We start from the raw sequence: 72,089 nt of genomic DNA on the forward strand, positions 1-72,089 counted from the left end.
CTTCATGATCACGTCGTGAGGGGCTTTCACCTTTTCAATTGGCTTACAAGCCATGCAGCTTCCAAAGTGCTGCAAGGTACTACTGAGACGGCGTATAAGTCGTAGAAATTCCCAATTGCCGTTTTCATACATTGACGTAAAGGGCACGAAATCTCTTCCCGAACCAAAACGAAGTTGCTGCCATGCCATCACCACAATTGAAACTAAACAATCCTTTAGCGCCATAGATGTTACCAATTTTTAGTTAAAAATATGACTATCTCTTCCCGTTAGTGCTGTGTTCCTTTGTCACAGCTGGGGGAGCTGGAGTCCAACAACCCTCCACGCCCCTGAGAATCTTTGAATTTAGCATACATAACGAATAAACGCACACAAAATTCGGCAGAACCCGCATCTTATGGAAGTCGGCTTCATGTAAAGCAGTCAGGCAGTTCTATACTGCAATGTTCTGGCTTTCAGTCATGCGTTACGAGGTGGATCGACTTGTTTTCGTAAATAGAGGAGTTGTGTGCTTGTCATGGATTTACCATACGCCCACAACACTGACGTGTAATTGGTAACTCATGGTCTGACGTAGCATCGCACTCAAGTGAGAACACAGACCTCTGTGTTATCGAAACGAAGTAGAGATACGGTGCGATGACGTGAATATCATACATACTTTCGTTAGCGTATACCTCTGGAGTACAGCAACGCTAGAACATAGCTTGCTGAGTCACAGGAAAACAAATGTAATGTTTATTAGATTGCTATAAAAGCGGAGCCAGCATTGCAACCGCATTTGACGTTAGCCCCACATGACGCATGTACCATAGGAGTACATATGTAGTGTTTATTGCTTTGTTATAAAATTGGACAGCCAGCACTACTACCACAATCGACGTTGCAGCGACATTACGCCTGCATAGGATTTTTTTTCCAAAGGTGTTTCTAGATCTGGCGTGGCTCTGTGGTAGAATACGTGAATGCGACGCAGAAGGCTTTGGTCCACTTCCAGCTGGAATCCTAATTTTTATACTTTGCTTTCGTCGGGTCAACTCTGACGATGTCGGTTATTTTAAAGCTCTCAGATTTAAATTACCAATTTATGTTCTCGCCGTTCCTGGGTAGACATACACTGTCAATCACCTGTAGCGCACACCCGTAGTCCACGGCCCCTCGTATACGGGTATGTGCCACACGTGGCAGGATGAAAGTGTTTGGCTACGTAGGTGACATGATTTTCAGGTTATTTATGTCAAGACCAGACACTTATATTCTTCAGACCCTCTCACCCTCCCATGCCAGTTTTGGTCTACACTAAGTTAAGGAGGCGATCACGAAAGCTGGCACCGCCAGATGAAGGTGGCAAGATAGATAGATAGATAGATAGATAGATAGATAGATAGATAGATAGATAGATAGATAGATAGATAGATAGATAGATAGATAGATAGATAGATAGATAGATAGATAGATAGATAGATAGATAGATAGAAACGGTGAAAGTGTAATTCGTGTGCTGAGAAATGCTGCGCATTTAATTACCTGTTTTGAAGACCATGATATATAACCGTGACCTGTCAGACACAGTAAACGCTGGTGTGCATAATAGGACATCGAACGAAACGTCAACAAAGTAGAGCGCGGAAAAGGAACGCTGGTGTCTTCACTTGCGCCATTCATTACGCTCATGCTCAAGCAACATCTCAATACAAGTATTTGGAGATCACTCTCACTTAGCAACATGAAAGGGCCGGTTCACATTTGGGAAATTCTGACATCGGCTTTTCCGACAAAAGGGAACTGTGAATGTTAAACGTCAAGCGTAAACTCTCATTATTAGACCTAAACTGGAATATGTATTTGTTGCATGCGATACGTACACTAGAGAGGAACACAGCGTTTAGAACTGGTGCAAAATAAAGCGAACACTTTTATATTTATTATGTATAAAAGGAACATCTCCAACTAAACTCATGATTGAACATAACATACGTACCAGAGCCGTAAATATAAAAATGAATTCACATGTAGTCTCGTGTAATATTTCAGCTCGAAAATTTATAATGTATGTAACTGTTAGGTATAAAGTCAAGGCACAAAGACGTGTGCACTATGTACACTACAGAAACAGCCAGACAGTTTTTTCCGCGTACATCTTTATACTGGAGGTGTCAACGCGAGCTTGTTTTTGAGGCTACTAATTGTGACGAGGGCCTTGATCTTAAATTAGCAAAATGGCTGCGTCAGTTTTCGGTAAACTATCGCTGATATTTATTGGGTTGCTTTTTTTCTGTATTATTCCATTGCAGTTCCATTGCTGCTAGCTTCAAATTCGCCCGAAGTATAGTGATGTAATCTATAAGTAAATAGGTAAATAAATAAATAAACAAATAAGTAAATAAATGAAAACGGTGACTAATTAGCTTAAAGGGGCCCTCCAACACTTTTTCTGAAGCGCGTACAGATAGAATCACACTTGTCTAGAGCAGTCGAGCGGCTGGCTGCGGGCTGCAACAGCGCCGCGTACCGGCAGTCGCTGGGTTCGAGATATCTTGGATGCAAGCGCCAAAAGCCTGCTCGCGGCATGTGCACTTCGGCCTATCTGCGATGTCAGCGTGTAAATGTGGTCATAAGAGATAGTCAGTTATGTTACTTTATTCTTCTTCTCCTTTTTAGTTTTTTGCTTGCTGTCGCTTGTGGAACGACCGCTGCCCGTGATAAGCGAGGATGTGCACTAGAATACATGCACTGGCTCTGAGAACTACACATGATTTAAGATAAAAGATGGCAATGATTCCTCAGCGTCTTGGTGAATGGTGACGTCAAAGCCGATTGGCACATGAAGTGATAGACGCAAACGACGACTGACGCGAAGTAAAACGATTTTTTTTGCGATTGCTCTGCGGCTAACGAAGGAAGAGCGGCTAGCGGTCCAATATTGGGACGTAAAATGACCAGTAGAGCCATTTATGATGTGACACGACGTCCAATCGGAACTTTGAGCAGTCTTAAAGGCGTGCCGTAAGTCGCATCGAAGACGGAGCCCGTGGTCGCCCTGAAAGGGCCACGTCGCCTGAGGAATACCTACTGATTGCCGCATCAACAGCGGACCCCTTTCTAAGTGCGAATGAGGTCAGGGATGCGCAACGCATTCTATACGTTGCGTTCAGCCCTTCTCAAGTTTCTGTGCTTTTTAAAAAATGAATACCTTAAACGCTGCCATTCTTTCGGCTTCAAAAAGATACGAATCTATTAGGGAAATCGTGTTTCATTTTTGCCTCTTTTATCAGCTGCGGTGGCGGCTGCACGCGACAAAGCAGGCACCCAATAAGCGCAGATCCCGCCCACCCTCGTTTGTGCAAAAATCTACAGGCCGACAACAGAAATGGCCGTGAGCAGTCATGACGAATACAGGCTTTTGGCGCTTGCATCCAACATAACTCGAACCCAGCGACTGCCGGTAAGCGGCGCTTTTGCACTCCGCAGCCAGCCGCTCGACTGCTCTAGACTAGTGTGATTCTATCTGTGCATCGCTGCCGACCGCATCAACGCGTAGTGGCGCTCGCCAGAATTATTGCGGGCGGAAATGACGAAGTTGAGCGCTGGCCTATGGTTGGATAAATGTAACGTTAGAAGTAATAAATGCGTTGCATCACAAAATGGGTTATTATTGGGTTTAGTTTTTCTTTAGCATGCTTTTTTTTTCACTATAGGCCAACTAGACGAAGGATCTTACACTTTTTCAGCTTTAAATCTGCAGCGCCCGGTACGCCCGGCAAAGAATGCGCCGAACGCCACGGCGCTGGAGGAAACGCGCTGGGGACGCTCCAGGCGCCGTTGCTTGAAGAAAATGGAGAAAACAAATTGGCCGCGTATCTGCGTGCTTCGCTGCAAATGTCGTCTAAAGACGATAGAAGAGGCGCTGCATGAGCTATGGACGCCATCTGGCAATACGTCGGGAAACATGAGTGCTGTGTTGCGGGCTGGAATTCCCGGCGCAGCAGCAGGCGAAGACCGGCGGTGACCAACGCGACCGGCGGGGACGCCAGCCAGCCCGAACACGCGGTTTGGCGCGAAGCGCTGAAGCAGAAGAGACGTCCGTACTCAACGAGTACTATCCACACACTTAATAGAATTTTTGTTGGGCTAGTTGGTACATGCTTACTGAAAAACCAAAAAGACGCGTACCATGAAGGAAAATTGAGGACGGACAGAAAGGGCGTCACTCGCAACTAAATTTATTCCCAGAACATCAGCGTCATATATAACCACAGCGACCCTGCGCGCGCACATCGCCTCACACGCTCGTCAAAACCCGCGATAACAAGATTAACTAATCGAAAAATGAATCGATGAAACTAAATTCACCCCCACGCACAGCAACAGATGTGTCACTAACACAGCATTCTTTTTTCTTCCTAATATAATATGCTTCCATAATTTCACGCGCTAAGACATCGTTACCCTTTCCAAGAACGGAAACACTGGCAAACCCAGGCGCCCACTTGCAGGAACCACAATGCACAGGCAAATGTGCTGAAAGTTTATTTTTCACCGAAAGTTCGTGCTCCCTCATCCTGTCGTTTATGCACCGGCCCGTTTGGCCGATATATACCCTACCGCAACTAAGCGGGATCTCATACACCACGCCAACCGAGCAGGCGACAAAAGGCCTTGCGTGCCTCTTCCCACACGGGGAGGGCCTCGGTGCAGAAGAAATTCGTGGGCACAGGCTAGCCAACTTGCGGGGCGCCGAGAACACCAAGGGTACCTTGTACCTATTGGCCACATTATTAAGGTTGTGAGCAACCTTGTGCACATATGGCATAACCATGGGCCTTTTTTCCATCGGCTGCCTATTTCTTCTCGATCCCTTCAGTTTCTGAAGGAGGGTTTCCGAGACTGCAACAACGACAGAACCAGGGTAGCCGGCTGAATACAGCCTCGTGACCTGATTATTGAAACTTTCCTGCATTCGATGAGGACACGATTTCACTAGCGCTCCTTCCAGGCACATGGAAGCAACGGCCCTCTTGACAAGTTTCGAATGCGAGGCATCATAAGGAAGAAGTGCCTTGCGTGAACGTGGGCAATATGCCCAACATATGTGCGTCTCCGAGAAAGTGAGACTCAGGTCTAAAAATTGCAGCACACCACCAACAGGAAGCTCATGCGTGTTTCCGTTCTTGGAAAGAGTAACGATGTCTTAGCGCGTTAAATTATGGAAGCATATTATATTAGGAAGAAAAAAGAATGCTGTGTTAGTGACACATCTGTTGCTCTGCGTGGGGGTGAATTTAGTTTCATCGATTCATTTTTCGAATAGTTAATCTTGTTATCGCGGGTTTTTGACGAGCGTGTGAGGCGATGTGCGCGCGCAGGGTCGCTGTGGTTATATATGACGCTGATGTTCTGGGAAAAAAGTTAGTTGCGAGTGACGCCCTTTCTGTCCTGTCCTCAATTTTTCCTTGATGGTACGCGTCTTTTTGGTTTTTCAGTATCCACACACTCTTTATTTACACGTCACCTGGGTAAAACAGGAATGCCAGAGCGGCGCTCCATGGCATTCGTACAGTGCAATACGGAACCGAAACCGAAACCGAAACACAACAATGACCTCGTGCAGAGGGCACGGAGGAAGGCAAGCTTCAGCGCAGTCGCATTTTCAGCTTAAGAAACTAGGGTCTTTAGAATTACGTATGTATGCATTTTCTATTAAAGGAACACACCACCTAATACTTACCTAGTGATGTTGCGCCTCAGATATGCGTATCGTTTCCTTTTTAATCGACAATGTACACAAGTATGAACCTAGTGAGCCGTTCACGATGGCTGGCCCTTGTGCAAGTGGTTCAACTTTGGCCGAATGGCTGAATCGAGGGACGTGCCGACAAACAGAAAGACAGACCGGAATTTCTCCGTTTAAGTATCCCAAGAATACTATCGTCTTTAAAAATGTAAGAGTTGATATAGACGCCGTCGCAACAACAAAGATTACTAAAACAACAGAAAATGATAGAGGCGTTCGCGATCTGCCTAGTTTAGAATGTGCAGTTCATTCCTAATGCTCCACATTATTTGTTAATATCGCAACTGCGTCATCATTACGCCGGAAAGAACGGGCAACATTGTATGGAAGCTTCCCGTACTTAGGTTCTTTCAGTTGATTTCATTGGGGCGCCATCAAACGTCACAAGGCGAGTGAAACTTGGTCAGGTGACCCCGCGAAAATCGAGTTGAGTGTAGGCCTCCATTTTATTCTATTGTGAGTGTTCTAGGCTGAATAATTTCGGACTGCGTGCCGCTATCGCTACCGGTCTTACTGCAATAATCTCTTGAGCCTTCAGTCTACGCGACCCGAAAATAGGAAATGTAAAACAGTGAGGTCTGAAAAAGTGTTAGAGGGTATCTTTAAGTTTTGGAGAACGTCCTGGAGCGACATCTAATAGAATCACTTTTGCTATTGATAGGATGAGAAAATACAGCTGCCACTTCAACAGGTGAGGCGTTCATGTATCGCTGGATCAGGTTATTTTGGGGTTGTGTTAATTATATGTACTGTTCTGGGCAAAAGAAAAGAGGATATGTATTCACAATGTCGTCTGCATGTATGAATCGCTCCTAGCCTTCAACCTGGACAGTGTAAGTCCCACGCTGACACGGCGAAGAGTTTTCTTTTAAGCAACGTGGGTCGCCCTGTCGGATTCATCCCACACGGAGCCTTTCACCGGTGCAAAATTCACTGCATCTTTTCTTATGTCGCAGTTCTTGGTCTCAAGCTGGAATGGATTCTTGCCGTTTGGCTAATTCAGGCTCAAAAATGCCAACACGCGCGCACGGTTCCCAAAGTGTGCAGGCCCAGCTCTGTGCTGGCGACTTACCCGTCATGGAGACACAGCTCTGAGCTGGGTCTCCATGCTGGGCGTGTTAGGTTTGTGAACAGGAACTCGTCGAGCCTGTGCTGGACGGTGTAAGTGCACTGCGTGCACTGGTAGGTAGTTCTGGTAGGAGGCTCTTTTTACCGTCTGCTGCCCCATCCGAAGCGAGTTAGTACGCAGCTGTTCTGACGTCCTGCACAGCGGTGGCGCTTAGGAAACATGCCTATTCGTCAGATACGAATTGAGGAGCATTGTCTGTCACAATATTCTCTTAAAATGAAAAGCTGCGAAACTTTGCGGGGCTGTTAAACCGCCGGCGAGGCGGTGGTCAATTTCATGTGTATCCCGTCAACCCAGTTAGGATGGGCATGCACCAGAACCAAAAACCCGTATTGTTTGCAGTACGTATATACCAGGTGCACTTGCTACCACAGTCTGGCAGGCCTCACCCATGACGTGAGTGATATGGCTGGTACAGCGTTTTTGCTCGGGTGGCAAGTTCAACAGCCTCCCACTGCTCCTTCAATCAGTTCGTTCCACTTTAGCCCCCACACGTGACATTTCGATAGAATTTTCAGGCGAGTGGTGCAAGGGTGCACCTCGTGCAAATGATGTAGCACAATTGACTGCAAGGTCTCTGCAATAACTACTCTAGTACCCCAGGTAACAGAGCCTGGGTATACGGAGAGCTCCTTTCGCCGGACAAAGTAAGGTGCAATGTCACTTTCTGGCAGTCTGTCAGGCCAGACATTCCGAAATGAAAAACTTCACTTTCAACAAGGCGTGGCTTTTCTCAGTTTCCGCATATATCTTGTTAGAAGAAAGTGATAGTGCTTCTACAGCGGGAAAGAACACAAGGTTAATGGCTCATGTCCGCTTCGCTCAGAAGGGGGAATCGTGATAGCGTCAGCGTTAGCCACTTGGGCTCGTTTCCTGTATATCCATTCCTATTTTTAAGCAGCCAATAACAACATATCACCTCCCATGCGCGTGGCAGCCAACTTGGGAATCGCCTTCATTTGCCGAAAACTACCAGCTACTGGAAGGCGATCGGAACAGATCGGGAACTCATGCCCATAGAGAAAGAGAGGAAAACAGTTTATTACAGATAATATATACACACAACTTCATACTGTGTTATACAGACACTCAAAACAATAGCTCGATGAAATTTTATACAATGAAACTGCTAACAAACAGGGCTAAACAGGGCTTAGTGTTGTTAGTATTGAAATGGCAAAAGACTAAAGTGTGCTAGACAACCTGCACCGTTACACGACGCAGAACAAGGTACATATTTTTCGCAGCTGTTAAAGCATTGCGTCATAGGTTCGTACGAACAGTTGGCTGCATAAGCTGAAAAATGAAACAATAGATCTCTTGTATGGAAAATAAAGTATAAGAAAATGCTCTCTGGATTTGTTGAAGTTTTCGAGAGACTTTCTCAGGTGAGTGGCACTGGCTGGAGCATCTCGTCGAAGTCGCTTGTGGTAAAGTCCCAGTGAAGTCAACACGCAGTTTCCCGTGCTGAACAAATATTGTGACAGTTAAATACACCTATTGAAAAGGTATGTGCCGTCCTTCATTGTCATCTGCACTATGATATGCCAGGGAGAAAAAAATACCAAACTTCCGGGTGTAAAAGTGCAGTGAAGGCCTTGTAGCAAAATAGGCGGTTCTTTGTTTCTCGCACACATAAGCTGCTTGCTATTTCTGCAAAACTAAGCAGCTTCCATTTGTTACATTTTATGCTTAATACTGTGCTGGGTACCACAGGAGCAAATCTATAGAGCAGCGTTCTTCAAGTAGCGCCATAGCGCTGTATACGAATAAAATTTTAAGGAAAATGGATTATCATTAAATGCAAGAAGTCAATTCATATGGACGAATGAACGTTGCATATAAAATATATTCATTCATAAACACGTCCGCTTCGAAGGTAACACAACTATTTTTTTCTGAAAACAAATGTCGCGTAAAGAGGGCTTTGTTTAGGCGCGAGCACTAAATATGAAATAAATTATGTTATGTTAGGGCTATTCTCAGCCCTTGAAGTAATAATACACACGAATATTGGTGCGATTATTCGCAGTCATTATTTAGATTTTCGCCAAAGTACAGGCAGAATTACCTCTCTACTGGGCATCAGTAGTAGAGTCCATTATAAAACACCGACTGCCACATTATTGCTGTGGAAGGAATGTATAAAAATAGACACACGACGTAATCAATGAAAGCGGTCCCGATAACGAGCTTTATCGCATTGTAATGCCATCACCGTTTCACCATACGCGTAGACAGACGCCATACATATTGTTACGTCCACGAACGGGGTTTATTGAGACGCGACGCAGCGGTAGCATCAGCGGCATTGAGTTCGCAACGAGGTTGTTGTTGTTGTTGCTGTCCTCTGTGCATGGCTCATACCCAATGCAGGGGATTGGCCGAGTAGAGGGTGAATTTTGCTAATATTATCTTAAAGGTGTCGTTCATAGGAGCTATTATTAACTAATATAATGAATTGATGTTTCAATTATTGGTAATGAAATACTTAACACAGGCAGAATTTAGATAGATATTCTTTTAGACAGTCGAATGAATTCCTCAATGGCAAAGAAAACATGCCTGTGGCTGTATCCCCTAGTGGTGGCCCCAAAAGAAAGTATAACCGGTTCTGATACTTCCAGGCCCAGCTTTCGACGAGGTGGTTCTATGATTCTGTTCCTCAATGTCGTGAACCGGCGACGGGATAAAAAGAAATGACCGATTGTTTCCTCCTGATTGCAGAAGAGGCCCAGTGGAGAAATCGCTAAACCTGCTCTATGTAAGTAAAAATTGAGGAAGCTAACGCGGCAACGAAGTTTCGTCATGACTACTGCCATTATTCTTGACGTGGATAAATCGCTGCACCAGGAAAATGAGAGGTGCTTATACTCTGGAGAAGCTGTCAATGCTGAGTCTGAGAAACTTTTTCTGTGCGTTAGCAAAATCTTGCCATCGGGATGTAAGCTGTCAGCGGGAAAACACGAATAATCGGCGCCAAAAGCGACGCCTTTGCTAAAGAATCAGCCATTTCATTTCAGATCAAACCTTTGTGTCCTGGAACCTATATTAAATGAATATATTGAAGATGAGCGTGAACGAGTACCTTAAAGAGCTTTAGTATGGGCGTTTCACCAGACGCAGGAAGAGAAGAGCATACAGATAAAGAGTCGGTTAGAATTGCAACTACTCTGACTGAAATACTCAACTTGCATAAAGCTAATATTATTGCCATAAATTCGGCTAGAAAAACAGGAAGAAAATCAGGCAACCGTAATTAAAAAGACCAGTCGAGTTCAGGGCAAAATATTCCTATGCCAGCGTTTTCATCTGATTGCTATGCGTCGCTATCGCAAGGTTGTCTTGCTTGTTTGCTTGCCCAAACTACGACTGTAACAATATACCAAACGTTCTTGCGATTCGGTCAAATGTCCGCTTCTTCCTATAATGCATCAAAATTGCTGTCATGCGTATTTCTAAGAGAAAAGATGTCATCATACCGTAAAGGAATTGTGTAGTTATGACACCAGTCGGCACCTATTAATCTAGGAAAAATGGTATTTCTGCCAAACAGACCTTCGTTCTACCCACCAAGTACAAAATTGCGTTTCAACGTTGTGGCTTCTGGTATCCAATAAGTGGAAAGGCAAGAATACAAGACAAATGAATGTCCTGAGGTCGCACGCTGGAAATACACCCTATCGCACCCGCTGACTCACGCGATCCTACATTTAGAAAGCACATATTTTGCCACCATACTGGTCATCCAAATAACGGTAGTAGACTATCTTATCAAATTATATCCCTAAAACATTGACACTATGAAAGAGGTTACAAGAGCTAACGCTACAAATACGCATTATGGTACTTTTTCTTTCGCTGCAGTATATGCCCACAAATCGCTGCAGTTCGCGCTTCTATTAAAGGATTAAGGCCGAAACTGGGAAAGTTGTTTTTTTGTCGTTAACTTTTACACAAGTTGTCTTCTTTTTAAGGGAACAGGGCAGGACCTATACCCACCCTCTATTTTAGGCAATGTTTATGTACATTTTTCTCCATAAGTGTAGGAGTTACAGTTATTATTTTACTATCATTGCAATCAGTAGCTTTTCCTCTTCTTACTGAAGCAGATTTATTGTTGGAAATTGTAATCCTCATTTTTTGTACATTTTTTTACTTCACTTACCTAATTATCATTTAGTAATGAGTATTAGATGTCTTGAACAAAAGCACTTCCGCACACAATAATAATTCCGCTTCAGTATATTCCCTAGTACGTTATCTAAATGGTGGCTGAAATCTATGTTCTTAGAGGCTCCGGTTGCTGAGATAAAGGAACAAGTGTACAAAAAAAAAACATGTTTTGAGATAATCGCGTTTAAAGTAGAAAATGTGCTTTATTATAAAAGTACAACAAAATAACGGCAAATCGACGGACCCTTTCAATAGGCACCAGCCATATATTCGTCACCAATATCACGTTTTATTTTTGTGCTGACACGTCTTGCCTGGCGAGCCTCCTTTGTCACCAGCTGTGCATCCATATTAGCGAGGGACTGTCGACGCAGGTCGCGGACGCGTAGGCCCTGCACTGTGTAGAGCGCCCTGGTGAAATTCCAAAGTTCATCACATTGGCCAAGGCTATACTGCCATCATTAAAAGTGAGCACAGTATCGAGAGTGCGTATCTTCAATGTTTGGTGTTCCAGGACAACGTTTTTGAGCGCGCTCCCACTCGACATGATTGAACGACTCGTCGGGGTTTTTAGTTTTCCCATGGCGGCATTTAGCAAGTCATTCTGCATTAGCTAGCTGCTGATAATTAAGCTTCACAACCTGAAGAACAGATGCTGGAAGGCGTTCCTTATGAACGTGTCGTTCACCGTTCACCGTTCAACTGGGGTTAAATTTGGAACAGGTGTCGGCGTCTTTCGGGCAAAGGCCGTGGGATCGATTGGTATCATTTGATGCCATGTGAAAATATGTGGCCCAGACAGTGTTTCGCATGTCCTCCAAGTCGGTTATATTTCTTATAATGGCCAAACCATAATAGTTTTGGAGCTTGTCAATGATGGCATCACTAAGATATCCCAATGCACTCCAGCTTCCCAACTGTAACCTCTCCCGGAGACTTTGATGCTTGAATTACAAGGAATCCCTTGCTGCGTAAGGAATGGAGGCATGGCAGGCCGCCGCACAAGTTTTGAAATATGTCATTTTTTGACAAAAAGAAGTCGCACTAGGAAAAACAAATGACTGATTCTGGTTCAGAAAAGGCCGCAGATTTCGAATTGCGCAAAAAGAAATAAAAAGATTTTTTTCGATATTTTTGCTTACCCTGTCCCCTTAAGCATTACATTTTGATCTACGAATTGCGAGAGACCAATACATAATACATATAGGACATGTGAACAAAAAATTCTGCTTGTACTAAGTTCCCACGGGGTGATCAGTGCTGCTGACCACCATGCAGAAAGAGTCTGTGCACAGTACATATGTCGCATGTGGTCCTTTGCTATGTAGCTGCAAACACTGCGCTTTCCACTTTGAAAATTACCCTTTTGTGGTATTCTAAAAAGTTTTTACCCTTCGAAGGCACAGTGACGTATTGCAGGTAGGGAACGCACGTCCAAACCAGAGGCTCTGGTCCGAACTGTTCTTCATGGTTGCGCCTTTGGTGGTGCTTTTCCCGCACGTTTGCTGGGAGCACCTTGTTGGCTGATGGAACATAGTGCTTGTTTTCTTTGCTGCGCGTAAGGATTACTTTCAAACACAATATTTTGAAGCCACTGAGGCGTCCACAATAGGCTAATATGCCAAATGGGGTAATACTGTTAATATCAAGAATGTCAGGTGGCAGTCCGCAATCAGATCAAATTATTCGCGACAGAGACATCCGGTACTTTGTACACCACACCGAAATGTAATTTTATGTCGCATTTTTGCTCGTACTTTGTGGGACCACCGTCGAAACCCTCTCATGCATGGTGGTTAGCGTAGCTTACCACCATGAAAAAGAGGCCATATGCGGAGAAGCTTGTCCATAGCGCAATTTTTACCAGCACGTCCAGTAAGATATACTCTTGCGCTGCGTGTTAAATCCAAGAAAGGCTTCGTCGAAGTTCACGTAGCTTCGCGGTTGTCAAAACTTTGCGGGTCCAGCGCGGGAAACGACATGCTGCCTCTAAGGCTGATACTTAGCAACAAGAATGAAGGTGCCTAAAGAAATGGCACCACCTGTTGCGCTTTCAGAGAAGACTAAAAGGGAAAAGTAGGCACTTCTTTGTTAGGTAAGCAGCTAGGTGGCACTGCCTAAAAATGTTGATTTGGTGTTCAGCAACGCTGACTACGGTGCCTGAAAGAGTTAAGGGGTATTACGGCCAATTTGTACAACCTGCACCATGTCAACATATTGTCTTGCTAGTGCTTGCTTCTTTTAAATATTTCTGAAGTTACGAGGACATTTGTGACTCACATATGACTACAACCGTGCTCATTGCGAGCCAGGAGGACAAAACGCATTGAATATAGCCTTTTGCAATGCAGGGTACAAAGCCAGCACGCATAGGCATGCGCAGGGACCTATTAACGGTGGGGGGTGCAATTTCCACCTCAGCCACCTCTCCCCCTTGCATTGGTCGAGTCCGAAAAGAACGAGCTCCGCAATGGATGCAAAAATGAGAATGAAGCCACGACGTGCTTCTCACAAAGGCCAGCCATTGGTCCCTGCCAACGGCCTGCCAAAGGTTACAAATAAGCAGCTCTTTGAATGCAGTATCAGGAGTCCTTGAGCACGTAGATAACCCTGAGCACGTAAAAAGTTGACGTCAATGCACCGACTCAGTAAAGGTATGGGACAGAATCGACGCCCTCCTTTAGATGATTATGAAGTGGCGACCGCCACCTCTGCCTCCCCCCCCCCCCCTTTCGCATGCCTATGAAAAAACGGATGACGTCGTCGCTTAAAATCAAGAGGTGTTCTTTTTTGCAAATGCATCCCATACTCAACGCATTTTCTCAACGCATCCCATACTGAACGCATTTGAAGTGGCAGTGTCAGCCCTGCACAGGGAAGATAAACTGAAAATTTTAATGGGTTTTACAAGCTTTGAGGACGTTTATGCCAACTGCTTATACGGGTCAGTGAAGGCGTTTCTGGCCTTCTTGAGCCTGCACTTTCTTGGCTTGTGCGATACAAAAATAGTACAAGTATTTGCTCTTTCGGAAGACATAGCAGGCGTACATGAATACAAAGTGAAAACGTGTGCGCGCTGTATGAATTTCATAAAAACCTGAAGTCTTTTGTTTGACCCTCTACACAGCAAACTGTCATCTTATTCGGGGAACTCATGCGATAAAAAGAAACAGAGAATAAATGTGCTTCCAGGAATACCTCATTACACAGTGAGACAGCTTGTGTGACGTACATATAAAATAAGGTACATTACGTGTACCAAGCCGTAAAACAAGACCCTGATGCTCAAAAGCAGATTAAAAGCAGCACAGCTTGACTTTCAGAATCAAATTGCTACTGTTCAATTTCGGTATTAATGCAGCACTCCCTATCTTATCAAGTAGTGATGATATTTCCGCGCTGCGTGAATATCTGAAGTTTCATTTCTGCGAGAGAAACACTTAGCTGCACACTGCCAGACTGATTTGTTGTGGAGCATAAGTGCACGTCCGCTGTGATCCAACATCATATTCAAGCTGGTTAGTATACTCGGCAGTAATTATTGTTTGTCATTATTGTAACCTAACTTAACCAAACCTAACCTAACATAAGAAAACAGTCGACGAAACAGTATGCCAGAGGATAGTTAGGAACGGAGATTGTTTATAGAGATAAAGAACGGCGCATGCCCCGGTACCAAGCTTTGTTGTAGACCACAGGCTATAACTCTCATCAGCATTTTCGTTGGAGGCGAAAATGTTTGAGGCTCGTGTACCTAGATTTAGGTGCACGGTAAAGAACCTGAAGTGGTCGAAATTTCCGGAGCCCTCCACTACGACGTCTCTTATAATCATATCGTGGTTTTGGGACATTAAACCCAAGATATTATTATTAACTCTCATCAGCGACTTACACCTACTGGTCATCTCGAGTCGTACGCGATTTGTAGAAAAAGCATGGAATGCATATTAACGTGTTGCTCTTAAGGTTCTGTCGCTTCAGTTGTTAAAGGTTGTAAAGTGCGAGTTTATGGCGTACACTGCCTAATGTTTTTTTACGATTGGAAGTGATTTTTTACGCCGCATCGGTACTACAGTACACAGCAGAAATACCCGTTTCATCGTGAGTATCAGGCAAATAGCTTGGGGGCTTTACCGCTGAAATTCTTTGGTGCCGTCGTGCGCCAACTAGCAAAGGAACACCCTGCTGCTGACGTCATCGGCTATATCAAGACTTCCTCATCACACTACAAAAAAAAATGCTTCGGCGCGAACATTGCGCACTCGGCTGTCTTCGCCACGCCATGCACCTGAAGCCATGTAGGCCACACAGCACCATCGCATAGAGTTGATAGTTTTCATAGCATTTCAATGGCGAGAACACTCGCGGCGGCTACCTGACAGCGCTGTATCTGGCTTCACTGCACATGACCGTCAAAAGTGCCCCTCACACAGGCGTAAGCGGAGGGGGCATCGCAAGATACCGAAGTAACTGCTTAGTAAGGGACGTACAGAAAATATACTTGTCATATTTCAAAATCTGCAAGCGTCTTTGTGTATTGTTCGTTTCAACGCTGCAATGTACGTCTCAAGAACAAAATGCGACGGGTACTCGGGGCTTAACCCTTGCATAGGTCTCATAGGAAGAGCTGTCTGTAAATGCGTCAAACCGATACAACATTATTTGAAGGCATTCGATATTGTCATAAAAAATAATGTCATCATATATATTAATTATTCCCAATTAAATTGTAAATAAATATATATTTATTTTGAAGTCATTCATGATCCGCTTTTGCATATATAGAATCAAATCTCAGGCTAGAAACATGGTGCGAATTCGTTGCCGGTTTTGTCCATGCTTAATGAAAAAAAATGATACTTTTACGTTGCTCGCGGGAAGCGGCACGTCGAACGACTTGTCGAACGTGGTAGTGCCTTCAGCAAAGTGATCATATGAAACGGTACACTGGAAAATGAATTTCAGTAAAGACAAATATAGTATGCAGGAGGTTCAATACATTCAAAAATCAATGCATCATGCTATTTCTTAGCGCCCAGTCGATAAACTAGTAAAAACAAGTGATGTGCACAATGTGTACATAGGGTCTCAAAGGGTTAACTGTCAATTGTGCTTTCAAAGATGAACTGATAGCTGTGAGCTGATTTCAGAAATCATCCACCGAAAGCCACCCTAATTTTCTTCCTTTGCGAGAGGCGAACACGCATCTACGAGGCTGTTAACAAGGACACTCTAATTTACTAGCCCTGTATCTTTGTCAAGATTGTTCCCGTCTACCTATGGCGGTGCTAAGAACATCACTTATTTAAAAAAAGCACAGGGTCACTCGTGTGCTATATATAATACATGCTCTGCCTAGAATAGTTGAATTCCATTCGATTCCTTGCGCTGCGATTGAGCGTTCGCCTAGCAGAGCGTTTCTATTAATCAGTCTTCTATTAACACGATCGTTAAGGAGAGCGACAAACCATTATATTTATTGTCTTTCAGATAACCACAGATGTCCGGTATCCCATGCGTGACCACATGGCTAAGTAGCGCAATTATTTGGGATATGTGGTGTTCAAAGGTCTTGTGTAGAAAGCGGACGCCATATCAAGCTGTGCAACTGTGAAACGGAATTAAAATAGCTCATCCGCGGAACTTCTTGTCGTCGAAGTAGCATTCTAGTGCAACGAAAATTTTACATTCCACTCACTGTTTAGTCGCTCATTTCCTGTCAAGAATTTATTTTCTAATTTCCCTCACTACCTGGTAGTTAATGTCGAACAATAAATGCACCACGCTGTATATGTTCCGCGATTAATTGTATGTTTTACGTAAATACGCTTGCAAATAAATCACTCACATCTTTTTGCACCTAACGTAAGTTTTGCACTGCCTCCGGGATCGAACCCTCTTTGCCAAGCGACGATGTCAAGTGACGATGTCCTTATGGGACGGCATACTGACGTCACGATGATATCAAAATTTTTGGCGACCTCACATGATGCCGTCACCACCGTGTGACGTCATTCTGACGTTACAGGGTGGTGACGTCACCATGTGATGATTATATTGCGTCACTTGTGTTGACGCAGACGCCGGTGGTCAATTTCCGCCTTTGATATGGCATCTAAGGCTTTCGCCATAATAATATTGGCACCACTTCCTACAGCAATACTAGAGCCTAATATACAGCATATTTCTGGTGGAACGTGTGGTGCCAGGGCGTATAAAATCAGCAGCTAAGTTGACAAAATTACGCAATCTTACGCCGCAGTCCATAGCAGCACAATGTAAGTAAACGGAACGTTGTCTGACCGATAAATTGTAAGTATACTTTGTCTGCGACATAACTTATACCTACTTGTAGGTCGGCTGGATGTAACACTACTAATAATGGATGATTCCACGTAAGATCGAACATACGATCGGCTGGTCGACCTCTCAAATTTATTTCAAAATAAGAAGAGATCCGCAATTTGTTTTGCCGAAAAAAAAGTTTCCGAAGCACATGAAATCAATAATGACGAAGAGGTGGAGTGGAGCGCTCATCCGCTCTGCTGTTTTGGCCAACTTTCGTTATGAATTGCCACAAAATAATAAAGTTAGGTAGCTGAATTTTCTCTAACTAAATATATGCATGCTTTTTCTTCTGCTCAGGTATTTTTAGTTTTTATGTGTACTGTAGATGTTTTTATAAAAAAGCTCAAAATTGGCCCAGGAAACGTTGTTTTCTTTAATTTGAAGGTCTTTATCTCAAAAAAGCCTTGTAGCAGCGCGACAAGAATTCCACGTTACGTTCTTCGCATACTTATCTACTAAACTACCGAATCTTATATTTATATAACTTTTCAGTAAAGAGATACGATTGGACTAATTTCATGAAAACACCGAACAGTGGAAACTTCTGATGACAATTAAAAAAAAACTGTTTTTCATATTTCTTAAACTTTGTCCACTTATTCTCCTCCACATCAGCTTTTACAATCATTGAAAACATGTTGCATAATTTTGTTGCACTAATAGTTACGGCCCCTCCAATTAGACCCTTAGGCAAGGATTGGCAATTCCGACCTCTTGCCCAGCAAATGTATAAAATGCAGGCAGGATTGAATTTTTTTAATTAAAAGGCCAGCAGTACCGAAAAAGGTGTCGGCGGCACTGAACACGTTAATTTTTGTAATTATTTGGTCACTGCAGCGGCCGCGAGCGCGGGGCTACCAAGCAGGCGCGCGCGCACCCGAGATGGTCGCTGTAAGAGACTGTGCAGTGAGAGCTCGTTTCCACGTCCTCAGACCGATTGAGTTCGAAACAGTAACACCTCTCGGGTGACTTGAACGCACGTGCACCGGTAGTCGCAGTGATTTGGTTAAGGACGTCGATTTCTTTTTCAGGGGACATAAGAATGTCATCGTTCAACTGCGCGTTCCGTGAAGATATTTAATTGCAGTCCTAGCAAAAGCACGCGTAGTACAAGTAGTCCGTCTTACTGACAGTCACTGATCTTGCGGGTGTTAAACGTCCTTCAAAGCATGGATGTCTAGGTCTGTAACTCTTTTGAAATTTTGGCTTCTTTAGAAATACTCACAGCTACAGCAAAGAACCTACAAGAAACGTACATCGTTTGGACTCCGGGTCACGAGTCCCTCATGGAAAATGAGGCAGCCGACGTTTCCGCCCGAGCTCATGTTCATCGGGCCTTCCCACAGGACGCACTTAGGAGGAAAGATGATGTACCCAAAAAGTACAGCGACATCTTGCAACACTACAGGTTAGGCCGAAGAACTTATCCGCCAGCTCTCCCCAGCCTAATTAGGGAAGAGGCAGTAACACTCACGAAGTTGCAAATAAACACTTAAGTTCACGGTATATTACTTCGCCGTATCTCACAGACTGAGCACTCGTACATTTGCAGCTACTGTCATGTCCCGGACGCTCTATGCCATATGGTACGGGGATGCGTACAGGCCCTAGCACCTGCTACACTAACCGAAGAGCAGTGGGAGGCCGAGCTATCGGACCAAGACCTGAAGAATCAGCGAAGCCTGGTTCAACGCGCACGAGACATGGCAAAGGCCCACGGCTACCTCGAATAAAGGAGGCCGCCCACCTTGGGCGCACAGTGCGCTTGCTCAAAATAAACGTTTTTTCTCTCTCTCTCTCTCTCTTGCAATAATTAGGCTTCTTGTGCTTCGAAAGGTAGTCTCCACAATACACTGACTCAGAGCTATACTTTCTCGCCATGAGACGCACAGGAGGAGTAGTGTAAGAGCAAAGCGCAAGCACTATCGGCACCGAATAAAGTGTGAACAGCGGACCGAACGCGCGGCCAGTTCAGGCCGTCTGCCGCCGACATCTAAGATAGGCAAGCGCATCCGGTTACCGATAGTTTTGCTTTCCTTTCCTTTGACATTCCATATTTTTATTGCCACTGGAGCGCCACGTTCATGCTTTTCACTGATCGCAACTAGTGCAGCGCCGTTTCTCTGGAAGCAGCGTGCGTGACGCGAGCGCTCATAGCTCCCCTATAGAGTTTTCATCTTGCATTCATCTCCGCCGTGTTATCAGCGCCTAGCTGCGATGGAAACAGAGGGCGGATAAAAGAGCGTAGCTCCAGTGCACGTGCGTTCAAGTCACCCGAGAGGTGTTACTGTTTCGAACTCAATCGGTCTGAGGACGCGAAAACGAGCTTTCACTGCGCCGTCTCTTACAACGAGTATCTCGGGTGCGCGCACGCCTGCTTGGTAGCCCCACGCTCGTGGCCGCTGCAGTGACCAAATAATTACAAAATTAACGTCTTCAGTGCCGCCGACACCTTTTTCGGTAGTGCTGGCATTTTAATTAAAAAAAGTCAAGTCCTGCCTGCATTTTATACACTTGCTGGGCAAGAAGTCGGAATTGCCAATCCTTGCCTAAGGGTCTAATTGGAGGGGCCGTAACTATTAGCGCAACGAAATTATGCAACATGTTTTCAATGATTGTGAAAGCTGATGTGGAGGAGAATAAGTGGACAAAGTTTAAGAAATTTAAAAAATGGGTTTTTTTAATTGTCGTCAGAAGTTTCCACTGTTCGGTGTTTTCTTGAAATCAGCCCGATCGTATCTCTTTACTGAAAAGTTATATAATTATGAGATTCGGCAGTGTGGTAGGCAACTATGCGAAGAACGTAACGCCGAAATTTTGTCGCTCTGCTACAAGGCGTTTTTGAGACAAAGACCTTCAAAGAAAGAAAATAACGTTCCCTGGGCCAATTTTGAGGTTTTTTATAAAAACACCTACACCACACATAAAAACTAAAAATACCTTAGCAGAAGCAAAAACAGGCACATATTTAGTTAGAAAAAATTCAGCTACCTAACTTCAATATATTTTGTGCAATTCATAATGAAATTTGACCAGAACAGCGGAGCGGATGAGCGCTCCACTCCACCTCTTCGTCATTATTGATTTACTGTGCTTCGAAAAATTTTTTTCGGCAAAACAAATGGCGGATCTCTTCTTTCCACTCATGAGACAATAATATATAAAATTTTGAAATAAATTTGAGAGGTCGACCAACCATCGTTTGTTCGATCTTTCGTGGAATCACCCTAATGCGCTTTTTCAGTGCTAAGCGGGCACAATTCATGGGCTAATTGGTTCCAGCGATGGGAAGTGTAGCAAGTTGCGAAGTATATGACGATGAAACCTACCCTCTGATACGCCAAACTTAGATTTTTCTAGTGCGAATAGTCCTTCTTTAATGCTGACTGATGCCAGCAGGCCGAGTATCCATCGAATAATTCTAATACGGCCCAGCGAATTGCGTAGCATAAATTTTGGCGGCGATGTGACAAACTAATGTATCCACGGCCTCGGAAAAATCCATGAAAAGGATTAACTTTATTTAGGCAGGCTAACGAACGAAATTTCCTTAGTTCCTTAGAGAGAACTAGTAGTATTGAAATATACTTGTTGTTATCGAAGTAATTCATCTCTACCTTGTTATGTGTTGCAATTAACTTGGCAGTTTTCGTACGTTGATAAAAAGTGCAGATAACTAAAGCAAGCTCGCATGCATGCGTTATATTAGGAGTGAATATGTCAATAACAAAAATAGGAAGCTATCATTTTAAACAGAGGTGTGTTTACGCTTACTGAAGCTAATGCATGTAAATATACTAATTACCTCATGTTCATCCGCTGGTGCGCTAAAAAACAAATTCTGTGTAGAATTCTGAAGGTAGCCAAAAACTTCAAAATCATATGTACCGTCTACTGGATTAGTAAAATGCTCACGGAATTTGTTAGCCAAACCTTTTTCTTTTTACAATATATAGTATAACGCAAGTTCACCAATACATATTTTGGTTTGTGTGATTGCGTTGCCGATATCACAACATTTAACTTGTTGCATATTTTTTCCCCACTGTGATATCCCATGAAACACAAATCGAGAGTGAGGCACATTTTGTGCGTGAATAAGGCAAGTTGCGCCTCAAACGAGCATATTTTCAGAAATCAATGCTGTGCAGATGCAAAATTTAGTGCGAGTCAAAAGCTAAAGAGTATCTCTGAACTTATTGCGTTCGACACGTTATATGAGGTCATGGCAAGATGGGGCTCGTAAGACGCTGACGATTTAGTATTGGTTTATATACGGACATGGTCAAACACCTTTATAATTTTTTATTGGCTGGCTCAAGTACCTTTATATGTTGACTGCCGGACAGGCAGTGTCTCTGTTAGAGACATGCTCCCCACCTTAGCTGGTTTTACTGCGCTTTAGCAGCATGACTGTGTGCAACATTGTGTTTGGAACACGCAAAGAACACATAGAAACGTCTATCCAGTGATCTTGCAACCATTTGAGCCTTTACTGCATCACTCTTTCATTATTTCCATTTTCAGTACAACAAACAAGCCATGAACAGGAGTGCGCTGCAGATTGTCTTAGTAGTACTTACAGCGCAAAATATCTTTGACATATCTGCAGGGAGGCGGATTTGGCCTCTCAATATAGTTGGGAAATGTGAGTATATCTCATCAGCTTTTTGCACGTTTTGTTTTACTATAAAGGTGTAGTAGAATCTTTTCTCGTGATATTTCAATCTTTACGCGAAAGAGCTTGTGCTGCCTGCCTGGTCTGTTTCAGATCTTTCATTCCGCTACCTTCACCGCTGGAGGTTTCTCTTTTTTTTTATGACATGTCCTATCGCCTGCCACTTCGAACGAATGAACAGAGCGGGCCAATCTTTCGACAGATGAGCTATTTAAGCTGACCTGCCTAGGAAAATCGTGTTCAGAAACTCGGGCGGCGCGCACTCTCTGCGTCATATTCTTAATCTACTGCTTCGCTCCCCGAACACGTACGCCCGGCCGCGCGTTCTCACGCTGCGCCGATTTGTTGGGCGTGGGGTCACTTTAACCGCAGGAAAACTTGGGCCGGCGACAAAATTACATGACACCCGAAGAAGAAGCTCGGAGAGAAGCCTGTCGTACGCCCCCTCGTCAACGAATGCAACGGCTGCGTTCCAACCAGCCATACCGTTCTGAAGTAACAAGGGGGTGGGAAAGGGAAGTTAGGGTGAGCAGGAGAGAAATAAGGAATGGAGATTGTGAGTCATTGCATAGACTTGTGTAGTACAGCATAGCAAGGAGTTAAGATGAGGACGATTGATGTCAAGATGATGATAAAGGAAAGGGAAGAATTCAAGCAAAATCTCACCAATGCCAACAAAACTAATCGATATCTTAGCAAAATTTAGCAATTCCTCAAGAGCCATGTATACAATGCTATAGCAAAGCGGTGGGAAAGGGAAGTGAGGTTGAGGTAAAGGAGGAGAGCAAGGCCATCAGCTCTGGTATTTCCAGTTTTCGCGCCACTAGTGTCTAGCTCCCAATTTTTCTTTGTATCACGCTATCTTTATTCCCGCGTTTTCTTGAACTTCAAAGGGTACTATCTATTGATTCTTCCAGCTGTAGTAGTGCGAAACCCTAATGTTTCTTATTTAGGCTCTGTTAATGTATGGAGACAGCGGGAAATTACTCAGCTTCCAATGTTTGTAGCAAAAGCATACGAGATGCAATATCATGGCCATAAGAAAATTAACCTTGCATTTAAAAACATGCTTGATCGCTCCGTCATAGGAAATCGCATAGCACGAAAGCCAAACGTGTCTCCACAGGAGTAGATGGCTGTTTATTGTACACTGATTTATGAAAGTTGCACAATGTCTATTGGTGTTCGGCAGCTATAGCACCAGTTGGACGCGGATGCACCAACGTTGACGCCTAGCAACACATCTCCATTCGGAGGACTAACGTCCATGATCTTGATTTTACCCTTGTGGTTCCTTAAGTAGTTAACATACACCCGGACACAGCATATGGTGAATCTCTGCGCAAAGATAGTGTCAACAAGCACGTAATTAACGCTGACATTCGACTATGCACTGACTCAAAGCGCTGTCATCTGACGAGACAAACACCAAGGCGTGCGCTCCTCAGTAGCATGGTAACATACGCATGTGTCATGCATATGCCACACAGCGCTTCAGTAACGCGAGAGGCAGAGCTCATAGCTTGAGCGGTGAACGCGGGAAGGCGTTTCGACAACCGCTGGCGTGTCTGTCGCTGTACCAAATCACTCACTGCACGACGTTCGCCCGTCGATGTCATTTCCTTTGTGTGCCGCTTATTGCAGCAGTTTCATTAGCCGTTGCTATCGCACTCGGAGCAGCAGGCGGCGGAGAAACACCGTTGGTACATGTGCAAGGTCAATTACTCTGTCGACAAGTTGTCACGACTAGACGACGCGATAGGCAAATCACGTACTGCGTCGTCACCAAACCGAATGATCGCGTACGAAGCGTTGCAGCCGACCGTAGTGTTTCCACAACAAAGCCTCGGTTGCGCTGAAACTACGGTAAGCGTGCCCTGTCGGCACTCGTTAGTGTCATGATGCACTACTTCAATTCACGGGTTCTAGACGGCGACATTGCACCGCAAACACTACTGATACAGGGACGTGTGAGAGGAATAATACGCGCTTCTAAAGCCTCGTGCATGCACGTTGGTGGCGCGGTGGGTAGAGTTTCAGGCGCATGACTTCGCCGGCTGAGATGTCGTGTGTTCGATTGCAGGTCATCTAAATCAACGAAACATTTTCTTCTGGTTTTTATTTGTCATCTGTTCGTGTATAGTTAACCGACGTCAATTCTGTGACGCATAAGATGTCAGTGAAGAATTCGTGGACCCCGGCATAGAACAATTCCGTGTTCAAAAATCACATGGAGATGCTCGCTATGAATAATGTTCGCTGCCATAGCTATTCAAAATATTGCCACACGCCCTCCTTTTTTTACTGTCATTTGAGTGGCCTGTTAGAATTCCAGCCGCCCCGGAACGTCTGGGAACCTTTCATTTTGTTTGAGACTCTTCTGATAGGATTGCGCAAGCTACGCATGTAGTCGAGTTTACTAAGAAACTAAGACGCACGCGAGCATCGAAGCTGACAACTTCACTCATGCATGTATTAAAAGCCAACGCGATTTCACCAAAGATTATATTACTGACGACCGACGATTGTGCTGGAGTCTATCGTCGCATTGAGTGAGTCACTTCTGTTTCTGGGCAAAATTTCACCCAATGCAATGCTTTATCTTGAGATAATTGAGCTTTGTGTTCTTCAAGATCACGACCACGTGACAATATTGAGAAGCGTACTTACATATCCTTGTAATTTAGACCGGGTTTCATCATCTAAATCTTTGAGACGGGTTCTACCTCAAAACACGCGTACTGCCGGATCACCCTGGTGGACGATAGAGCTAGCCGCTGCACGGGCTCCCACTTGATGAGCCAAGCAAGCCGAACACGAAGACAGCCCCCAGGATGATGCCCACTGTTTAGGTGGCGAGCAGTCATGGAGCAGCAGCTCAGAAAGTACATAGTCATGTCAACATCCCAGAAAGTGGTTAGAAAAGTACGAGAGTGCTGCTAACCCTAGCAATTGGGACGACCAGCTGTGGTACGTCTACTCTGATTATAGGAAACCGCCAGGATATGCTTTGGGAATCTAATGTCTAAGGTGACAACGTGGGGACTGTCCCGGACCAGCGTCTTAGCCACTTTACGAGCGCAAGCAAAAAAACCCCAAGATGTCTTCAATCACCAAGTGGAGCTCCGAAACAAAAACCGCGATGTTCACGGAACGAGTGGCCCGATTTTTCTTTCACGCCGATGCTGATACATCTGTGGAGAAGAAAGTCAGTTTCTTTTCTTTATGGAACGAAAAAGTTGTAAGCTCTTTGGGGATCCTGTTATATTTAGTGAAATTAAGTGAGATCGAGCCGTTGTGGGAGCTCTTGAACCACTTCAGCCTCAGGCAGACGCCAAGTGGTACGCCGCCGCCGCACGCTACTGTATTACCATTGCGCATCCGCATCAGGACCCACCACCGCCGACATTCCGGTGAAAGCCACAGCGACCGCCGGTGACGCCGTCTCGCACGCCTCTCGGCCAGCGCTATGCCCCAGAAAAGGCCACAATATGACACGCCCGGACCATCGCCACCACTGTGTAGAAGCGTGCGATGCTTGCCGGCGCTGCCAGTTTCGCCATCCATTCGCCGCCTCCACAGCGAGGTGTACGACCACACGATAACTCCGACAGCAGTACAGTGAAAAACACGGAGATTCCTTTTCACCGTGGCAAAGATTCTACGCCGCACCGCATTGCCGGTGGTGTGCCAGCCGCACCACTACGGACAGATCTTAGAACCCACCTCAGTAACTAAAAGCAGACATGGACGGAGGTGCAGATGGTGTTCGTAGATATTCTGAAGATTCCGCGCAGATGAAGAGGATTATTGGCGAATAATGCTGACGGCTTTGCCATTCTGCGATCCACTGGGACCCAATAAACGAACTACGCAATGTAAAGCGCCTCAATAACGCGAGGCAGCCATCATACGACGCCACGACCAAGCGGTCAGCAGCAGATGAGGACATTGCACAGTCGCTAATGTCTTGCTGTCAAGTTGCCCATACAGTTGGGCCCGCATATATAGAACTCGCTAAAATAGGAATTCGTTCGGTATACTGTATAATTCGATATAAACCTTTTAAATATTTACCTTGTTTTGATTACGAATTTCGGTGCGTTAGTTGTCTTCATGGCACGGCTTCACGGAAGGCTGCTTACAGCAATGGGCGAGGATTTTTAAATGCGAAGCATTTCTTACCGAATCTAAGGCACTTTGAGCGTTTCTATCTACGTGTATATCTATCTATTTAGCCGTCTGGGTCTGGTCTGGTTCCTACTGCCTGGTCATGACATGAATAACGTGAAAATGCCGTCGCGTGCATTGTCATACCCTTTCCTCTAGACACGTCTGGCAAATACCCCTACACCACGTTGGGGATGCCTGTAATATTAGGGGCGGGTTGTAGGCGGGAAAATCAGGTATCGATGTAAACAGCGACTCAACATCCTAATACGCATCTCTGCGTGTTTTTCGTGCGTCGGAAGCCTCTAGTTTGCCTTAGCCTTCATGTTGGCGTTGTTTTTCAATGTGAAACTGAGCGTAATTTTTGGGATGCTGCAGGAAGCGGCGACGACAGACTTCTTTTCTCTATGTTCGACTGTGTTGATTTTCGCTAGCTCCGTTGAAAACAGCCAGGTTTTCCCATTTTACAGCAACCATTGCGTTAACAAAACGAGCTGAGAAGGGAATGGCGACTCCGCACGACTGCCGAGACAAGGAGTCAAAGAAGAAGAAAGCACGAGATGCAAGCGATAGTTTCTACTCGCTCTAAGCGCCGCCCTCCTAATCATACCGCTCCTTCTCCCGAATGCATGCGGAAAAATACCCTTCCGAGCAAAAAAGCCAACTTCTTGTGAGGAAGAGCGAACCTCTTGGGGCGTATCGCACTGACCGATGTTCGATATATCAAGTGTTGCGGCTATATTTGTTCAGTGTATCCCTAAATTTTCCTATACATTGAAGTTAAAACGTTTTGTCCGGAAATAGATATAAAGTATCATTCAGTTTACCCGAGTTTCATATAGTCCGGTTTGACTGTACCACGGCCCAGGCGTGCAAGTCCAAAACCAAGTTAACTCTGCGACGGATCTCAGAAGAGAGCACGATAGTGGTAATCATAATTTATAGGTTTTACGTGCCGGAACAACGATGTGGTCATGCCACCCGTTGGAGTGGGAGGCTGCGCATTAATTTTGACCACCTAGGGCACTTCGGCATGCACTTGTAGCTAAGTAAACAAGTCTTCTTGCATTTGACCCTCATGGAGATGCAGCTACCATGGACGGAATTAAACCAACAACCCCGAACTGCGACACCTTAGCTGCTGAGCGATCACGGCGGGTCAGTCAAATTATTATGAGCGACTCCAATGAAGCAGTTGAACACATCAATGAAGCTCATCGTGAAGGTTTTAATTCTCGTGACGAACATGCCAATACGGTTGTATTCTATGGAGACCATAGAACTTAAGAATCAAAGTATTAAAATTCTGCAGGGTAATACAACATAAAGTGATTGCATTGCAATAGTGGCATCTCTCTACAAAGCGACAAATGTTTCTTGAAAGAAAGTGGCAATACAACAAGCAGGGTGAAAAAGAAACATTCTTTTACGGCAGTAGTGGTTATATAACCAAAGAATCTCGCAATAAAACGACTCTTCGCAATACAGGCACACTTCTCCTCAATGAAACTGCAAGTAAACATGTGTTTTCTTATTCTGTTAGTCCATCTGACCGTTCACTATTGTATTTCTTTTCTATTTCTAGATACATGTCAATATGGATATTATGGTATACCTGATCAGATTTGCTTGGACGTGTCTTATCCCTGCGTTAGTTTGTGTTGTAACGCTGGAAATTCTCAGTTGGCGATTAGCGGGTAAGGTGCAACATTCTTACATATATTTCACGCATTGAACTTCTACTTCCTTCACTATCTTCCTTGGAGTGCAAAAACTTCCGTTATATATATAGTGACAATTTCAGCTAGGTACCTAACCAGTAAATCTGTAAAAGGTTAACAAGAATTAACCCAGCAAATATCACCAGACAACGCAATAGACATCAACGCTGGTACCAGGGTATGAAATATTGGGCGAAAAGTGCTTCTATCACGTCATTTGACTTCCAGTGGTTTCATTGTCAGTATGTCATCTTTTACCGACACACATGATATTGGAATATAAACACATGTGATACGCGCTGCTTGCATTTGCGCCTGATTGTTTCATCAGAACAGAAGCGGTACCTTTATGTAAGGACAAACAACTATGAACAGCGAAGACTCTTCCGGTGCTATACAGAGGGCCATATACCGGGTTTCTCAGCTAAAGAAAGCACCAAGTATTAAAAAAACATATATAGGCGCTACGCATCTGAAATTGACGCACTATTGTTCTGAGCAATATAGATCACGTCAGGATATTTTTTTTCCAGTCCGCCACGTGCGGAAATTAACAAAGATGGCTTAATTAACTTTTTAAATATTAACTCTAGCGAAAAGTATTCAGTACCGAAGTTGTAGCGCTTGATCAGAAACACAGGAATTTTTCATCTATGCTAAGATAATTTCTGTGCTTAATTTCTTTCCAGCCTTTCTTTAAAATGCGGAAATTTTAAAAAAATATCACGTGAGTGCCGCCTAACGCGCAGCGCTTTTAGCGCCCTTAGAGGTTTGCTTTGTTTCCTTTTTTTTGTGAGCTTGCGTGCCTTAAAGCTCCATTTGTGCTTGTAAATCTGCAACTGTATAGTTTCCCACCCGCGTGGTCCTTCGTGACCGCGGTATACTGTAAATAAAAATAAATTAATAAATTTTTTATCAAAGTCTGCACCGCGTGGAGGTCGATTGTACAGCCTATGAGTTACTACGATTGACGTTAAGTGATAGAAGAGGCGTACTGTCTTAAAATATATATGGGTCATTCCATATCAAGTGTACCCGGTAAATTTTCCACCATCTCCGATCATGCTGAAAAAAAAAATTAGGCTGGTGAGTATTGAGGTGTTATATTTCGGAAAAAAAATGTGTTGCCTAGAGGGCGCTTCGAACTTGGAGCACGGATGTGAAACTGTGTCGCACATAACAATTTATATAAAATTGCTGGTTTGAGCCACTACTACGAATCATTTTTTTCTTAATTTAAAGGCGCTGCTCTTTCATTATTGTGACAGTTTATTCATTTTTGCTTCTACTTTCATTATTTTTGCCCTTGACGAAAAGTCCCAAAATGCCGGATGTTTAGCATTTCTTAGAAAGAGCAGCGATTATTCTGCGAATAATATATTCACATTGGGGGATTTGTAGGTTCCCATAGTAAGTGATAAAAATACTGCGAGATCGAAAGAAGGAACGTTGCCACAGTATTGTGACACATTTGGGAAAAAGAGCGTTTGACCCATATTGCGGCTTGATTTTCACAATGTAGCAGTCCAAGTAAAAATATGACTTTTATATCGTTGTGTAGTATGCTTTGTGGGTATGACGTACAGGACGTTTGAGAAGAGTGGGTATGACGTACAGGACGTTTGAGAAGAGTAGTTTGTGTTTTAAGCGAGGAAAAAAGATTTCTAACTGAACAGCCACAAGGTCGCGCCAAGTGTTCCTTAGCCTGGCCTTCACTGCATAACACGTCAACGCAGGATTCCAGCGGGGGCCTTTTCGCGGGAAATAATGCAAATCATACAACTGTGTTGCGCTTCTTTTGGTAATACTTCTGTATATAACGTCAAAAATGGCAACAATGCTGAAATTAGGGAATGGTACTACCCCCTTGGACCAAAAAAAGGGCAGGTAATATTCAACCGCTTCATCGGCCAAAGGAGCAGGATTATAATGTAGTCAATGGCCTGCAGAGCTGTTCTACTGCGTCGTGTTTGGCTTCTGATAATTAAGATACACGGTCTTACGTAATACACGGTCTTACGGTCTTACGTTAAGTCTCCTTAACGCATTTTGTTCGGCAGGTGTCACGACGAAAATGAGCTCATTCGGCGATTTATAGGCGCATTGGCGAGGCCGTCAAACTACGTTTTTCGCGCGACGCTATGCTTCGAAAAAAGCCGGGATAGTACAGCCATCGCCGCTAAAAACACACGCGAACTTTCAGAGCTCCAAAAATCGACAACTATGTCCATCTAGCGGAAAACATATCAAGCCAACGTCTCCTTTTATGGCCTCCGAGATGGCGAGCGCGCGGCGTCCCTGCCGTCTCGGAGGCCATGCTCCTTTCTAGAGGAGGCGTTGATCAAGCAAATAGCAAACATTGGATAACGTGCTGCCATCTGTGAGGCATTGTGACAAATATGTCTCGACTCTAGCACAGGGAAGTGCTTTAGATCGAAAACTTGTACCAGTGCCTGTACCACTACAATATATACATAGCGCGCGCGTGTGTGTGTCTGTGTGCGCGTGTGTGTAACAACACACATTATAAATATGCCCTTAGTGGTTGAAGTGCGCACTGGGGGCCGGATTTCGCTCTCGCGTTCAACTCTTAAAGGCGAAGCTTAAGGGTCCCCCAATTTGTTTGGTCCAAGGAGGTAGTACCATTCCATAATTTCAGCGCTATTGCCATTTTTGACGTTATATACCGCAGTAATACTAAAAGAAGTGGCAAGCAGTTGTATGACTTGCACTATTTGCTACGAAGGACCCCGCTGGAATCCTGCGCTGACGTGCTATGCAGTGAAGGCCAGGCTAAAGAACCTTTCGCTCGACTTTGTGGCTGTTCAGTTAGGATTTTTTTTCTCACCTAATAAAAAACTACTCTTTTCAAACTTCCTGTATGTCATACCCACAAATCATACTACACAACCATGTAAAAGTCATATTTTTACTTGGAACGCTACATTGTGAAAATCCAGCCACAATATGGGTCAAAATGCTCTTTTTCCCAAATTTCTCACACTATTGTGGCAACGTTTCTTCTTTCGATCCCGCAGTATTTTTATCACTTACTATACGAACCTACAAAGCCCTCAATGTGAATATATTACTCGCGGAATAATCGCTGCTCTTTCTAAGAAATGCTAAACATGCAGCATTTTGCGACTTTTCATTAAGGCCAAAAACAATGAAAGTTGAAGCAAAAATGAATAAACGGTCACAATCATGAAAGAGCAGCGCCTTGAAATTAAGAAAAAAAGTGTTTCGTAGTAGTGGCTCAAACCAGTAATTTTATATAAATTGTTATGTGGGACACAGTTTCACATCTGTGCTCCAAGTTCAAAGCGCCCTCTAGTCAACACATTTTTTCCCCGAAATATAACGGCTCAATAACTACTTCTGGCATTCACACATACAAGCGCAATTTATTTCAGCATGGTTGGAGATGGTCGAAAATTGACCTGGTACACTTGATATGGAGTAACCGATATATATATATATATATATATAGCGGAAGGAGCAACGAGCGGCACTTGCGCTTCTCTTCCGTACACTTCTGGCTACCTGTCGCTGTCTATTTTATTCTTTCTCACCCTATCTGTTTCTTTCTCTTTCTCTGTCTGTGCTTTTCTGTCCTTTTATCTTTTTTGTGTTTATTCCCTTTATTTCTCTGTATTTTTCTTTTACGTTTCTATTTATTCCACTATCTGTATATTTCTGTCTTTGTTTGGGTCTATTTTCTATCTCTTTCCTCCTCTTTCTTTTTCACGTTTTCGTTTTCGTTTGATATTCGCACCTGCTGTACGCGGTAGTGGGGCTTGCCCAATTCCTGTGGCGCGAATACCCACCTGAGGAGCTTGGAAGACGGGGCACAAGTTACCAATAGCTCAAACAGCTTTACTTAAAGATAACAAAGAGAGCGCCTGCCAGTTCACGATGATGATCATTTTTACGACGGAGCACAAGTTACCGACAGCCTAAACAGCTTCGCTGTTAAAGATACGACTCTTGTGTTTGGCTTCAGTATACCAAGGCAATTTCGTCAAATTTCAGGTGCCCACTACCGAGTGACTTTGATAACAGCACTCTTGACGGCCACAAATATTGGCCAAATTGTTGCAAAAGGAGAGCGCATTTGCCACGACCACACTTTCCTCCAGCGGCTTTGTATTACGCATTAGACGGTTCATGGCGTTACCGCTACGAGAAGTCAACTTATGAATAACATTTACCACAGTTCAATAAACCTTCATTCCGTGAAATGACACTTCAGAGTGTGTGTTAATCGTAACATAATAGTGCTCCCAGCAATTGTCATCTAACGCTCCTTCAACGCATAATTAAAACAAGATACTGTTTCTTCGCTCTGAGTAAACAATAAATTTGAACAGGGTCACCATATTAAAGGAGTAAGCATTTTCGGCCAATCTTTCATGAATATAGTGTTTTGACCTTTCTTATGTTTCATGTGTTAGTAGTTTCTGGGGGCTCTAGGCAAAAGGACAACTACTACAAAGGAGGTATTCCCCTTAGTCTGCAAGGGCCCATACTACTATGGCTCGCAGTTGCTAGTCAAGACCATAACTCTCTTTTCGACAAATGGCAAGCCGCTTCTCAACATGTACTCCAATAAGGGAAGTGTAGCTTATAATGCGTACAATTGCCACATGACATCCCTGTTGAACGTCTGACATTTTTGACGCTATTGTTGTATAATACTACGCATCTCATTTTGGTTTATTGTGTTGCCACCCACCCACTCACCTCTAAAATGCCTCGGTTATTGAGGGTATGGGAAATAAATAAAAAAGTCACAGTTTCCCCACAAGGGCGAAGCAATGAATGCAATAGCAACAAATTGTAGTGTTACACGAAGTCAGGCTGGCAGCTAACTGCATTCTATCCGATCTCGCGTAAGTACAAAATGCTGGTGTAAGAGAATACGGCTGCTCCAGGGAGCGATGCTCTCCGCATAGTAACTTCGCGTTGAGAGCGCAGCACGTAGAAGCGTATACGAGCCGCACGCTGTGATGGCTTTCGAGATAGCGCGCACGCCAGCGCCCTTAGTTCCAAAGTTCAAGGTAGTGGCTGCTCGCGCGATAACCCCCCCCCCTCCCCCGCTTCCCCACCTAGCGACATTTTTTTACGGTCGGTAAAAACGGCGGGGCGTTTCCTGTCTGTTTCGACGGCAGGCCTCCCGAGCGGGGTGATGTTATCGCATGCACCCTGCGAGCGACGAAAACGGGCTGGCTCGTTTGATCTCTGCTTCGACCGCGTTCGTCGCCCCCGCTCGCGAGCTTTTACCCGCCGTGAATCAACAATGCGCGCGGGGATCTCATTAATTTGGACTTCATACAGGAAGGACATGACGGCGACGGCAACGGCGATGGCAAAAACCCGTCGAGACTGTCCATATAATTGCTATCGCAATAAAACAACTCTGTGAAGCTGGCTGAGAAGCGGAGCCGAGGGGCTCAAAATCCGCAGTTGGTGTCTAACGAATGCGTAAGCGTAGAATTTTATTGTCGTTTGCGGCCATCAGAAGAACGCTGTTCTCGGTTTGTAGTGTTGTCACCAACTCACCTCTAAAATGCCTCGGTGACTGAGGGCATGGAAGATAAGTAAAAATTGTTGGCAGCTCCACTTAAGTGAATTCTGGGGAAGTGTAATGCACGCCTTGACCCCTGTGATCTCTTTTCGAAATATTTTTTTCGCGCCTACACCTCGGGATCGCTTGATACCGGCTTTTCGCTTGTGTTTCTCTGGCTGGCACTTTGGGATTTTTCTTGCGTTGTTGCCGTTTGGCTGCTGTGTCCTGCTTTTCCTAAAGTAGGGTTGAGAGATCGAAGTAGTCGTTATTTCCCTGTTCGCTCAACCCTGACGGCGGGATCTGCTCTTCCTCGGCACTGCCGTTTTTTGCGCGAACGCAGGCTGCTCTTCTCGGCAAACCTCCTCGGCGATGTCCATGGCGAGAAAGACCTTCCGCCAGTCGGCGCCTTCCTATTGGCTGCTCCGTGGGAACACCCCTAGCAGCGAAACCCTCATAAACTTTTCGATGCTGGCATGGTGTCGCCCTCTCTCGGCCTAGCGGTGAATTTCGTCGGCTGCTTTGCTTTGAAATACATGACCATGCCACCGTTCGCCTTCGGTCTATAAGCGCATTGCACTTAAAATGGAGTATTTGCTTGCGTAGATCAAAATCAGTACACTATTCTATGGGAGGGCGGTACGCCGTCACGAATACAGAACATTATTTAATGCTTACTCACATCAGATTAACAAAATTTTAACCCAATGCATCCCAAGACAAATAAATTTCGCCGTTAAGTTGGTCCAACAGAACTCTCTTCGTAGGAAAATTTATTTCATGATATTTGTCTGTTGAGTGCGAGGTTTTTTTGCTTTAGACAGCCCATCGGGCGTGAGAGTGGCCTTTTACGTTGGTTGCTTTTAATTCTAATTCTAACTTTAAGCACAGTGTTGTATTATTTACGGCATCCGTATTGCAGGGCGGCAGTTTCGCTTAGATCTGCGTGACCATGCCGCCGTTTGCCTTCGGTCTGTAAGTGCATTGCACTTAATAATCAGTGCCACTCCACTCTGTCAAAGTGGTTGAGTAGCGGAGCTGATGGGCACAATGTCTGCAGTTGGTGTCTAAGGGATGCGTAAGCGTCCAATTTTATTGTAGGTTGCGGCTTGCCGAAGAGCGAATATAAGTGCAGGTGGTAGAATGAAAATCATGCCATGCATTTCATGTACAGCATGATTGACTTGTCACGCTCATGGTGCACTCGCGGCCGGTTTGCTAGCTTGATATACACGAAAACTGCTAATGTGCGACGTGGCTGTGTGACAAACATAAATAGCAGGTCGTAACCAGAACATCACGAGATCCATGTCACGTACGCCATGATTTACCTGCCACGCTCAATGTGCGCTTCCGGCCGTTTTGTTAACTGGCTATATACCAAAATTGGTAGGGCATGACATGAGTGCGTGACGAACATTGACAGATTCGAAATAGTAGGCGCGAAGAAGACGACAGACGAAAAGGGAGACACACACAGGGCGGCACCGCCAACAATCTTTATTCCAAGAAAGAACGGATGCTATTTACGTAGGCAGTGTTGTCACGTTTCATTGCTGCGCAATGGCATTCAGTTATCGCAACTCTTTATGAGATAAAGATACCAAGGCCATACTCACGCAGCGATCACCGGCTTCAATAATCTTTTTTGCCTCAATTATTAATCTATTCCACTTGTCTTGACTTTTGCCAACCACGGATCATGCGCGAAAATTTACACACTTGCAATCTCTGCAATGTATTGCCATGTATGTGGTCGGCGTGTCCAAGATGAAACTCTTTTTTGACCGAACCTGTGGCCGGGAAACGAAAATCAAACTACAGCAATACAGACTATACACTGATAGCGGCGAGCGGAGCATCGGCCGTGGATAATTTGGTCTGCGGTAAGGCGCGTCAGCATTTATACATGCAGCATCGAACATTCGAGCCTTATCGCTGGTGGCCGCGTTAGTTCGAGAATAATCGCAACTGCGCGCGTTTGCGCGCTCAGCCCTATAAGAAGATTCCAAGATAATCTGAAAGGTTCCCAGACATTAGGGCGCAGGTTGCGCAAGGCGGCGGCTGACAAAATGACAAAAAGAAGCGCGCGTCGCTATATGCCATGAATGGCTTCATTTGCCTTAAAGACAAACAAGGCTGCTCTTTGCTGGAAGCTTTGCAGTGCGTGGAATCTGCCGGATTTGATGCTGCCTGCCTGGGCGTCAGCCATCACTTCAGCACCCCATCAGCGCATCTAAGAGGAGGCTGGGTATTCCACAGAAATTATGCACAAAACCACCTTTCCTCTTCGACCAACTGTAATTCTTTTTGAATTGAAATGTGTAGTGTACTCATCACAACGACAAACAGTCATGGACTGGCAAGGAACCTGCTCCGCATGGACGCATCAGGGAAAAAGTGGGGTGGTCCGCAAAAAGAGCTTCGTTTTGAACGCTCAGCAGACGATGTGTTATGCTAAATAAACAACACAAACGACAGCCGCCTTTCTCTTACTCTCTTTTTACTCTGTTACAAGGAAGACAAGCCACCCTGCCAGGGACTAGTTGAAGCTGTGCAGAACTGTGACATTTGTCAGTACCAGCAAAGGCGATGTACCGACAATAGCCAGTGCACATGGTCCATGGAATTCCAAGAGCTATTTATTGAAGAGGGGACTTTGAATCAGCTTTTTGTGGGTTGATTCTTCAGCATACGCATGGCAGCAGCAATAGCTGCGCTGTTTGCAACAGATGGGCGTGGAAGCGGTAGCCACAAGACGGGAACGAAAGTACCGACTATGAGGGTGTCGGCTACTCAAGCGGGCGGAGAATGAGAAGTATTGGTGGGTGTTCTAGTAGAACTCTTTGTTGGGCTAGTTGGTGCATTGCATCAAGGAATTATACCAGCCGAAAACAGACGAACACAGGAAACGGTGTTCGTCTGTTTTCCTGTCTCCTTCACCGTTCCCTGTGTTCGTCTGTTTTCGGCTGGTATAATTCCTTGATGATTGGTGGGTGTTTCTGTCGCCACACTTGGTAAGCGATATACAAGTGGCTTCTGTTTGTTAGATCTTCAACGAGCACATGAAACACTCTTCATAGCTAATGCTTCTATAGCCATAGAGGAGGCTGTTTGTGCTAAAAGAAAGACCTGGTCATATTATGGGTGCTTTTCTGGACTACACTCGCAGTATACGGTATTTATAAGAACTGTATTTGAAAACACGAACAGTGCGACTTCGCACTTTATTTCTTTTCCTGTGTACCTGCTCATATGCATAGAAAGCAGATGATATATTATCGCGTTTTTATGGCGAACGAACAAAAATTGCATAAGGAAGTAGTTTGATCTGCTTCCGAACAAAGCGCGAGGATTGCGTAAGAATGAAAGCTTGTTGTAATCCGATGAGGTGATGTCGTCAACACAGAAGTTCTACAGAAGTAGGCAATGCAGGGTTTAAACTAAAGCGTTTATTGTTACCTTCCAATTTGATATTCAGAACAGGCGGGGGCACAGGAAAAATGCTGGAGGGTTTTTTTTGTATAAGCGATAACTACAAAGTTAGCAATATTAATAGACCCTCGCTAATATGTCTACCAACTGGGCACCAAGCAGCGTGTGTTTAATAATAATAATAACAACTGCAGGTGTTTTACTTGCCCAAACCACGATATGATCCTGAGCCACGCCGTGGAGGGAGATTCCGGTTTAATTTCTGTCCCCTTGAGTTATTTAATGTGTGCCTAAATGAAAGCACGCGGGTCTTCTTTAAATATCGCGCCCATAGAAACGCGGTAGTTGTGGCCGGGAATTAAACCCACGCCCTCGAGCTTAGCAGTGCGATACCTTACGTTCGAAGCAACCACAGCGTGTATAGAGTGTGTACACTCGCACTTAATATGACTTGCAACGCGGGAGCGCATGGCGTCATGAGTTGAAAGATCGCACATGGTCTAAACTTGTTTTCATTTCAGAAACTAAATGATATTTCCTCAATTGTGATCATCCCCAAGTAATAGAACAGCGTTTAGTTTTGGAAATACGAGCAAGTGGAAGCTATGTGCAGGTTTCGAACTCGTGAGGCCACGCGCTCCCATGTTGCAAGCCATATTGAGCGCTACTGTACACTATTCCTTATTTTAAATGCGAAGCATTTCTTAGCGAACTTCTGCGACTTTGACCGTATCTATCTATCTATCTATCTATCTATCTATCTATCTATCTATCTATCTATCTATCTATCTATCTATCTATCTATCTATCTATCTATCTATCTATCTATCTATCTATCTATCTATCTAGCCGCCTACGACTTTGTGCTCTCCTGGTCGCTTGGTTAACCGAATGTGCACCAAAATTGGTATGGCGTAACATGACTGTATGACGAACATAAATGACAAGTCATAACATGAAAATCATGACACGAATGTCATGTACAGCATGATTTGCATGCTACGCTCATGGTGCGCTGGCGGCCGTTTCGCTAGCTTGATATACACCAAAATAGGTATCTTGTGACGTGACTGTGTGACGAACATAAATAACACGAGTTAACATGAAAATCATGACACGCATGTCATGTACAGCATGACTTACGTGCCACGCTCATGGTGCGCTGGCGGCCGTTTCGCTAGCTTTATATACACCAAAATTGGTATCTTGCGACGTGACCGTGTGACGAACATAAATAACACGAGTTATCATGAAATTCATGACACGCATGCCATGTACAGCATGACTTACGTGCCACGCTCATGGGGCGCTGGTGGCCGTTTCGATAGCTTGATCTACCCCGGAATTGGTTTTGCGCGACGTGACTGTGTGACAAACATAAAAACACGAGTTAACATGAAAATCATGACACGCATGTCATGTACAGCATGACTTACGTGCCACGCTCATGGGGTGCTGGCGGCCGTTTCGCTAGATTGATATAGACCAATATTGATCTCTTCCGACGTGACCGTGTGACGAACATAAATAACATGAGTTATCATGAAAATCATGACACGCATGTCATGTACAGCATGACTTACGTGCCACGCTCATGGGGCGCTGGCGGCCGTTTCGCTAGATTGATATGCACCGAAATTGGTATCTTGCGACGTGACCGTGTGACGAACATAAATAACACGAGTTATCATGAAAATCATGACACGCATGTCATGTACAGCATGACTTACGTGCCACGCTCATGGGGCGCTGGCGGCCGTTTCGCTAGATTGATATACACCAAAATTGGTATCTTGCGACGTGACCGTTTGACGAACATAAATAACACGAGTTATCATGAAAATCATGACACGCATGTCATGTACAGCATGACTTACGTGCCACGCTCATGGCGCGCTGGTGGCCGTTTCGATAGCTTGATCTACCCCGGAATTGGTCTTGCGCGACGCGACTGTGTGACAAACATAAAAACACGAGTTAACATGAAAATCATGACACGCATGTCATGTACAGCATGACTTACGTGCCACGCTCATGGGGCGCTGGCGGCCGTTTCGCTAGATTGATATACACCAAAATTGGTATCTTGCGACGTGACCGTGTGACGAACATAAATAACACGAGTTATCATGAAAATCATGGCACGCATGTCATGTACAGCATGACTTACGTGCCACGCTCATTGTGCGCTGGCGACCGTTTCGCTAGCTTGATATGCACTCAAATTGGTATCTTGCAACGTGACTGTGTGACGAACATAAAAAACACGAGTTAACATGAAAGTCATGACACACATGTCATGTACAGCATGACTTACGTGCCACGCTCATGGTGCCCTGGCGGCCGTTTGTCTAGGTTGGTCGACCCCCAAGTTGGTATTGCGCGACGTTACTTTGTGACGAACATAAATAATAGGAGTTAACATGAAAACCATGACACGCATTATCCTCAATGACATACAAGACGATGTATGCAGCTCTTTGCTGGCTGCTTCGCATTACGTCGATTCCCACAATGCGTGGGATCTGCCGGCTTTTTTTTTAACAGCGAAACTGTTGTAGATCCCCGTAGTTTGTGCGGTGTTGCCAGAAAAACATCATCGTGAACCGGCACGCACTCTCTTCGTCCTCTTCTTCATCGTCGTCTTCATCTTCTTCTTCGCTCCCAAAACACAAGCGCCGATTTCTCCGGCGCCGGATGGAACAACTCTGATGGGTGGGACGACGATTACAAAGAAAGAGAAAGAAATAGAAAAACAGATACGGAAAGAGAGAAATTCCAGAAGAAAGCATATCTTCGCTAGGCGAGATTCGAACCCATGTCCATACCCTCCGAAGGCTAGTGTCTTAACCGCTCGGCTATCTAGGCACGCTAGCAGAGCGCTGCATAGCCTTGTATTGTACAGTATAGCAAGGAAGTTGGGAAAGGGAAGTGAGTAGACGTCGACAGATTTGAGGGTGGGAAGAAGGGAAAGCAAGAGAGGCGAGTCTAAAACATAACATAGAAAAGGAGAGAGAGCACGAAAGGCGGAAAGAAAATCATGGAGAGAAAGAGAGAAAATCAAAGAAAGAGAGAAATGTATAGATAGCGAGAGAAATAGATATAAAGAGGAAAAGAGAAATACAGATATAGAGAAAAGAAATGGAACACAGAGAAAGAAAGGTAGAAAGACCGAGAAAGGGAAAGAGAGAGAGAGAGAGAAAAGAAATAGCGAGGCGAGGGTGAGGACGACGGGAACGCCACTAGCACCGCTGCTAACTCAGCCTTAGAACCATTGGTGCGGAGCTGCCCTTCTTTTTTTTTTTCGTATGTGGCGATTGTCCGCTAAGAACTTAATGTCGACTACAACTTCTGCAGAAATGCCGTTATTGAAAATAAAAATGGTAATGTGCACCCGTCCACAAAAGTTTTCGGAACACGGGCTCCACTGAAAATGCGAATTTCTGCTTTGTTAGTGCACGGCGCTCCTAACCTGCAGCTGTATAGGTCACAGGCATTACATTGATTTGAAGGCTATGTTGTCAGACAAAGCGGGAATATAGCTTTCTCGGAAATTTCGTCTTCCGCAAACTTTTGGGGGCGGGCGTACCTAGCGCGGACGTCTGAAGCACACCTGAGGTAACTACGGATTTAGATCTATCGCATGAACATATTGTTTTCGATGCGACAACAAATTCGTCACCTATGCATTATTCCGTGCGTACCCGTTGACATGCTTGAGCTTGGCTAGTATTCGCTAGAGATAGGCAAATAAATCGGTTTACTAGGAACGATCACGTATGTTTAGACTCGATTGTTTAGGCTGAGCTCGATGCCGGTATTTGTTAATGTGGTTTTCTTCCATTGATAACCATGCCGAAAGAAAACAGCTTAACGTTATTGGCCCGTTTGTGAAGGTCATCAGCAATAAGGGCTTTGGCTATGGTGTTATACAGCTTCTACAAGCAATTTTGTTTTGCGAAACTATATCTGCGCATCAAAATTTGAGCTACTTAGCATTAATTTCGTAAACATAACATGTTTCTTCGAAATTTATGTTCAGATATTCTGTACCTCATGGCACTTTAAAAACAGCGCTGAGTTGCTCTACGGAACAACCCTTCGCCTCCCTGGTTAGTTTGTGGAAGCAAACAAAAATGAGGTCTTCCCCGATTCTCTACAGCACTTGTCACGCTTGCGAGCAATGATGGATAGTCTCCGTCCCACACCGACTCGCGCAAAGCAGGCTACTCATGTGTACTTGTCTAAAGACTTAGGTACCTGCACCCACGTTTTCCTGCGCCGTGACGCAGTGCAAAAACCACTCCAGACACCATACAACGGCCCATTTAGAGTACTTCCTTAAAACATACTTGTGGGCTAGTTGGTTGGTCATATTCAAGATAAATGGCAGCGCACACCGGGTTAAGACAGATACACAAAACACAAAAAAAAGGACGACACAAGCGCTGAACTTCAACTGTTGAAGTTCAGCGCTTGTGTCGTCCTTTTTTTGTGTTTTGTGTATGTCTTAACTCGGTGTGCGCTGCCATTTATCTTGAACAGAGTACTTCGTCGCAGCCCGAAAACGTTCACCATTGAAATTCGTAAATGACCCGAGGTCATCTCCGTGGACCGACTAAAACCGGCGCACATAGAGCAACCGCTGAAAGACACCGCCACGGCGCCACATTCGAGAATCAGCCATCCCTGCACCACACGTTCCGGAAGAACAGTACGACAACCTATGCGATTTGGGACATAATTGACTTACTTCTGCCGCCCACATACTTGTGTATAATGCGGGCCAGGTTGGAGGTTGCGGGCTCAGGTCGGCCCGGGCTTGGACTTCGCTCAGTTCTTAACCCATATATGCCTAAACTCAGAAAACGTGACAAAACATTTTTTTTTTCACAGAAAGTGTACTTCTACCCTCAAAAGAAAGCACAAGTTCTTTATTTACTGCCAGGTAAACGCAGCACTGTTTTTCAAGCCTTCCTATACATATAGGATACGGGGCATTAGGGATGCCATGTGCGGGTGTGGTAGACCTTGAAACATTTCACGTGCACACTGACATTGCACTTCCTCTCCATGACGTATTTCATACAAAGCACGCGTTTGCCCGGAGAAAGCGGTCGGCATTTCACGTGCACTTCTTCCACTCCGTGGCGTCTTTCGCACAAAGCACGCGTTTGCTCGGAGAAAGCGGTCGGCATTTCACGTGCACTTCTTCCACTCCGTGGCGTCTTTCGCACAAAGCACGCGTTTGCTCGGAGAAAGTGGTCGGCACGTGGCAGCATGAAAAGCAAGCAATGTCTAGGCTTGCACACGTTGAGACTGAGGCCCGCTTGATGTGCTGTAGGTGGCGCTAGTCATCAGCTAAAAAATAGCGATGTTAGAGCGCATAAAAGGAGCGTCCTATATGTAGGACACTGGGCACATATGGGTTAAGACTGTTCCACATACGTTGTACATACATATGTGTTCCATATACTTTATCTAAAAAAAACGCTTTTTTTAAATGTGGGGCAAACTATGTGGACAAGTTTTATGAAGGACAAGTAGGGAACTTCTTTTGCTTCTTCCATAATTAGCTGCATGATAGACTAGGTGCTTATATAGTTAAAATCGCACTATTCTGTGCGTTATAAATGGCATTTGCTATTATTTTGTATCCCAAATGTTATTTGTAATCGCAGTAATAAATGTAATATAATAAATTTATATCTGTAAATTATCATCGGAAGAACGATCACAGAGCTCCAAGCAGGGAAACGTTCTTGAAAGTTCCCACAGTACACAAAGTTCTGCGCGGAATCACTATAAAGACACATTCCTTTTCCGTGGCTCCTTCACGGCTCCCAGTGGTCATGTGATGCGACATGGAGATGCACAGCCTGCTTTGTGTGCCCCCATTGTTAACGTCTAAGCTTTCGTTGTGTTCCCCTATATGGTGCGAGAGATACATGATACTGCCGCAACAGCGTTTGAATGTGCAGCAATAGCATAGGCCTATTAAAAAAAGGTACGAGGCAAAGTACATTCGCTTGACGATATACCTGGCTTGAAAAAAAGAGAGTTATGCATTCCGTGCCGGGTGATATTCCGTTACCTCGAACCATATGCATACAAATAGTAAGCGTCGAGATGCTTGTTCACGCCTTTATTACCAAACTGGAACGAGCCCCGAAAATAGATCCAAATCTCTTCGTCGTCCTTCTGCCAGTCTTACCCGCGTAATTCAGTCGCTACCTTCTACCGGTACAAGATCGTTACCAAGGCATAAACCATTATAATGTGGAAAAAAAGACCACAGCATGAGCGAAAGCGAGAAGCAAGGAAAGACGGGGACGTTTGCCAGACGCCCGACCGGTTTGCTACCGTGCATTGGGGGAGAAGGGATGAGGGGTGAGACAGAGGAAGAGAGGAGGGATGGACACAATCACGAGCACACTTGGGGGAGCACGTCCGGTCTACAGGTGGTCGCTCAGATTTGTTGCTTTCAGGTACTTTCGTAGCGCTTTAGTTGACCTCCGCTCCTGAAGCACATGTCCAAGGTCAAATCCTGCATGACATACACTGCTGAAACATGCAAAGACGAGCCGCCAAAGAGGAAATGTTTATATTATCTTGAAGAGTGCCATGACTTCCGGGAATAAGAGAGATTAAGGGATGAGCTGGAAAGCTATGTTCATTCTGCAGAAGTCCGCAGAGGCGTCCGAAATTTGCTCCAGTGTTGGAAGGCTGAGAATTACGACTGCTGACGCCTTCACAATTCGCAAGGCAGATTTTGTGCGCCCCTGGGGCTAGCGCAAGCACTTCAAGAAAGTTTAGCGGGGCAGAACATCCCATGCGACAGCGCATGGCGTGCATACAGCCGGAATCTCGTGACAATTTGACTTTCACACAATGCCATGTGAAGAAATGAACTGTAAACTATGCCACAAAGAACTTATAGACTGAATATACCAGGAGTGGTGTGATATATTGAAATAATTGTATAACAAATAGGTCTTACGTCCTTTATGATGTTTTAAGTACTTCGAAAAGTACACGTTTGCACGGAGTTCGCTATAATTTTGATCTAGGTTAGCGTATTTACAAAAAAGGTAATGAATGTGTCCTTTTTCCTCTATTTTTCTTGCTGTGGCACGGGGCTACTATGCTTATGACAGGTGCTAGATATCCAGAAGGGTGCGCGATTGGGTTTGATAGTACAGCATGCTTTAAATTTCAGTAGAAAGCGCAATTAAAATAATATGAAGGGAGCGTTCTCTTCGCTGTCTCCTCTCTTCTTATTGCGCTCCCTGTTGAAACTAACCTCATGCTGCAAATCACTTTTCTTTCTATAATATCTGCTACTAAACACTCTTGATAATTCTCATTGTATTTGCAGAACGAATAGGTACGGTGTACCGCTGCCGATTCACCGTTCATCGTACCCAGTATTATCCGGTGAACTCTTACCACAGCGAGTTCCTTTTGTACAATGAATGACCGTAGATTGAAGCATACTTGTTAGCGTAAGATGCTCCAAGAAAACATAGATATTTGCTACTAAAAGCGCGGTGCTATCGGTTACATGTTCGGGAACCCGACCTAGAATATTGGCTCGGGCCGCACGGGGCCGTGCAGGGGAAAATTTTTCTCGGGTTGGGGCCTGGTCCAACTGTCGCTTTCAGTCACCCCGCCTGGTTCGGGCGGGTAAAGTTCAACGAGTGCCGGGCAGCCGGGCTCGGGCCAAGAATCACGGCCCGTGCGGTGCTCTAAGGGGAATGGCTGGAATGGCTCGGTTCTTTGCAAGACAAACCAATATTTCATTGATTGTATTTATAAAGAAAGGAGCCGCTCGAACAATCCCTTTTCTCTCGTACTGTCCGTGGTATAGACATACTCATATTGGTTTCACCTACAAAGCCAGGTTGCCGCGCCGCTCAGTATCCAGTTGCATTTTTGCGCAGTCATTAGACATTTCAAATGCAAGGAAGTCATTCCTTTCCAATAGCTCGTGTTTGCATCATAGAGAATATGACAGCTATTAAATAGCATATTGTGCCCCCTAACGGCAGGATTACTATTAGAAATGGAGGGCGCTTCACATCTCCTTCTCGCTCTGTTATTGCAAGCAGCTTGAAAGCTTGCCATGCAGTGAGGCTGAAGTTTTAACGACGGAGCTGTTTAAGTGGATCATTTGTCCGTGACGAGTGAACAGAAATGATGGTCATCCTGAATCGGTACAACCTCTCTTCTTCGTCCCGTTCTTCCTCTTCCTCATCTTCTTCTTCGCTCCTAAAACACGTGCGCCGATTCCTCCGGCACGCGATGTAATTACTCTGATGGTCGCGACAACGACCACAGAGAGAGATAACGAAAAAGAGAAAGAGAGCGAGAGAGAAAGAAATAAAGAGAAAGAAATACAAAGAGAAAAATTCATGGCGAGGTGGGATTCGAACCTGGGTACCCACGATCCAGAGGGAACGCTCCAACCACACTGCTATCCGGGCACACTAGCAGAGCATAGCATATCCTTGTACAGTGCAGTATAGTGTAGCAAGATAGTGGGAAAGTGAAGTGAGGGCGAGGAGGACGGAAGAGAGTAAAGCATAGCATAGAAAGAAACAGCGAAATAAAGAGAACGAAAGGCTGAAAGTGAAAGAAGGAGAGGAAAAGATAGAATCAAAGAAAGAGAGAAAGTAATAGAAAGCGAGAGAGAGAAAGAGATAGAAACAAAGAGGAAGTAAGATAGAAACACAAAGAAAGAGAAAGGATGAGAAAGACAGAAACCAACGAAGAGAAATAAACAGAGGTGGAACAGGCGGAAAAAGCAGACAGGAAAATGAAAAAAAATAAAGAGAGGAAGAAAGAAAGGGAAAACTAAAGAGAAAGAAACAAGAGCGCGCAGCTCCGCACGTACATCTTCAGGCTTGGCACAACTAGTGCGTTGGTGCCTTATTTCTTATTTTTTTATCGGAGATAAGTGCGATAAGTATCACTCGTAAGACAAATTGGAAGATTATTGTGTTCCTGAAAACACATCTCCATGACGGCCTGTGCTCCTGGTTACGCAGAAGCATAGAGCACGAAGGTAGTTCTTGCTCCTATATTATTATACTCGGTACACTCTATGCCTAAACAATGCAATTCTATATCCTATGTGAAGTAGCACGTTTCCAGTGGACCCATAAGAATGCATGAAGTATACTTCACCTAGTAGCCATACTGTACTTCCACCGAGCAATATGTGCTCTGAGTTTCAAGAAACGGGAGTCAAACGCGCCCTGGAAGTAGAGGTACAGGCTTTCTATCGTTTTCAATAAATATTGTTTTCTGTACTATAAAGGAGAGACAACAATTGCGACGGGATAACGTGATTGCTTTACTTCTACTGCCCATAACCAACATAGCTGATTTTAGTGCGGTTCGATAGCGGCTACATGTGAAACACAATGTTTGTGAAGACAACGTTCGTAGCGCTAAGGTTACGGCGAACTTTTCGCTAGACGTGTGCTGATTCTGAATCGACAAATATGTTTCTATTGTGCGTATAGTAGACAAAGCCTGGGAGGCCTTACGAGCGCTGTTCTCGCCGCTTTCCAATGTATTGTGTTCGAGGTCAAGAAGAACGGAAATATACCAAGCGCACTTGCGTTCTAAAAATTCCGCATCAAAAAGGCCAAGACAATGCTTAGCCCATAAGTCTGTTGTGTACTTGGCTGTATGTGATGCGCTTTGTGAAAGACGCGCACTTTTTCTGGTACTTTCCTAGGTCAATACAAGCGTATGCATTTTCTGCCTTTTTATCATATTACATTTTTTCCTTATAAAACACGGAGGAACAATAGTTTTCTCTTTTTCGGAGCACTGCCTTCTGTTCTGTTCTGTTTTTTTTTTTGCACTGTGTAGTTGCAAAGAGGTACGAAAGCTTCCCACGCATTCAAACTAAGCTTTTTGTCGAAACGCTACCGTTTGTCAGTCCAGCCATTGTCGTGAATTGACGTCACGGCAAAAATTATAGCAGTGTTATTTATGCGCTTCTTTGCCATTCAGCCTCCTTCGCACATCTTGTTCTGACAACGATCCCTTCTTGAAGAAAAAAAAAACATCGTTGATCCCTCCGTCGTACGCGTAGGAATCGGCATAACACGAAAGTGAAATGTGTCTTTACAGAAGTAGTTGAATGTTTACTGTACATTGATATAAAACAGCTTGCACAAATGATATTGGCGTTGGCAGCTATAGCACCGCTTAACGTGAATGCGCCCACGTTGGCGCTCTGTGTCACATCTCCATCCCGACGACTAACGTCCATGATCAATGATTAACAAACAGCATTTGTGGTAGCTGTAATTAATGGCGAGAGCGTAATCACAGAAAGCGGTGTGGCAGCCAGAAGAGCTTCGTTGATTGCACGTTGATTGCACCTAAGGTCGCCATCCCGCCGCATAATAAAGAGTTATTGAACACCATGGCGGGACTAGAGGAAAACTCAACGCGCGTCGTGTCTGCCCTCTAGCCCGTCCGCGTTTTTCGTTTACTTGCCTGCATCGTCGTGTCCTGTGTACTTGCTTGAGGGCAAGAGAGGGCGCTAACGCCTCAACACTCGCCGTGTGGCGAGAGAGCGAACAGCGCGTGTTGACTATGGAAATGCTCTTTCTGCGATGAACGATGAACTACTAGCTCGCGAGGAACGATAACGCGCCCTCGCCCGCGAGAGACAACGCCGAGGCAGGCAGCGTCTGCTGGCGAGTTTCTTGAAAAAACCGACTTCTCGCGCTGCACGACCATTCACCATCCACCGCGTATCTCTCGCTACTGTCTCTCATTGTCCATAAGCAGTGATTTTGCTGTGGGAAACACCGGCGCTTACCGCATGCTCGCCCCGCCACAGGTTTCAGGTTAGAGGAGCTGAAACACCCTTGCCTAAATGCGTCGTCCCTCCCCAATTTTTTTAATATGAATGGATGTTATGAGCGAGGCGGAGGCTTTGGCTTAGGTCGCCACCTCGCGGTGTGTTAACATTGGCCGCAGCGGGGGCAGCGAAAGCTTGTTCCTCACACGCCTGTGTTCGATTATTGCAGATTTACATTCATTTTCTATATACTAAACAAAGAATATTCTTTTTGCTGCCTTTCTGCTGCCAAGGTAGTGATACATTTTCTCTGTGAAGTACTGCTGTAGTTATGAGTGAATTGACTAAGTTGCGAGAAGAAATGAGAAGAGAGATGAGTGAATTGAAATCATCAATGGAGAGAGAGCTAAGAAAGGAAATAAGAGAACTGAAAAACAGTGTGAATTTTTTGAACGACGAAGTTGAGAAAATAAAGGAAGACAATGCCGATCTTGTGGAGGACAACAAGTCACTCAGAAGCACTAATGAGCAGTTGAGAACCGAGCACGAAGCTTTCAAGAAACAAATGTCTCAGCAAGAGCAGCGGATAACTGCATCTGAGCAATACTCCCGCAAATGTAACGTTGAGATTAAGGGAATACCCAAACTTGCTTAGAAAGATCTTGGAAATACCAATCACAGTATTGGCGGTCTGCTGAATGTGTCTGTAACCAAAGATGATGTTGAAAAATGTCACCGTGTACAAACAAACAAAGAATGCCAGTTCAAGACCGAACATAATTGTGCAATTCCGCAGCCGTTCAAAACTTGATTTGGTGCTGCAGAAAGCAAAGAAGACGCGCATATCGACACAGGACCTCGGTCACGCTTCTAACACTGAACACTATGCCCAGTCCTAAAGCAGCTTCTTGGAGCGGCAATAGCTAAAGATAGAGCAGCGAACTGGAGGTTCGTGTAGACGAATGGTGGGCGTATTCTCGCACGAAAAGATGAAGCCTCACATGTATTGCCCATTCGCGACGCAAGCCATATTGAAAAGCTTGCCTGAAAACATTATCCGGAATTGCGGTGAAGCTTCTCTCGCCATGGCGGTATCACCTTGTGACGTCAATATTGTTGTAGGAAATCGATGTAGCGATAATCTGTGCTGCCTTCATCTAAACACTCGTTCAGCAAGGAAGAAGCAAGATGATCTATCTATTTTTCTCAATATGTTTTCTTTTTCTTTCGACGTAATAATGATTACGGAAACTCTGTATACTTCAGACGACGAGATTTACAAGCGAGATGATTATAATAATTTCTTTCTTAACCGTTCAAAGAAAAAAAGGCGGTGGCCTCATGGTTCTAGTGAAAAACTGCATAGACGCTGAAATAATACCACAATTTTCTTATGTCAGTGCTCACATTGAGTGCTTAACTTTGACTTTACATAATTACGTTTATGCTGTCATGTACAAACCACCCGATTCATCTGGGAATACTTTTATTAGTAGCTATGAAGGATTATTAAATTATGTAAATGACAACAACTTAAAACTTATTCTTGGCGGAGACCTTACTATCAGCATACTGCAGTCATCTGCTGTCGCAATTACGTTTGTGTCTACGGTCGAGTCGAGTGGCCACGATATAGTAACAGAAGTGACAGCATTGTCTGTGTGTTCCACCTTGCTCTGTTTTAGTACTGTTTTTGCGTCATACGCTACGTTTACGAAGACGTCTTTCGTTGAAAAGGGGGAAGGCCTTCCCCCAGGCCTGCGTGCAGTCGGAGACCCGGCTCCCAAATCACTTCACATGGAAGACAATACGAGTGGAAGCGCGAGGCTTCCCGAATCTTCGGACAGCTCAACGGAGGAGGCCATGGAATCCGAGGAGGGCTTCACGACGGTCCGAGGCCGTCGCTTGAAAAGGAAACTACGCCGGACGTCACCACGGTGCGGGCAACCGGTGCATAAGGAAGTTCCGTCATGTATGATTGGGTATGTAACCACATCAGCCAGTGACAATCTGAATAGTCTTAATAGGCAATTCTTGACGGAGTTCTTTGACCGCATAGCACCAGGCCAGATTAATGAAGTTCGAATCAACCCCCGCAAGAACATACTTACGGTCGATGCGAAGAATGCAACAGTACTAGAGACATTGAAAAACATTCAGGCACTTGGTAATTTTCCGGTGCGTTCCTTCAAAGTGTACGGAAAGGATGCGTCAATCGGGGTAATCTCTGATGTGGACCCTCAAATCACGGAAGAGTCTCTTGCCAAACTTGTGACGTCAACAGTGCGGATATTGAATGTCCACCGCTTCGGACTGTCACGTTGTGTCAAGCTAGTCTTTGACTCATCTTCTTTACCAGCACATGTGAAAGTGGGTTACGTAAGGCATCCGGTGCGGCCATACGTACCGAGACCTCTTCAGTGCCACAGGTGCCAAAAGATAGGACATGTGAGTGCAGTCTGCAAGAACTCTGTCACTTGTCAACGGTGTGGTGAAAGTCACCAACTGGAGGAATGTAAAGTTGAAGCGCCTAAGTGTCCAAATTGTGCTGGGACACATGATGCGACCTCCAAGTTGTGTCCAACACTCAAAGACGAAACGCGGATTCTAAAGAAGATGGTGAGAGATCACTCTGCCCGAAGAGAGGCAGCTCAAATTGTTCGTCGACAGCGGTACCGTTCACGACAGAAGCACAAGCGCGCCAGCAGTACAACCAGATCAAAAGAACCGGAGCTTCCACCGCCGCCCAGCATCATGCCTTCTCAGCCAACTAGAGAGTCGGGCAACATCTGGAAGGAGCGACCGACTACAAGCGATATCCCTAAGCCGGCTAGAACAGTCCCTGGGACAGTTCCCCTGCAAAATGCTGATGAGGCTACATGGCCGTCCCTGCCATCGATAGGTTCTCTCCAGAATCACTCAGAGGAAGGTCCTGCGATACGTCTGCCTAACAAGTCTGATGGAGTCAAGGTCCAGGGCATGCTTCGTCAACTGATGGCTGTTATGCGAGATGTGCTCTCTAGTTTACGCACGCCATCAGCGAAAGCTGCGTTACAAATAATGGATACTCTAGAGCCGCTATTAGCGGCTATGGAGTAGTCATTCATCATGGCGCTCTCAGGAAGATCTTCGTCATACGAAGAGTGCCTGCGTCGATCTGTTATTATGCAGTGGAACGCGTGTGGTATACGTGGTCGCCTTTCAGATCTTCGACAGCGTCTCTTCAAGTATCGATTTCCATTTGTGCTTATCTGCGAGCCGAATATTACTTCTTCCTTCCGACTATCAGGGTATTTGCAACTTTGGTCACGCCAAGATATATCCACAAGCAAAGTTCTATTGTTTGTACGGCGTGACATTGTGTACGCGAGGCATAACATTACAGATCATGCCTCCAATGAATACATATGTGTGAGCGTGAAACATAAGCAACGCGTATTTTCTATCATTGGAGGCTACATACCACCGAAAGCGAGATTTGACTGCAGATACCTTAGTTCTGTCATTCAAAGCTGCCCAGGACCGCATATTCTTATCGGAGACTTCAATGCACATCACCCGTTATGGGGAAGCGTTACGACAAGTAAACGGGGAGAACAGCTCGCTACCTTCCTACATGACGAAGGCCTCGCAACGATTAATGACGGTTCGCCCACATTTCTAAGAGGTCCAACATACAGTAGCTCCTTAGACCTTGCATTTGTATCCAGGAGCATTCTGCCATCAGCTACCTGGTGTACAGATCTCGAGACTCATGGCAGCGACCACATACCGACCTATGTACAACTGAAATGGTTCCTCCAAGCCTCTCCTCCTCGTATTCAGTCGACTAACTGGCAAGATTTCCAGACATCGGTTGAAAACGCTTGTTCACATCAAACTACACCGCCGGACCTCGAACGTATCATAAGCTCAACTCTTCAAGTCACGACGAAATACATAAGCGTATTGGCACCTAGATCGTCCGTCGACATTGAATATGAAAAACTGCGTGCCATACGTCGCCGAGCAGAGAGGAAGTACAGAAGAACGAAATCTGTTTCGGACCTCAGGACATGCCGCCAAGCTCAGCGACATGTACTTCGGCACCTTGACAAATTGGACACTAAACGCTGGAGGAAATTTTGTACTTCCCTGGATCCCCGAAAGCCACTTTGCAAAATATGGCACGTTATGCGCAGCCTACGATTTCCCCCTCAAGAAAAGTACCCATTTCGAGCTCTGGCGGTTGTACAACGTAGGAGCGAAGTAGACGTTGCGGAGTACTACTGCAAACTTATTGTTGCTGGAGCTACTGGTATTCCCCCAACAAACGACCGACAAGCCCCGCCAGCCCTTGATGACCGTCTTGATGTCATGTTCACGATGCAAGAACTCGATGCTGCACTTGCTTCAACTCGACGCTCATCGGCACCGGGACCAGACGGCATCACGTACGCTGCGCTCCGTTCACTGGGAAAAGAGGCACGCACTCTTCTTCTATCCCTGTTCAATGCGTCGTGGAGCACAGGCACTGTACCGGAAAAATGGAAAACCAGTCGTGTCGTGGCGCTTCTGAAGCCTGGCAAAACACCTCATGCCCTGGCATCCTACAGACCAATTGCCCTGGCAAGTTGCGTAGGCAAGGTCATGGAGAAAATGCTGTTGACGAGGCTGGAATGGTTTCTTGAGAAGAACAACCTTTATCCAGACATAATGACAGGTTTTCGCAAGGGAAGGTCTTCTATTGACAGCGTGATCGATCTCGTATCAACTGCTGAACAGGCCAAGAGGCGCCGACGCTTGACAGGAGCGCTATTTTTGGATGTCAAAGGGGCATATGATAATGTGTTACATGACGCTATCCTCGACGCACTTGAGGAGCTAGGGATTGGAGGCAGAATGTTTCTGTGGATACGAAATTACCTTACACGCCGGACCATCTTTATGACGACGACGGATGGAGAGACGAGTCGTCATGAAGTCCTCCGTGGAGTTCCTCAAGGCGGCATTCTCAGCCCGACGCTCTTCAACATCACTCTCATAGGACTCGCCGACGTAGTGCCAGACACAGCCAGGATGAGCTTGTACGCTGACGACATCTGTATATGGGCTTCCGGCGTTTCACGACCACAGCTTCGGGCAAGACTACAACGTGCAGTGTCGGTCACCTCTAAATATTTGCGTTCGCGAGGTCTACAATTGGCGACAGCGAAGTGTGCGGCCCTCGCATTTACACGCAAAACGATGCATCGTTACCAAATCATAATTGATGGCACTTCCGTACCATATGTAACACATCATCGATTCTTAGGAGTGATGATTGACCGAAACTTGTCCTCGTCGAAGCACGTGTCGATGCTTAGATCCAAACTAAGCAGCTTCATACACATGCTTAGATATATAGCAGGCACGAAATGGGGCCCATCAGAGAGGTCGTTGCTTCAGCTGTATGAGGCACTTTTCGTAAGCTACCTACGATACAGCTTACCTGTCATGACAAACCTACGCCCGTCCTGCCTGCGTACATTAGAAAGTTTGCAAGCTCAGGCATTGAGGACATGTCTTAGCGTACCGCGATGTACGTCAACATTAGGAGTTATTGCGGAAGCACGCATAACTCCCATGGATAGTTATCTTTCATGCGAACCGTTAAGAGTTTATCTCCGACTATTGACGCGGCATGAACGTCATCCTCTGGCAACGATCCACAGCCACCGACCGGACAGCACTTTTGCAGAAATCATCTCACGCCATGAGAACATCATTCCCTCAGGCTTCGCTCCCGCAAAAGTTGCAGAGATACCAGCATGGATTTTATCAAGACCTACAGTGCGCCTATCCATTCCAGGAGTGGGTAAAAAGTCGCGCATACCTTTATGTGGACTCAAACAATTAACGTTATCATATATATCTACAGAATATGCCAATTCTGTGCATGTTTTTACTGACGGGTCTGTGTTACCCACTGCGTCAACAGCGGCATTCGTTATACCAAGTTTGAAGACCAGTGAACGCTTCCGTCTGGACCACCGAACAACATCGACGGCGGCAGAGATTGTAGCCATCCGCGAGGTAATTCGTTACATATCGACGCAACCTCCTCACCAATGGACTATATTTTGTGACTGTAAACCAGCACTCCAAGTGATAGATTCAGCACTTAAACGAGGGCCTTATTCCATACTTGCTCACGAAGTGGCCGAATTACACGACGTCACCCTGAAAACTGGCCATCGTATCATGTGTCAGTGGGTTCCAGGGCACCGCGGTCTGCAGGGCAATGAGCAAGCCGATGCGGAGGCAAAGATGGCCCATGATAAGGCCAGAGTACTAGCTATCCCCTTTTCCCGACCGGATACTAACACCGTAGTGTACACACTCCTGAGTGAGACTACAGCAGCATATTGGTCTTTACCAAGCCATCGTCACCGCCGGCTTCACGAACTTGACCCAAATATGAGTGTTAGAATCCCACCAACCATGAAAAGGTGTATTACAAGCTTATTTCACCGACTACGACTAGGTGTGGCATTCACTCGCCGTTACCAACACCTTATCGGCCGTGCCGACAGTCCCAATTGCGAGATGTGTGGCACTCCTGAGACTATCGAACACCTCCTGTGCGTCTGCCCACGATACCTCACGCAAAGAAATTCAATGGCGGCCGTCTTGTTGTCATCGAAGCAACAAGTTTCAGAAAAAGTTCTGTTGGGACCACCACCATGTCATCAGCGCGATATTCTGAAAGCGCTGAACATGTTTTTGCGCGATACAGAGCTCGACGAGAGACTGTAAATAGTTTTTGGACATTCAAGGACTTACTTCGTCGCCACTTTTTTCCATCATCATCATCCGAATCTTCTCTCCACTCTCTATACTACCACTCTCCCCTTTCCTACTGCTGAGTAGCAGGCCAGAACATTGATTCAGGCCGACCTCTCAGCTTTTCTGCCATAATAAACCTTTTCTCTCTCTCAGAAACGGTAATCGATCTATTTATTACTAACGTAAAAAAATTCACAGTTTCGCCGCAACGGCGAAGCAATGATTGCGATAGCAACAAATTGTAATGTAACGCGAAGAACGGAAAGCAGCTCGAAATTGCCAGCGCATCGCTCGAGCCGAAAGGACGCACGAAAAGAACGCACACAGGACGAGCGCGAACTAATGCGTCACAGCTCGTCACTTGAAGCGCACTGCTCAAACATAAAGCAGGACGCACGAAACAAACGAACAGGTACACACAAGACGAGCGCGAACTAATTGTCACAGTTGTTACTTACTTCTGTTTGAACAGCGCGCTCCTTTCCCAAACGCGGCCGCTGCAGCGAGCGAAGCGAAGCACCCCACCGGCAGCCCCTTCTTTCCTTGAGATAAGCGCACGAAAGCAACGACGCCTTGTAGAGCGAACAGCAACGGCGTTCGCAGGGGCGGGGCGACGATTTTTAAAGCGCGCAACACGCGCGCACGTCACGCCATCTATGTGGCCACTAAGAAAGAATGCTGAATTACATGGTATATATAAATAGCTCGCCGTTAGCAGGCTGAGAGACGGTGCTGTCGTGGCCTAACGTCCAACGCGGCGGGCTGCAAAGCGAGAGGTCGCCCGTTCGATTCCGCGCGTCGGAAAGAATTTCTTAATAATTTTCCTTTGTGGCCTTTCTATATATATACATACTTATACATATACGGTGAATGACGGCGACGGGGACGGACATTTTCCAGCCGAGACTGTCCATATAATTGCTATCGCAATAAAAAAAGATAACGTAGAGACTGGTGTAATATGTTGTAACATCAGCGACCACTTTCACACTATATACTTTTTTACGGAGAGTGCAATCAAGAAACCCCGAACACTGCCCGCTGGAACAGTTTCAAATATCACACCTCACACTTTAACAGTATTCAGCACAAGCCTTTCCCAAACAGACTGGAGTGCGGTACACCTTTCATAAACCGCAGATTTAGCTTATGAAACAATCTGCAGTAGAGAGGTGGGCGAGTTGGAACTGATGCATTCTTGAAAACTTTTGAGCGCGAACTGGACGGAACACAAAGAAGAGGACACAAGACGAGTGCTGTCTAACAACTGAAGTTTATTGAAAGAAAATTGAAACACCAGGAAACCAACAACGCATGCGCGGAAGTTACCTGTAGTCAAAGAACTCGTTAAGCTTACGTAGCTCACAATCTAAAAGGCAAACGGAGGGCTCAGATATGCAATCATCTCCCGCAGTCATCATCAACTTGCGGAAGCGTACTTCATTAAAGATGCGGGAGATGATTACATATCTGAGCCGTCCGTTTGCCTTTTAGATTGTGAGCTAGGTAAGCTTAACGAGTTCTTTGACTACAGGAAACTTCCGCGCATGCGTTGTTGGTTTCCTAGGTGTTTGAATTTTCTTTCAATAAACTTCAGTTGTTAGACAGCACTCGTCTTGTGTCCTCTTCTTTGTGTTCCGTCCAGTTCGCGCTGAAAAGTTTTCAAGGATGAAACAATCATGGTTATATTTAAAGAAGTCTATCTTAGACACTTCCAAGAGAAAGTTCTACAGAAATGCAGTAAAGGTCGCAAACAAATCGCGAGTCTTTAGGAATGATCGAAAAGAAATCAAAGTTATTCAGAAGGTTTTTAAAACCTAAGCATGCGTCACACTTAAATGCATTTAAAGAATACCGCAATAACGATGAATGAATTGATCAAACAAAAAAAAAGAAATTACTTAAATCAACAATTCTATGCAGACAACTGCAAAGAATGTGCAGAACAGTGGCAGAAACTTAAGCTCTTAGCTTCACAGGGCACAAATTTCTCCTGGGGTTACTGAAATTAATATAGATGGTCGAGCGGTTACAGATTTAGAGCTCGCAGAAAGATTTATTCATTTTCTCATAAACGTTGTACAGCCGACGCAAACAGCGCGGACAGCTATAACTGACGCAGTGACAATAAAAGCAAAGAACATCTTTCTTGGACCAACCGATGATCAAGAAATACTTTCAACTTTTCCCACGCTAAAACAGAGCAGCGCTTGTGACGTAGTTGATATTCAGATTTCCCCGATCAAACGTGCAACTGATATCATAGCTCCTGTGCTCTCTCACATTTATAACTTGTCTCTATCAACAGGCTCTTTGCCCAAAACAAATGCAAAGGTCCATTGTCACCGTGTTATATAAGAAAGGAGACAACAATGATCTTACGAACTATCGGCCAATTTCTATATTACTCATATTTTCAAAGGGCTTGGAGAAAATTATTTTTCAAGGACTAATGCATTTTTGTATGAAATTTAGCATAATATCTCAATCTCAACATGGTTTTATGAAGAGCAGGTCGACGTAGACTGCTTTACTAGCTCAGAAAGAAATAATCCCTAATCTTTTGAGAATAAAGAACTTTGCATTGGCATATTTATCGATTTTTCTAAAGCCTTCGACCGTCTGTGTCATCATACTTTATTTGAAAAATTAGAAATGTATGGCATTCGCGGCATTCCACTTTCCCGCTTGAAATCTTACTTGAAGTAGCGCTCGCAATGTGGAAAAATAACGACTCATTTTCTTCTCTCCAGGCAATAACCCCAGGGGTTCCGCAAGGTAGCATTTTTGGACCGCTGCTTTTTAACCTACACATAAATGACATTGTCAAGATCAGTGATAAACCTAAATACATAGTATACGCGGATGACACTAGCATTTTCTTTACAGGTAACTCTCATGACCAAACTTATAAACACTACGTTAGAAAGCTTAAACGCGTGGAGTGAACGAAATTCATTACTCATTATATCAACAAAAACAAAAGCTGTAGTTTTTCATTGGCGGAGACAAATTTCATTACACAACAGATTATATATAGGTAGCGCGGCTGTTGAAATTGTAGAAACCGTTAAACTTTAGAAGTACTTTTTAATTGCGCAATAACGTGGGATCCTCAGATTAATAATCTAATTACCAACATATCAAAATGTGTGGGCATACTTGCACGAATGCGTTATTTGCTTCCAGTTTCTGTTAACCTATCACTTTATAACAGCTTGTTTTGTCGCATGTAAATTATTGTCTTTTGGTATTGGCAATAATAATAATATCTGGGGTTTAACGTCCCAAAACCACGATATGATTATGAGAGACGCTGTAGTGGAGGGCTCCGGAAATTTTGACCACCTGGGGTTCTTTAACGTGCACCTAAATCTAAGTACACGGGCCTCAGACATTTTCGCCTCCATCGAAAATGCAGCCGCCGCAGCCGGGATTTGATCCCGCGACCTTCGGGTCAGTAGTCGAGAGCCATAACCACTAGACCACCGTGGCGGGGCTGTGGTATGGGCAAATACGACAGCAACGAACATAAGTAAAATATACAGACTACAAAAAAAAGCGATCAGGTTTATAGCAAATGTCGAGTACTATGCACACACTGATGCGCTAGAATATTGGCCGCAAGGAGTTACGGAGTCGCCCTCTATCGGACGCGCCTCGACTGCGTGCTAGGTAGGATACCGCCGGCGCGCTCCCCATATGTTTTGCTGTCAGCGCTCTACAAAAACACCTCGCGGAATCCCTCCAGGGCATTTATGTAAGTACTCTCGAAAGGAACTGTGTTCTTTACTGTCAAAATAATTATTTTCGACGAACTGAAAGCACAAGGTAGTCTACAATCGCCGTCTCTTTGCAGAAAACCGAGCACCCGCTTCACGCGGGTACCGCGTTGGAGACCCATAAACCGGGCTCTTGCGTGAAAGGTAGTCACTCGCTGAATGCAAACTATGTGAAATATCTCGCTAGAGTATAACCCTGTATAACCAAACGGAGCATAACAGAAAGAAGCCTTAACAGAAAGAAGCCAGAAACAGAAGCCATAACAGAAGTATAACCAAACGGAGCATAACAGAAAGAAGCCTTAACAAAAACAAGCCAGAAGCCAGAAGCCACAACAGAAAGAAGGGTTCGCGACGACTAACGATGGCTCTGCATGTATGAGCGTCTGCATGTATGTTCGTACTGATGGTTTCGCTTTTGCTATGAGGGCGTTTTGCCACCGCGCTGTCAAATTTAGGCCGCAAAATGTGAGAATTTGTGAGTACACAAACTACTGTTGCGCGTACGCTATCAGAGCAGTTCAAAATAATTTCGTTACAACTACGGCTTCGGTGCGTATGGCCACTTTGTGATGTGCCGTCCCGACGATCCAGTGTTCTTTTTTTCGGTCTAAATTTGCGTATGTTTTAATGTCATTTGACAACTTGCCTCGCACTGAGTATTGATCGGTCTTCTCAGCGGGCAAATGCCGCTGCTTCAGTTTCTTTATTCAGTGCATTCGTTTCGTTTCGTGCTCACGCAAAACGTGAGCAAATGCGACGCCTTTTTTTAATGCTCCTTAATTATCGATCCATTTACATTCCAGTGAACTTGCCGCCCTCTGTCCTCAACAATTTCATAGACCAAAGTTTCACCACTTCGAGATTGCTGGTGGAAGCAGAAGCAGTCTACGAGACCGAGCATGTAGTCACGCGCCAAGGAAAAGAATTATACAGTAACGTTTGCCGGACTTGTTCTGCAAACGTCGGCTGTCAACTATGACCCACATAAACTTGAAATAGCGGCGAATAAAATAGAAGTTATTGCAGCAAGCAGCAGGCCGCAAAACAGGGTAGTAATTATTCGGCGAGTACCCCAGCAAATTTGGCAGCAGTGCCGTGTCGTGTCTAACGCCAACAGGGTGGCATCTTTCCCACGTAAATAAGTGAGGCTCCAAGGAAATATATGTAGCTTGGAGAGGCCCAGGCAGTTTGAGAGTGGCACAAATAAATTTGGGCTTTTTAGCACATTGTGTTTGCGTCAGGGGGACGCAAGCTCGACTGAAAAAAATGTTATTGCCACCATAAATGCAGCACAGGACCGCAGCATTTGACTCTCGCTAGTCCACCAGCAAACGTCGCGAAGCTTATGAAGGCGAAAGCCTTACATGCCCCTTCAAACGGGAGGGAAGATTGACCGTCGGCGGCGTCAAGACGAGTGACGCAAAAAATAATCGTCACGTGAAGACGTCACCAGATGACGTCATCATGACGTCATAGCTCTCCTAAATTTGTAACTTCATTATGACATCAACATGACGTGACATAACGTGTTGTCACACTGATGAGGTATTCACAGGACATGGTCCCTTTGCATTGCCTCCGTGATCGATTGGCCGATCCCGGAAGCAATGCAAAACTCATGTAGCTTATGAAGCAATGCAGAACTTATGTAGCTTATGAAGGTGAAAGCCCTGGATGTCCTCATCAAATGGCAAGATTGCCCGTCGGCGTCCCGCGTCGGTGGCCGTCAACACGACTGATGCAAAAAATAACGGCCATGTGATGGTGTCACCATATGACGTCATCATGACGTCACAGATCGCCAAAATATGTAGCGTCATTATGACGTCACATAACATGAATTCACATGGTGACGTATTCAAACGTCATGGTCGCTTTGCATTGCCTCCGTGATCTGTCATGGAGGCCTTGCAAAACCGCGTTAGATGCAGGATGCTTTTGGAGGAGGGCGCGGGAGAATCAGTACAACTACTGACAAGAAGAAGATGGCTTTCGCCTTCTAGTCATCTTTAGCGAATGCATTAGGGAACCTGTGCGTTTTTTTTTTTAAGTCAACGTATCTAAACAATGACTTGCGCATCTGCAGCCGATTTTGTGGGCGCTGAGCACGGGCCCGACGATCAAGAGGTCGCAGGGGAGGGTTCTGAGATGGTATCGCACGTGGTAAAAGGAAGCGCCTTTTCCATCCTGTGGCAGATAAGCATTATTTGCCGGCGGGAAGTGCACGCGAGCCATCGTCTCAGTGCGCGCTGTCTGGTATCACCGAACATCGCATGCCCGACGCAGTAACGAAAGTCTTCGTCGCAGAAGTGCTTGTTGCACACAAGACTTGTAGCCTATGGCTGCTTGCCGGTTCTTAGCTTTACAACCCTTGCTTCGCGCAGTTTCTTGTCCCGCGGTTACCGGTGCAGCCTCCGTTGCGTAAGCGCGGCACTGCGGCACCGAGCGGTAGAGCCCCATGTTCGTCGCCTTCGGAGACAGCCACTCTATCACAATGGTTTCAATAGAGTAGAAAATGAGAGAAAACTTCCTAATTTGAACAGACCGCAGCGCATGTTCGGACTTGAAACTCGTTTTCAAAGCACGCGGCAGTGCTGCACATGCAGCCGACGCGGCCGCTGAGACCACGTGATCCTGCCAAGCACGTCACGCCGACGGTGGCGCCAGCGTTTCCAATGGTGGGCCTCGAGCCTATTGTTTCAACGCTAGAATATAGTCCCAATTCACAAAGTTTACGAGTATTCCCTAGCAATAAGATATAAGCAATCTCTTTTTCATAACAATCGTGCCTTCTTAGATATCTTTGTACTGGAAACACATGCTATTCTGTACCCTATTCGTCACCAACAACACTGGAACCTTCCATTCTGTAGAACAAATTTTGGGCGACAAATGTTGTCTTTTACTGTTCCTTTCTTATTAAATAAAGTATTTCAGGAAAAAATAATTCTGGAAAAATGCAGTGCACGTGACATTAGGGAAGTGCTTTTATCGCGAAAATCGCGGAAATGGTGGTTCAGGCATTAAAGGAACTGTCTATATATATATATATATATATATATATATATATATATATATATATATATATATATATATATATATATATATATATATATATGTATATATATATGTGTGTGTGTGCGTGTGTGTGTGTGTGTATATATATGTGTATATGAAACTTCTATGCATGGACATTGTTGTTATATATGTAGTATTTTGTATTCCGTCACAGTTTGCATTGTACTTCGGAATTTGTGCAGTAAGAAACTGCTTACTTATACTAGTCTCTGTACGTGCATCTTTCCACTTGTAATGCGCCAAATATTTCATGGTCTATGTTCATTGCCTATATGTTAATGACCTATGTTTCATGGTCTATATTCACCCATGTCCTCGTTGCTTGTCATGTATTAGGGAAGGCTCGGGTTCTCCTCAATTGACAAACGTCACTTTTCTCCCTACCCTGCCCTCATCCTTGAGATGAAATAAAATTGAATTGAATTGAATTGACAAAATTTACTTCTATTAGGAAACACTCCGAATAGGGACGGGCGCCTAGAAACGACGCTTTGCAGCAGCTAATCGCGGAAGCCACGGTCGTAATGCATTAATTCATAAGGGATTCAGTACGTTCCGGGTGTAAGTGAGCCCCTTGCACGAGTTCTGCGGTCTTATGACCTGCAGGCTGTACACGTCCCGTCCATGAAGCTCGGGCACAAGTGTGAAGGACCCTCTTGAAAAGGAAAAGTACCCGGGTATTGTGTTTGTCATCCCCTGTGCGAACTGCCCTTACATCTACGTGGAGGAAACCGGCAACTTCAAGACGAGACTTTAACAGCACAAGAATGACGTCAAGAATAAACATTTAGCGTCCAATGCCGTGACCGAACACTGCGCAACTACGTCACACGCTATCAGCTGGAAGGACGCCCGTGTGGTTGCCAGGGAGAAAAATCACGCTACACGCATTTACCTGGAGTCCCTGATCATCAAACCACGCCGCACACCCTTAATCGCAACGAGGCTAATCTTCCTCCATCGTACGCAGGTAACTTGCTCACATGACGCGCTGCACCTAAAAAGGCGAACTACTGTGCCGATCATTTTTATTGTGAACATGGTTCACGTGGGGGAGCCGAAACGTCAAAACACATTCGTTTTTAAATCATTGCTTCAACTAGTATATTACTTCACTTTCCGCATCCTAGACGGCGACGTCACCCCGCCGACTAGGGCACTGTGAGAGAAAGTGTGCGATATAAAAGGCGCGTTCGTAAAGCCTCCGGAGTGTGTGACCGTAGGCGCAGGGGATAGCGTGCCCGGCATGTGTTGTCGCTGACCGAGGGTTCGTGGTTGCGACTCCCGCTTCATGGCCAGCAAGTTTTTCTTGGCCATGTGACAGTGTGTATTTTTTTCCGTGACGGTGTACAGTGGGACTGGAACGCATGATGACAGACTGCTTGTGTATATGCTCGTTGACTTAAACTTACGACTCAGGATGCCACTTGGGCGTCTTTAATTGACTCATTGACAGGATGAGAGCTGAGCAAACGAAATAGTATCCAAAAGCTATATATGTATTGAAATAGTGTCGCCTGGAAGCCCATATTTCAAGCACGTCCATGCAAAGCCAAAACTATTGGTTTTGGAGGTTTAGAGCCTGTCTTGAGAAAAGAAATGGCTTTCAAGCCTTAATGAGCATATCCGTCTCGATGAGCATAACCTTGAGTGCGGTGCTTTGGACACTCAGATTTACATCCCGCTCAAAGAAAGTAGGCCGAACTCCACATTTCCGTGACGGAAATACGTCACTGGAGTGTTGGTGGACCCCGGCATAAAACACTTTCGTGTTAAAATGCAGCTGTTGTGTAAAACTCGAGGGGTAAACAAAAGTAGAAATACAGTAGAAATGAGCAATATGTTTCGTTCTGCAGGTCTAGCACTTCGGAACCAAGGCTTTTTATTTACCTGACTTGCGTCATCGTATCTTGTTTCCCTATGAAGGCAACTCGTAACATTTGTATAGGAAGGACGATGTTAAAGGTCGATGTCCTGTCCATACGCCCATGTTTGTTTTCTCTGTGCCTTTAGCCCGACAATGCGTAACAATGCCTTAGGGCCACCGACAGTTCCGAAGATTCAGAACGCACTAACGCAAGGAACTCGTTTTAATGGGCATGCATTTATTCAAATTACAGGAGTCAAGATGAAACACATCTTTCAAATATTCGAAGCTCTTACTCGTAAGCCGCACTGACTTACGGAACACGTATCTGTTCCTCTTGAAACGAGAATTAAAAGATTCGGCAGACCCCACGTGTTGTGCCGATCGGTTTCATGCGAAGCAGTCAGCGAGTAATTCTATGCTGTATTTTATGGCTTTGAGCCAAGTGGTACGATGTGGATCGGGGTGTTTTTGTAAGTGTAGTGGCTGTGTGCACATCATGGGCTTACCAGGCACGTCCGCAACACTGGCGTTAAAAGGGTACCTTACGGTGCGACGTAACGTCAGCACTCACGTTAGAATACATACGCCAATATTGTCGAAACTATGTGCACTTTATGGTGCAACCATGTGATTTCATATGCAACTTTCGTTAATATATTCCTTCGAGGTTCGTGTTGGGTGTGTTCCAACTAACTGTTTATTCTGCTCTGTCTCATTCTTGTTGCTTCTTCTCTATCCTTGCTCTTATTCCAACTTTCCCCACCTCACGTGTAGGGTAGCGAACCGAGCCAAAGCTTGGTTAACCTTCTTGTCTTTCCTCTGCGTTTCACTTTCTCTCTCTCCGGGGTCGAGCAATTGTTCAATATAGCTTCCTAAATCATAAGAATACAAACATAATATTCATTAGGCTGCCATAAAAGTGGAGCCAACAATAGTGTCAGAGACGTTAATCTGATATGACACCTGTGTCGTAGGAGTACATATGCGGTGTTTATTGCTTTCTTGTAAAATTAAATAGCCAGCGCCACAACCACAATTCACGCTGCACCGACATTAGACCTGCATACGCTATTTTTCCAAACCAGTTTATAGACCTGGCATGGCTCTGTGGTAGAATACCTGATTGCCACGCAGAAAGCTTGGTTCGATTCCTGCTGGGATCCTAATTTTTATTCATTTCCATTCGCCTGGTCCATGCTGCCGATGTCGGTTTTTCTCAACGCTCTGGCATTTAAATTACCTATGTCTGTTCTCGTCCTTCCTGGGTAGATATAAAATGTCAATCACCTGTTTTGCATACCCGTACACCGCGGCCAGTGGTAAACGGGTATGTGCCACACGTGTCTGGAGGAAATGTTTGTTGACGTACGCGACAGCATTTTCACGTTATGCATATCATGACCCGACAGTCATATTCGTAAAATCCTTTTACTCTCCCATGTCAATCTTGATCTACACGAAGTTAAGGAGGCGACTATGAGAGCACCCAGACGTAGGCGGCTAGATAGATAGATACGTAGACAGAAATGCGCAAAGTGCCAAGGGTTCACTAAGAAAGGCTACACATTAAAGAAAAAAGAACTTAATGTAATAATCAGACAGGCACCCGAGAGCACTATATGATTTGACACGATGATATATTTAATATTTGCCTTAATACTATCTGGGAAGACAGAGTGAGGCGTGTAGGTCAAACAGCTGGAACGACCTAATCTGACCAAATAGGCTGAGCAGTACTTGCAAAAACATGAAAGCGCGCACACAAGTGTGGGTTCTGAAGCACGCGCCTCTACGTGAAGCACGCACGTCATATTTGAAGCTCCAGACATATTAACGCCATTGTACTGTGCACTACGTAAACATCACCCAAGTGCAGCATTATTGCACTCGGAGCTCTGAAACACGCTTACAGCTGTCACAGATCAGTCTGTGCTGCAGAGCATGTTTCAGAAATATCCCACAAAGTTTGCTGGACCATAGCTCAGTGGATTGCACACTCGATGGGAAGATGGAACATCGCCTAAGTGTTGTGAATTCAGAACACCATATAGCACAGGCTAAAAGTTATTAGGGGAAACGCTTTAAATGGTTATGTTGACGCACCCATCCAGGGACTTGCGCGAAACTTGCGCAAGACTCACGAAAACCCAAGTGACCTTATCCGAATAATAACGTCACAGATTGCCAAATGTTACGCCATGACATGATTGTGATGGTGTCGTCATTACAGGACACCGTTGCTGTAAAGGTGGGTGGATCGCGGAGGCAGTGCAACACAGCGTTTAGTGCACAACGCCTTATGACGAAAGAAATCGTTTTTGTGTTTTTCACAGATATTATTATTATCTGGAGACCATGAGACGGACCATGAAATGAAAGGACACAGCGTAAACCAAATGACTTGCTATGAATTGGTGTGGCATTGAGTGCGCTAATGCTCCACACATGGATTATAAGCAAGCCTGATGTGGTCATATACTAACATTTAAAAGTAACTATATATATTCCACCCCACACATGCCACGTACTGGAAATAAATAAATTACAGGTATGTAGGGACGGCCATGCCAGCGCCCAATGAATGAAATTTATTACTAGAACGGAAATTCTACATAGTACAGCGGCGTCTCCGCAATATCTGTGTGTGCAAAGATTCGCTGCGTTTCTTGATGCTGGAAGGAACACATCTTCGCCATATTTAGAACCTTTTGATTGAAATTTATTGACTTCGTTAGCTGTATAATGACACTGCGTGCAGCATGTAGTATGCGTAATACCAGACTATATTTTATCTTCACCTCTTATCCAAATGAAGTGCACTTTTATTCACTAGCATTGCATATTTATTAACTATTTTTTGGACTGTCGCACAATATACCTGACACTAAAATAAGTTTCTTTTAGCCAACTGCAGTCACAGATACCGCCACTTGTGAAGCACCCAGAGAATGCTTAACCATCAAGGAGCAATATTTATTTATTTATTATTTATTTACAAATACTGCAGGCCCTGTTCGGGCCCAAGCAGGAGTGGGTAACAAATGTCAGTGACAAAATCCGAATAAAAAACACAATGAAAATACAATACAAGATACGAAATTCAGAACATTCTCAACATCAGGGAAAAATATAATTAATACATAGCAATAATGGCATTCATACAGAAATACAAAAAATCTCAGCACTTATGAGGAACACAATGTTAAAAATCAAGTGCTAGGTCATTGACGAGATGGGCGAACGATTGTATTGTGTCCGCATTAACGATCTCCTGAGGTAACTTATTCCATAATGAAAAAGCATGAGGGAATAATGAGTACTGATGAACGTTCAGATGACTGAATGATTGTCTAACTGTCTTATTATGATGGATACGATCTAAGCGCACGGGCGGGTTAGTTATGTAACGATTGGGTGGGATACTAGATATCATAGCAGCAAACCTGCCTTCATCACGCTTTCGCCATATTTATCGGTAAACAACAGGTCGCTCCGGTGAACTTTCTCGCGTGACGCATGTGACATTGTTCAACGGCGACCTATTTTGCCGCAAATACAGCTGGTACGTCCCTATTGCAAGGACGTCTAAGTGCAAACACAAGAACAAGCAACTGCAGACACGCAATCGGCTTACTTCACCGAAAGGCCACATGCACGCTTTTTAATGGACAATAGAAGTTTCTTATAAAATGCTAACGGTAACGCGCCGGTCGTCTTTCTGCATGCTTTATGCGTCGATTCCTAAATATCTTGGTCCTTTTAAGGTTAATTTCGGGAGTCCAATTAGAATCAACCGGATAACTAAATTACTTTATTGCCGTGGTGTGCGCGGTTCTTCATATAAAAAAATTGTAGGGAGTCCCAATATCAGGCTAGCCATTTTTTAATAAACAAGAACACACGTAATTTAACATATTCATAACAAATTTCAGGGCCCCGATTAAGACGATATTCAAACAGAACGCTTCGCACGCTCAAATGGTGGCTGCCTTTTTAACTTAGACAACAAAAAAGGCAATGTCAACCAGTGCGCGTCACGGCAGGGTCTGCTCAGTAACAACGCCAGTTTTCTGCAATACAGTAGTGCAGCACGCATTCTTTGCGTGCTAATTGCTGGTGCCCCCTGCTTTTCTTCTTAAGCAGTCAACAGGCGCAAAGCACCCTTAGGCTGTTCCACTGCCCCTCAAGTAGAAACACCCTTGAGATTTACGCGGGGAATGGAACAAAAAGATGGCAATGCTAGTGAGATCACCTCCCGCTTTCCGTAAGATATTGCCGCTACGAGCCGTGATACAATGCTCGTAAACGAGCAAAAGAGCGGCGACCTTTTCGGCGTATTTTGCGTGCTAGTTATCAATGTACCCTGCAATGGGGCCTTGAAATTGAATGATGGTAATCTCAAACTAGGTTCAATCTTTTTACTTCTTCAAATGGGTGTGCACATAAACTGTGATCGTCAACAGCCTTTTCATAAGAGCAGTGCCCGCAAGGTGGTATCGCGAACCTTAACTTTTCTAAATAGTTGCTCAGTATAAATTTAGCAGGGCAAGAGGTTTCGCGTCGACTAAGACTTACTTCGTCTATGAAACACAGAACCATCTATGTGTCATAAACATTGATAAATATCTGAATTGTCTCAATACCACAGCCTACAGATAGAGGTGTTCACAGTTACAGGTCACATAATAACGTCTGTGGGTTAGTGAAATGCTACCAGCAATATTAATATTGCTCAAAAGATACAGCTTTTGTGTTGAGAAAGCCGAAGCAGACATCTTCTCGCACATGACATTTCATATTGCTGCATTTGATCTTCATTGATCAACCTAGAGATATCCATGTTACGTTTACAATGAACTCATTAATTTAACGTTGAAAGTGAGCGCTTGCTTATTCTCCACCTTTCTGTGGAAAGTAAGTCATATGCTTATGAAATAACCTGTCAATTGCAAATCTGTACTGTTCTTCATGACAACTGCCATAAAAAAAATCACAGCACATCCACGGAGTGAATGATGATGAGTGGGTGAAGCTGCGGAGGTTCATCGGTAAACCGTGAATCTTCCGTGAGTTCTACCCAGTACATCATCACCGACGTGAGATCGGGCGCGTTTATACTAAAGGTTCGATGAGAGTTATGACGACTTGTAGCTCACTTTAATTTTACATGTACGCTGTGAATTTTCATTGTTTAATCACGCACAGGAGAAATCGCACACACGCACTACCTTGGAGGTCAAAATCCAGTGCCTATATATACGGGGTGGTCAACGGTTGTGCAGCGCAAGCGGTCGGTTTTTTCAATCAAAACGCTGCCGCGACGCTGCCTCGCGACGCTGCCTCGCGACGGGACCGTAGGAGAGGAGAAACATCTGGCGTCTTTCGTTAAGCAGCTGGCGTCTTTTCGTTTTGCTTTAGAAACATCTGGCGTCTTTTCGTTTTGCTTTTAGAAAACATCTGGCGTCTTTCGTTGGTTTATTTCATCAATCAACGGCGTTTTGAACAAAATTTTTATTGCTTAATCACGCACAGGAGAAATCTCATCAGGCACTACCTTGGAGGTAAACAATGGCTGCTAATGGGAATGAGAGACAGAAGAAGTCGGCTTTTAGCTAACCCGTATTCAGAAACGCTCCTCGACTTGAACTTGACTTGCCACCGCCTTGGGCAGCGCGTTCGAAACGCGTCTGTGCTGCCTTGGCACAGCCTAAAGGCAGCGCGTTCGAAACACGTTGAAGGCGGTGCAAGTCAAGTTCAAGTGAAGGAGCGTTTCTGAATACGGGGGTTATACTTCTACTAACGTTTCCTACTGGAACATGCCAATGGCTGCTAATGGGGAATGAGAGACAGAAGAATTCAGCTTTTAGTTAACGCGCACGCTGCGAATTTTTTATTGTTCAACAACGCACAGGAGAAATCTCCCACCGGCACCACCTTGGAGGTCAAGATCTGGTACTAGCGTTAAGACTGGCTACGCACTACGACGGGGACGAACGGGTGCCGCTTAAGGAGCTTCGCCCCTAAAAACAACAAGAAGATGGCTCATCCCTCTTTTGTAGAAATCGGTCATGACACAAAAGCAAAATGTGTTTTCATAGAGGAAGTTACAAACTCGCTCGATTGTGACAAGTACGATTTGTACAGTGTGCATTGCTGTAATACTGCATATCATATATGACAAGCCAATGGCAACACCTAATTTTTTAAAAACCGCGTTAAGATAATTTTGTGTTAAGAAATAAGCAACCTTGTTTGTATTGGTTTATGCAGAGGAAGCGTATCTGATACCGTCACCTTGAAGCAAATAGAGTAAGTCGCAATGGTAGCGTTGGCAGAAGCTACACAAGAATTTATGATTTTACCAATAAGAATATGATCTGAAGTTCGGCTGCACTCTAAGTTTGCGTCATATATTATAGGAATATTTGAAAGGGAAGGCAATCATTTTCGTAAGATGCAGCAATATTTAATGATATTCCCGGGTATGTTAGTCTGGTTTATCGCCTTGCTTGCTGTTCCAGGCGCTGGTTGATGACTATTAAACATACAATATTCACTCATGAAATGAAGGCTTCGATGGATTCCCGTCTGGTCAGGAAGAATAATTGAATAAAAGGCGAAGGCGCCGATCCGAAGAGAACAAAAATTGTTATAAGACGTGTCGGGCACCCAGAACGGGAGCCTTGTGCACCTGCGAACAAGGCTCCCGTTCTGGGTGCCGACACCTCTTATTACATTTGTTTATTCTCTTGTCATCGTCTTTTTATTCAGTAATCACTCATACACATAAATAATACGGACAGCCACAAGCACACATATGTGCACTCGACTTAACGAAACTTTTCTTAATTTTAAGAGAAATAAAGCTTGAAAGGTGTGCCTTAAGAGCACTGGAACCACTGAGACATTGAAAACATCATACAGGACGTATCAGTTGGCATAGATAATGCCACGTGCGCTAACTGATTTTCATGTGTGATTTAAGAACCCCGGGACAACATTCCCGCGTATAGCTCAGAATGTGAAGGAGGTAGAAGCGATAGTGGTAAACGTGTATTCCATGGGCTACATTGTGCTGCTTCTAAAGAAAAAAGCACGCAGACAAATCACAACGAGAGCAGTGAGCCGACTCATCACTCACACTCAAGAACGTTTAGTCCAACTGAAATCTCATAAAACAATACAATGTGTAGTTACCCTAGTATTGAGTCATGTTTGATTTAACACCAATAGCTATATGGGCGTAGGGTAACGTGACTGGCTGATGCGATGTCATCGGCTGACACTTCCATATGGTATATAAAATAATACTGACGTGAAAAATATAGGCAATAGCAATAGAAAATGATAGGTAAGTAAAATTTCACATAAACCTCGCTCTTTGCGTGGTAGATTACATAGGACACCATTTGCAGATACCGTAAGCGTTTTTAGCCGCGTATGCGCTAGGGATATCAGCCTTTAGCCATATATGAACACGTGAGGGACGTCCTCCACAATTTGCTAACGCGAACCTCTTCACAATGCTTTCTTGAAACGTTTATTCACCGGAGCGCACTTTATTTTCGTAAGACGTTTTAGGCGGGTAGCTAGTGAAACATTCTAAAACGATAAACGGGTTTATTAAGCGATTTTTTTAGAAAAACACGTTCATGATGTTTGCTAAAAAGGAGAACTGCAGTAAAGGAGCTTCAGTGTCTAATGCAGACACAATTGCTGAAATGTTTAAGCATTATTTACTCCTATGTTTATATGTGGCTACTAGTTATATGCATATGCAGATATCGTGCATATATTATGAATATATATATTATTGTTTATGTATAATTTTTCGTGTATGTATAATTGTGTATATATTATTATTATGTATATATGTCGCTGCAATTGTAAGCCCACCCCTTATGTAATACCCCCCTTGAGGGGGCGTTTAAGGAAGTAAAATTGAAGTGAAATGATTCGTATTACATTTCTTAGCGTGTAGCATAATAAAGTATCATACTGCTTTTTCGTATGCGCACTCTACCTGAAACTATATTGTGCGAACACTACTGTATGTGTGTTCAAAAAAGAAAAGGCGAGTTGATATGAAATTTAACAGAGCAGTATTTTTGTTTGGCATTGCGAACGTTGCAAAAGCCTTCTGTGCGGCATTGTCATCTTCATTTACAGCATTGTCACCTTGAGATACGCTAGAGAAAAATAAACAAAAAACATAATCACAAGAGAGCGCGAGAAAAGTTAACACACCGCGGAATAATAATTGTTTTATTCAAACGCGCGTTCTCGTATCTTGAGCAGCTTCATATAGTTCACATTTTCGGCAAACGCGTCATCATCGTTGATTTGCATCGCAGCTTGAAGAAACGGTTTTTTCATGAATGCACAAATATTAACAAATTTATTTCTTAGAATTGGAGTCAAAGCGCTGCAAGGGAAGAACAAAGGCCTAAGCAAGTAGGAGGCAAGGTGTTGTAAATGATATTCCAGGCAGCTCAGGAGCGCCTAATATAGCCCACATCTGGCTGCAAAAAAGTGAGAACGATAAATTATGTGTATTGTATTCCAGTCGGAAACGAATGCTCGCTTGTGAGAAAGTTCGAGAAACATTAAAGACCTCGAGTTACGGGGTGTTTCTGCAGCAGACAGAAACATTGCGTGCAGGTGAGTGATTCGTGTTTACATCTATCTATCTATCTAT

At 44.7% G+C, this 72,089-nt stretch overlaps 2 long non-coding RNA genes across 2 annotated transcripts in view; both read left to right on the top strand.

Moving 5' to 3' along the window:
• The first annotated feature begins 8,300 nt into the window (after positions 1-8,300).
• On the top strand, positions 8,301-32,259 carry LOC119399319 (uncharacterized). The gene is made up of 5 exons (XR_005184788.2): positions 8,301-8,431; positions 9,551-9,687; positions 21,975-22,095; positions 27,881-27,992; positions 32,052-32,259. It is a non-coding gene; the product is annotated as an uncharacterized LOC119399319 (long non-coding RNA).
• Positions 32,260-71,898: 39,639 nt separating this feature from the next.
• Positions 71,899-72,089, top strand: part of LOC119399320 (uncharacterized) — a 46,753-nt gene continuing 46,562 nt past the window's right edge. Inside the window, exon 1 of the long non-coding RNA XR_005184789.2 lies at positions 71,899-72,052. This is a non-coding gene — a long non-coding RNA (uncharacterized LOC119399320). The remainder of the gene's footprint in view (positions 72,053-72,089) is intronic.

The sequence above is a fragment of the Rhipicephalus sanguineus genome, chromosome 7 (genome assembly GCF_013339695.2).
Source record: "Rhipicephalus sanguineus isolate Rsan-2018 chromosome 7, BIME_Rsan_1.4, whole genome shotgun sequence".
Lineage (NCBI taxonomy): Eukaryota > Metazoa > Arthropoda > Arachnida > Ixodida > Ixodidae > Rhipicephalus > Rhipicephalus sanguineus.